General features: G+C 43.2%; 1 protein-coding gene and 1 long non-coding RNA gene across 6 annotated transcripts; one reads left to right on the forward strand and one right to left on the reverse strand.

Moving 5' to 3' along the window:
• Positions 1 to 22,031: 22,031 nt before the first annotated feature.
• LOC127323491 (uncharacterized) lies at positions 22,032 to 34,208 on the reverse strand. 5 transcript variants are annotated; one of them, XR_011750620.1, is made up of 7 exons: positions 33,607 to 34,208; positions 33,460 to 33,518; positions 32,548 to 32,622; positions 32,268 to 32,381; positions 24,401 to 24,514; positions 22,540 to 22,704; positions 22,032 to 22,416 (listed from the first exon to the last, which is right to left on the reverse strand). It is a non-coding gene; the product is annotated as an uncharacterized lncRNA (long non-coding RNA). The 5 variants fall into 5 exon arrangements; XR_011750616.1 differs by having other exon boundaries at positions 22,032 to 22,704; positions 33,607 to 34,206; XR_011750618.1 differs by lacking the exon at positions 32,548 to 32,622 and having other exon boundaries at positions 22,032 to 22,704; positions 33,607 to 34,204.
• Positions 34,209 to 43,234: 9,026 nt separating this feature from the next.
• Positions 43,235 to 46,800, forward strand: LOC139834936 (uncharacterized). The gene is made up of 3 exons (XM_071824860.1): positions 43,235 to 44,354; positions 44,955 to 45,823; positions 46,534 to 46,800. Exons 1-3 carry the CDS (start codon positions 43,235 to 43,237, stop codon positions 46,798 to 46,800), a joined length of 2,256 nt encoding a protein of 751 aa, XP_071680961.1.
• Positions 46,801 to 72,089: the final 25,289 nt, after the last annotated feature.

The following is a 72,089-nucleotide window of genomic DNA, read 5'->3' on the forward strand; positions in this document are numbered from 1 at the left end:
GCAAGAAGTCTCTTGTGTCCCCAACACACCTAATAGGTGCACTAGTTCGGCGAAGAGATAGTGAAATACATGTGGTATGAATATATATGAGCAGTGGCAACGGCACTAGAAAAGTGCTTTGCCCAGGACAGTAAACAAGCAGTAGTAACGCAGCAGTAGTAACGCAGTAAAACAGTAAACAAGCAGCGATAGCAGTATTTAGGAACAAGGCCTAGGGATTAGACTTTCACTAGTGGACACTCTCAACTTTGATCACATAACAGAATAGATAAATGCATACTCTACACTCTTGTTGGATGATGAACACATTGCGTAGGATTACACGAATCCTCAATGCCGGAGTTAACAAGCTCCACAATTCAATGTTCATATTTAAATAACCTTAGAGTGCATGAAAGATCAATTCGACTAAACCAAGTACTAACATAGTATGCACAATGTCACCTTCACACTATGTAGGAGGAATAGATCACATTAATACCATCATAGCAATAGTTAACTTCATAATCTACAAGAGATCATAATCATAGCATACGCCAAGTACTAACACGGATGCACACACTGTCACCATTACACCGTGTAGGAGGAATAAAACTACTTTAATAACATCACTAGAGTAGCACATAGATAAATTGTGATACAAAATACATTGCAATCATAAAGAGATATAAATAAGGACTTCACTATGCCATTCATAACAGTGAATAAGTACTCTGTGAAATATAGCCTAAGAGACCCACACGGTGCACACACTGTCACCTTTACACACATGGGACAAGGAGTCTCCGGAGATCACATAAGTAAAATTCACTTGACTAGCATAACGACATCTAGATTACAAGCATCATCATATGAATCTCAATCATGTAAGGCAGCTCATGAGATTATTGTATTGAAGTACATAGGAGAGAGATGAACCACATAGCTACCGGTACAGCCCCGAGCCTCGATGGAGAACTACTCCCTCCTCATGGGAGCAGCAGCGGTGATGAAGATGGCGGTGGAGATGGCAGCGGTGTCGATGGAGGAGCCTTCCGGGGGCACTTCCACGTTCCGGCGGCGTGCCGGAACAGAGACTCCTGTCCCCCAGATCTTGGCTTCGCGGTGGCGGCGGCTCTGGAAGGTTTCTGTGGGTTTCATCGAACGTAATAGGGTTTTCGCGATGGAGGCTTTAAATAGGCGGAAGGGCAGCCTCGGAGGGGGCCTGGGGCCACCACACCATAGGGCGGCGCGGCCCCCCCTCTGGCCGCGCCAGGGTGTAGTGTGGGGCCCCCAGGGCTTCCCTCTGGCGGCTCTCGGGTGTTCTGGATGCTTCCGGGAAAATAGGAACCTGGGCATTGATTTCGTCCGATTCCGAGAATATTTCGTTACTAGGATTTCTGAAACCAAAAACAGCAGAAAACAGCAACTGGCACTTCGGCATCTTGTTAATAGGTTAGTTCCAGAAAATGCACGAATATGACATAAAGTGTGCATAAAACATGTAGATATCATCAATAATGTGGCATGGAACACAAGAAATTATCGATACGTCGGAGACATATCAGCATCCCCAAGCTTAGTTCTGCTCGTCCCGAGCAGGTAAAACGATAACAAAGATAATTTCTGGAGTGACATGCCATCATAACCTTGATCATACTATTTGTAAACATATGTAATGAATGCAGCAATCCAAGACAATGGTAATGACATGAGTAAACAAGTGAATCATAAAGCAAAGACTTTTCATGAATAGCACTTCAAGACAAGCATCAATAAGTCTTGCATAAGAGTTAACTCATAAAGCAATAATTCAAAGTAAAGGCATTGAAGCAACACAAAGGAAGATTAAGTTTCAGCGGTTGCTTTCAACTTATAACATGTATATCTCATGGATAATTGTCAACATAGAGTAATATAACAAGTGCAATATGCAAGTATGTAGGAATCAATGCACAGTTCACACAAGTGTTTGCTTCTTGGGATGGAGAGAGATAGGTGAACTGACTCAACAATGAAAGTAAAAGAATGGTCCTCCATAGAGGAAAAGCATCGATTGCTATATTTGTGCTAGAGCTTTTATTTTGAAAACATGAAACAATTTTGTCAACGGTAGTAATAAAGCATATGTATCATGTAAATTATATCTTACAAGTTGCAAGCCTCATGCATATATACTAATAGTGCCCGTACCTTGTCCTAATTAGCTTGGACTACCGGATCATCGCAATGCACATGTTTTAACCAAGTGTCACAAAGGGGTACCTCTATGCCGCCTGTACAAAGGTCTAAGGAGAAAGCTCTCATCGGATTTCTCGCTATTGATTATTCTCAACTTAGACATCCATACCGGGACAACATAGACAACAGATAATGGACTCCTCTTTTATGCATAAGCATGTAACAACAATTAATTTTCTCATATGAGATTGAGGATATTTGTCCAAAACTGAAACTTCCACCATGAATCATGGCTTTAGTTAGCGGCCCAATGTTCTTCTCTAACAATATGCATGCTTAACCATAGGGTGGTAGATCTCTCTTACTTCAGACAAGACGAACATGCATAGCAACTCACATGAAATTCAACAAAGAATAGTTGATGGCGTCTCCAGAAACATGGTTATCGCACAACAAGCAACTTAATAAGAGATAAAGTGCATAAGTACATATTCAATACCACAATAGTTTTTAAGCTATTTGTCCCATGAGCTATATATTGCAAAAGGTGAATGATGGAATTTTAAAGGTAGCACTCAAGCAATTTACTTTGGAATGGCGGAGAAATACCATGTAGTAGGTAGGTATGGTGGACACAAATGGCATAGTGGTTGGCTCAAGTATTTTGGATGCATGAGAGGCATTCCCTCTCGATACAAGGTTTAGGCTAGCAAGGTTATTTGAAACAAACACAAGGATGAACTAGTACAACAAAACTCACATAAAAGACATATTGAAAACATTATAAGACTCTACACCGTCTTCCTTGTTGTTCAAACTCAATACTAGAAATTATCTAGACTTTAGAGAGACCAAATATGCAAACCAAATTTTAGCATGCTCTATGTATTTCTTCATTAATGGGTGCAAAGTATATGATGCAAGAGCTTAAACATGAGCACAACAATTTCCAAGTATCACATTATCCAAGACATTATAGCCAATTACTACATGTATCATTTTCCAATTCCAACCATATAACAATTTAACGAAGAAGAAACTTTGCCATGAATACTATGAGTAGAGCCTAAGGACATACTTGTCCATATGCTACAACGGAGCGTGTCTCTCTCCCACAAAGTGAATGCTAGGATCCATTTTATTCAAACAAAACAAAAACAAAAACAAACCGACGCTCCAAGCAAAGCACATAAGATGTGATGGAATAAAAATATAGTTTCAGGGGAGGAACCTGATAATGTTGTCGATGAAGAACGGGATGCCTTGGGCATCCCCAAGCGTAGACGCTTGAGTCTTCTTGATATATGCAGGGGTGAACCACCGGGGCATCCCCAAGCTTAGACTTTTCACTCTTCTTGATCATAGTATATCATCCTCCTCTCTTGACCCTTGAAAACTTCCTTCACACCAAACTTCTCATAAACTTCATTAGAGGGGTTAGTACATAATCAAAAACTCACATGTTCAGAGGTGACACAATCATTTCTTAACACTTCTGCACATTGCTCAAAGCTACTGGAAGGTAATGGAACAAAGAAATCCACCCAACACAGCGAAAGAAGCAATGCGAAATAAAAGGCAGAATCTGTCAAAACAGAACAGTCTGTAAAGACGAATTTTTAATAAATACTTCCGTTGCTCAGATCAGAAAACTCAAAACTAATGAAAGTTGCGTACATATCTGAGGAACACGCACGTAAATTGGCATATTTTTATGATTTTTCTACAGAGAAAACAGCCCAGATTCGTGACAGATAGAAATCTGTTTCTGCGCAGAAATCCAAATCTAGTATCAACGTTCGATTAGAGGCTTTACTTGGCACAACAAAACACAAAACTAAGATAAGGAGAGGTTGCTACAGTAGTAGACAACTTCCAAGACACAAAATAAAAACAAAGTACTGTAGCAAAATAACACATGGGTTATCTCCCAAGAAGTTCTTTCTTTATAGCCATTAAGATGGGCTCAGCAGTTTTAATGACGCACTCGCAAGAAATAGTATTTGAAGCAAAAGAGAGCATCAAGAGGCAAATACAAAACACATTTAAGTCTAACATGCTTCCTATGCATAGGAATCTTGTAAATAAACAAGTTCAAGAAGCATAATGCAACAAGCATAGAAAGATAAAACAAGTATAGCTTCAAAAATTTCAGCACATAGAGAGGTGTTTTAGTAACATGAAAATTTCTACAACCATATTTTCCTCTCTCATAATAATGTCCAGTAGCATCATGAGCAAACTCAACAATATAACTATCAAATGAAACATTCTTATCATGAGTCTCATGCATAAAATTATTACTCTCCACATAAGCATAATCAATTTTATTAGTTGTAGTGGGTGCAAATTCAACAAAGTAGCTATCATTATTATTCTCATCATCAAATATAGGAGGCATATTGTATTCATAATCAAATTCATCCTCCATAACAGGTGGTAACAAAAGACTACTATCATTATAATCATCATAAATAGGAGGCAAAGTATCATCAAAGAAAATTTTCTCCTCAATGCTTGGGGGACTAAAAAGATCATGAAAACCAGCTTCCCCAAGCTTAGAACTTTCTATATTATTATCAACAATGGTGTTCAAAGCGTTCATACTAATATTACTACCAGCATGCAAATAAGATTCCATAGGTTTTTTAATTTTCGCATCAAACAATCCATGTTTTAAATCAGGAAATAGAATAAGAAGATCATTCTTGTCCATTATGCCAAACTAGTGTAAACAAGAAACAAAAAGATGCAATTGCAGGATCTAAAGGAAATAGCTTCGAGTACTTACAACGGCGAAAATAGCTTAGTAGCCGAGATCCGGAGTGTGAGTACCTTTTACCTTTCCTCCCCGGCAACGGCGCCAGAAAATAGCTTGATGTCTACGCCCCCTCCTTTTCCTGTAGATAGTGTTGGGCCTCCAAGAGCAGAGGTTTGTAGAACAGCAGCAAGTTTTCCCTTAAGTGGATCACCCAAGGTTTATTGAACTCAGGGAGGAAGAGGTCAAAGATATCCCTCTCATGCAACCCTGCAACCACAAAGCAAGAAGTCTCTTGTGTCCCCAACACACCTAATAGGTGCACTAGTTCGGCGAAGAGATAGTGAAATACAGGTGGTATGAATATATATGAGCAGTGGCAACGGCACCAGAAAAGTGCTTTGCCCAGGACAGTAAACAAGCAGTAGTAACGCAGCAGTAGTAACGCAGTAAAACAGTAAACAAGCAGCGATAGCAGTATTTAGGAACAAGGCCTAGGGATTAGACTTTCACTAGTGGACACTCTCAACTTTGATCACATAACAGAATAGATAAATGCATACTCTACACTCTTGTTGGATGATGAACACATTGCGTAGGATTACACGAATCCTCCATGCCGGAGTTAACAAGCTCCACAATTCGATGTTCATATTTAAATAACCTTAGAGTGCATGAAAGATCAATTCGACTAAACCAAGTACTAACATAGTATGCACACTGTCACCTTCACACTATGTAGGAGGAATAGATCACACTAATACCATCATAGCAATAGTTAACTTCATAATCTACAAGAGATCATAATCATAGCATACGCCAAGTACTAACACGGATGCACACACTGTCACCATTACACCGTGTAGGAGGAATAAAACTACTTTAATAACATCACTAGAGTAGCACATAGATAAATTGTGATACAAAACACATTGCAATCATAAAGAGATATAAATAAGCACTTCACTATGCCATTCATAACAGTGAATAAGTATTATGTGAAATATAGCCTAAGAGACCCACACGGTGCACACACTGTCACCTTTACACACGTGGGACAAGGAGTCTCCGGAGATCACATAAGTAAAATTCACTTGACTAGCATAACGACATCTAGATTACAAGCATCATCATATGAATCTCAATCATGTAAGGCAGCTCATGAGATTATTGTATTGAAGTACATAGGAGAGAGATGAACCACATAGCTACCGGTACAGCCCCGAGCCACGATGGAGAACTACTCCCTCCTCATGGGAGCAGCAGCGGTGATGAAGATGGCGGTGGAGATAGCAGCGGTGTCGATGGAGGAGCCTTCCGGGGGCACTTCCCCGTTCCGGCGGCGTGCCGGAACAGAGACTCCTGTTCCCCAGATCTTGGCTTCGCGATGGCGGCGGCTCTGGAAGGTTTCTGTGGGTTTCGTCGAACGTAATAGGGTTTTCGCGACGGAGGCTTTAAATAGGAGGAAGGGCAGCCTCGGAGGGGGCCTGGGGCCACCACACCATAGGGCGGCGCGGCCCCCCCTCTGGCCGCGCCAGGGTGTAGTGTGGGGCCCCAGTGGCTTCCCTCTGGCGGCTCTCGGGTGTTACGGATGCTTCCGGGCAAAATAGGAACACAGGCGTTGATTTCGTCCGATTCCGAGAATATTTCGTTACTAGGATTTCTGAAACCAAAAACAGCAGTAAAACAAAGAATCGGCACTTCGGCATCTTGTTGATAGGTTAGTTCCAGAAAATGCACGAATATGACATAAAGTGTGCATAAAACATGTAGATATCATCAATAATGTGGCATGGAACACAAGAAATTATCGATACGTCGGAGACGTATCATACACCAACTACCTCGCCAACCGGACTTCCAAGAGCGGCTCCCATGAATTATTTTTATGTTTATGTGGCACTCCTTCCAACCTTTCTTTCACAAACCATGGCTAACCGAATCCTCGGGTGCCTGCCAACAATCTCATACCATGAAAGAGTGCCTTTTTATTTTAGTTTTATTATGATGACACTCCCCCAACCTTTGCTTACACAAGCCATGGCTAACCGAATCCTTCGGGTGCCGTCCATCAATCACATACCATGGAGGAGTGTTTATTTAGGTTAATTAATTTGGGACTGGGAATCTGATGACCCACAAGTATAGGGGATCGCAGCAGTATTCGCGGGAAGTAAATCCCAATTTATTGATTCGACACAAGGGGAGACAAAGAATACTTGAAAGCCTTAACAGCGGAGTTGTCAATTCAGCTGCACCTGGAAACAGACTTGCTCGCCAGAGTTTATCAGTAGTAACAGTTTTATAGAAGTAGCAGTAGTGAAATAACAGCAGCAGAGTAACACGGACAGCAGTAGTAATTATAGTAAACAGCAGGATTAAAATACTGTAGGCACGGGGACGAATAACGGGCGTTGCATGGATGACGGAAACTCATGTAACAATCATAGCAGGGCATTTGCAGATAATAATAAAACGGTGTCCAAGTACAAAGCAATCAATAGGCATGTGTTCCATATATAGTCGTACGTGCTCGCAATGAGAAACTTGCACAACATCTTTTGTCCTACCAGCCGGTGGCAGCCGGGCCTCGAGGGAATCTACTGGATATTAAGGTACTCCTTTTAATAGAGTACCGGAGCAAAGCATTAACACTCCGTGAACACATGTGATCCTCACATCACTACCATCCCCTCCGGTTGTCCCGATTCTTGTCACTTCGGGGCCATTGGTTCCGGACAGCGACATGTGTATACAACTTGCAGGTAAGATCATAAAACAATGAATATCATGATGAAACAATAACATGTTCAGATCTGAGATCATGGCACTCGGGCCCTAGTGACAAGCATTAAGCATAACAAGTTGCAACAATATCATCAAAGTACCAATTACAGACACTAGGCACTATGCCCTAACAATCTTATGCTATTACATGACCAATCTCATCCAATCCCTACCATCCCCTTCGGCCTACAGCGGGGGAATTACTCACACATGGATGGGGGAAACATGGCTGGTTGATGAAGAGGCGTCGGTGGTGATGATGGCGATGATCTCCTCCAATTCCCCATCCCGGCGGAGTGCCAGAACGGAGACTTCTGGCTCCAGAGACGGAGTTTCGCGATGTGGCGGCGTTCTGGAGAGTTTCTGGCGACTTCGACTTCTCTCTGTGCATTTTTAGGTCGAAGGCAATAAGTAGTCCGAAGGAGGGCGTCGGGGGCCGACCGAGGCCGCCACACACTAGGGCCACGCGGGCCCCTCCTGGGCCGCGCCGGCCTAGTGTGTGGGGCCCTCGGGCCCCCACCTGGCTTGCCCTTTTGGCTCCGCCAATATTCTGGGAAAATAGGACCTTCTGCATAAATTCCGAGGATTTTCCTGAAAGTTGGATTTCTGCACAAAAACGAGACACCAGAACAATTCTGCTGAAAACAGCGTTAGTCCGTGTTATTTGCATCCAAAATACACAAATTAGAGGCAAAACAATAGCAAAAGTGTTCGGGAAAGTAGATACGTTTTGGACGTATCAACTCCCCCAAGCTTAGCTTATTGCTTGTCCTCAAGCAATTCAGTTAACAACTGAGCGATAAAAGAACTTTCACGAACACATTTGTTCATATGATGTATATATTCTCATAATATGGCTAACACTTAGGCAGTTCATAATGAGATACATGCAAATAAGATCATCTAACAGCTATGTCAATCATGGAGAGGTACCAACAATTAATAATAAGCATCATGAATCATGTATATAAGCAGGATTGCAATGTTCATAAGAGAGTATGATAAAGTGGTATCTCGCTTGCCCATATTTGATCAGCAAAACATAAATGCTCAGGCACCTCTGAAGTTCATAGAAAGACTAGAAGTAGTGATTGTCAAAGATAAAAGCATCAAAGTTATACCACAATCAATCATATTTTGAGGCAAGCATATTATACTAAGAATGACAGTTGTGCTCTCAAGATAGTGCTCAAAGAAAGAATGGAGACACAACATAAAAGTAAAAGATTGACCCTTCGCAGAGGGAAGCAGGGATTAACATGCGCTAGAGCTTTTCATTTCTAAAATAGGAGTAAAATTATTTTGAGAGGTGTTTATTGTTGTCAACGAATGGTAATGGGTACACCAACTACCTCGCCAACCGGACTTCCAAGAGCGGCTCCCATGAATTATTTTTATGTTTATGTGGCACTCCTTCCAACCTTTCTTTCACAAACCATGGCTAACCGAATCCTCGGGTCCATAATGAAAGTCCGTCAAGAGTAAATGACAAGGTTGAAAGTTAAACACCACATACTTCCTCATGAGCTATGAAACATTAACACAAATTGCGAAGCATTTTGAAGGTTTTAAAGGTAGCGCATGAGAATTTACTTGGAATGGTTTGAAATGCCATGCATAGGTATTTATGGTGGACACTTTGGAACAACTTGGTTTTCAGGTGTTTGGAAGCACGAGCAGCGTTCCCGCTCAGTACAAGTGAAGGCTAGCAATAGACTGGGGAGTGACAAATCAAGAGAGCAGTCACTGTCATAATCATGCTTGCGGCAAAATAAATTAACAGAGGCATAAAAGTGATACAAGAATTCTGAAGCAATGTAAATCATCGAGGCTTAATTGACTTTTGTTCAGTCATATGCATGCGTGAGCATGTGCCAAGTCGATATAAATGAATTATTCAGAGGAGGATACCACAATACCGTACCTACTTATGAATAAAACAATGAAAGAAAACATCCATGACATGCTACTCATATTAATAAATTGGAGCTAAACATGAGAGATCATGAACTACTAGACTTTCTCAAATGACATATACCTCACATGAACCAACTAAGCATGCTCACATGGATGAGTATATGTACAAAAATGAAAACAAATAGAGTTCATACCAGCCTCTCACCCCAATCCAATTGTCGTAGATCGTCATTATTGCCTTTCACTTGTGTAGCTTGGATAATATGAAATGAAAACCACGCTCCAGCCACCGAAGACCATTGAACTCAAGATGAACTTTACAAACCAAAGAAGAACAGCAAATATTTTTGGTATTTTCGAATTTGAGAACAAGAACAAAAGGAAACAAGCAAACAAAGCAAAATCTTTTTGGATTTTCTTATAGCAAGCCAATGATAGCAAATAAAGCAAGATAAATGCAAGAAACCAAAACAAACAAATGATGAAGAGAAACAACAGAAATATTTTTGGTCTTTTTGTGTTTTAGGAAAGAAACAAAGCGAAACAAGAAAAATGGAAACTAGAAAACTCACATAAACACAAATCATCAGAAATTCATCAAACTTGACAGCAGTAAAGTACTCGATTTTTAAAAAATTCTTCCACTGCTCAAATCGAAAAGTGTTCAACTAATGAAAGTTAGATAACAAACTGGGAACATGCACAAAAATTGGCTTCGCAAAATACTGTTCTGGCTATTTTTGAGAATTTTTTCGGTAACAGTGCAGAATCTGTTTTCAGGCAGCACTTCCCCAAATATCATCTCCCTCTCATTAGAAAACCACTCAAGCAAACTAAACAAGTATATACAAGTATCCAGCAACCATAATATGCAAAGAATGAGTGATGCCAGTATACCTCCCCCCAAGCTTAGGCTTTTGGCCTAAGTGGAGTTCAATCCCATCGTGGCCATGAAGTTGCATCTCCGTAGTACGACGAAGATGGATCATATTCCGGGTATGTGCTAGAAGAAGCACCCGGATACGTGATGATGTAGTCGTAGGAGGGCTCGGCGTCCTCGGAGTCATGCTGCTGGTGGAAGTCTTGTATCTTCATCTTTTCCTCCACCTCCTCCTTAGTGCGCGACCATGGTTCCCTGTCAATACTGAACAAATCTGGCTGGGGCAAAGGAATTTCCTTCTCATCCCCGTCAGCAAACAACATTCTATAGACCAAATTATTTGGAGTGGAATCAGCGGTAACAAAATGATGGTTCTTCATAGCAGCAATATCAAGCCTCCTAGGAGTTAATGGCACATCATTAGAATCAAGAGGAAGTCTTAAATGAGCTAAAATGCGCGATGCAATGGTTCCTCCAAAAATAGGCCCCCTGTTAGACAGGCGGCGGCAATAAGAGAACCAAGATGATAAGGTGTCTGTCCAGTAAGTGCAGCAATCAAGAAAGCAAGATGGTAGCTAGAAATATTGCTAGTGTTCTCCCTACCAAGAATGCTAGTAGCAATGTAATAGGCGAAATACTTAATGGCGGGGAGTTGGATGTTTCTTATCTTGCCACGCTGAATGGTGCGACAATCATCATTAGCGATCCCTCGATAAAGCTCCAGCAAGACCCTGGGGTTGTCCTCAATCCTCCTTGATGTACCTACAGGGGCAATATCCAATGCAACACAAAATTCTTCCAATTCCATAGTAATAGGATCATCATAAATCTTGAATGCAACTGTCGGCCCATATTGCTTGTTGTGGAACTTGAAGCTCTCAACAAAGATTTTGGTGAGCATGTAGTATTGCTCCCTTTAATCTCCCACGTAGGCGGCTAAGCCCGCCCTGTTGACGAGGGTGAAGAAATCATCCAACAACCCTGCATTACTCAGAAAATCATAACATGGGAAAGATGAAGCATTAGGAGCCCCATTGTCTTCTTCAGGCGCGAAGCTTGGTGCGATGACATCCTCATTGTAGGATCGCCTGAATCGGGTGGCGGTCCTAGAGGGCCTTCCGGTGCTGGTTATCTCTCTCTTAAACACTTCTCCAAAGTTGAAATTATCCATCTTCCTTTTCTGAAATTTTTCAACAAACAATATAAAATTTGATTTGGTGACATATAATCAAGGGGAACTACTATAGGAACTTGCTAGAGTACTGATCATGCATCAAAACTAGTTTATACAACTTAGAATAAGCATGCAAGCTCACTAAACATGTTACCTACAACAGCAAAATGTTCAAGATATACTCAACCAAACAAAATTCTACTTGGATAATCGGAGGAGTCACATAGCGGAGAGGAAATGTGCCAAATTTCAGATAGAAATCTGGGCTGAGCAAAGAGATCGAAAAATCCTGAGCTCTTGAGCAAAAACGGGAGTGAGAGAAAGCTGGTGTTGATTTTTTCGGGAGAGAGAAGAGTCTGGGAGGAAGAGATGCTAAAGTGGGGCAATGGGGGACCCACACACCAGGGTGGCGCGCCCCCCTTGCTGGCCGCGCCGGCCTGTGGGGTGCCACCCTGGGGTGCACCACTGGTCATCCCCAGGTGCTCCGAGGTGCATTTTCGAAAAATAGGACCAACGGTATAATTTTTGTGAATTTTTGAAAACTTTGAAAAATGCACATTTCTGGGTATTAAGTTTATTATTACTGGACAGGAAAATTTTTGAAATCTCTAATTCACCAAGGAACTTTGCAAAACAAAAGTGCTACAGCAAGTAAAACAAGTAGAGGAAGAAAGAGATGTTGTTTACCTCCTCTATGCATATAAAAAGTATTTGTTAACAAGGTTGATCAAGTCTTGCCACCAAATAAATTTTACATAGCATAAGAAGAAATAAACCTCAAATCAATCATGTTACCTTGAATTGTATTGATATGGATCCAATCATAAGACTTTGATATCCTTCTTTAGGCTCATATATAGGACAATCAATAGTTCCAATTTTGATAGTTCTCACATTAGAAATAGTATTGACTCCACATACTTTATCAATCCTCTTGGGGAAATAGATGGTATGCTCCTTATCATCAACATTGAAAGTAACCTTTCCTTTATTGCAATCAATAACAGCCCCTGCGGTGTTAAGAAAAGGTCTCCCAAGAATAATAGACATATTATCATCTTCAGGCATTTCCAACACAACAAAATCAGTTAATATCAAGCAGTTATTAGTAACTTGAACAGGAACATCCTCACAAATACTAACAGGAATAGCAGTAGATTTATCAGCCATTTGCAAAGATATATCAGTAGGTATCAACTTATCTAAATAAAGTCTCTTATAAAGAGAAAAAGGCATAACACTAACACCGGCTCCCAAGTCACATAGAGCAGTTTTAACATAATTATTCTTAATAGAACAAGGAATAGTAGGTATACCTGGGTCGCCCAACCTCTTTGGAACTTTGCCATTGAAAGAGTAATTAGCAAGCATAGTGGAAATCTCCTCATTGGGGATTTTCCTTTTGTTAGTAACAATATCTTTCATATACTTTGAATAAGGAGGCAATTTAATAGCATCAGTCAAAGGGATTTGCAAGAATAAAGGTTTCATCCAATCACAAAATTTATTATAGTGTTCTTATTCCTTTGATTTTAGTTTCTTAGCAGGAAAAGGCATTTGCTTTTGCACCCAAGGTTCTCTTTCATTACCATGTTTCTTAGCAATAAAATCTTCTTTAGTATATCTTTTATTTTTATCATGCTTGTCAGGTTCATCTTCAACCTCTTCTTTATCAGAAGCATCATTCTTATCATTATCATTACCATTATCATGTTCATTACCACTTTCAGTTTCAGCATCGGAAATAGAAATACTATTAGGATCATTAACAGGTTCAGAGGATTCTACAACATTTTTATATTTCTTCTTCTTTTTCTTCTTAGAAGGAGCACTAGGTTCAATTCGTTGAGAATCTTGTTCAATTCTTTTGGGATGCCCTTCAGGATATAGAGGATCCTGGGTAGAGACACCGCCTCTAGTTGTTACTTCATAAGCATGTTTCTCTTTAGAATTATTTTTTAACAAGTCATTTTGAACTTTAGTGAGTCGATCAATTTGAGTTTGAACCATTTGAAAATGTTTAACAAGCATCTTAACATCATTGGAGGTTCTCTCCACAATATCATGTAAATTGCTAATAGCTTGAGAATTTTCCATTAGATGATTCTCTACTCTCATATTAAAATTTTCTTTCTTAACAATATAATTATCAAACTCATCTAAGCATTGAGCAGGAGGTTTTGAATACGGAATATCTTCCCTAGTAAAGCGTTGAAGGGATTTTACCTCAATCATGGATGAAGGGGGAATTATCTCACATATATCTTCTATGGGAGGTAGATTCTTCACATCTTCGGATTTAATACCTTTCTCCTTGAGAGACTTCTTAGCTTCCCTCATATCTTCATCATTCAATTCAATTAAACCCCTCTTCTTCAATATTGGCGTTGGAGTTGGTTCAGGTGTATTCCAATCATCATGATTCCGGCTTATTTTAGCCAATAATTCTTCAGCTTCATCTGGAGTTCTTTTCCTGAAAACACAACCAGCACAACTATCCAAATATGCTCTAGACTCAATGGTTAGTCCACTATAAAATATATCAAGTAGATCATTCTTTTCTAAATCATGTCCAGGTCGAGCTCTGATAAGAGAACAAAATCTTGCCCATGCCTCAGGCAATTTCTCTTCATCTCCCTGGTCAAACCTATAAATTTTCTGTAAAGCAATATGTTGAGCACTAGCGGGAAAGTACTTTCGAAAGAAAAAAACACGCAGTTCAGTTGGACTTTTAATAGAACCAGGAGGCAAATTATTATACCAAGTTTTAGCATCATCCTTTAATGAGAAAGGAAAAATTTTAGCGACAAAGTAAGTACGCATCTTGACATCATCAGAAAACAAGCTACTCGTAGAAGAAAGTTCAATCATGTGTTCTACAGCACTTTCTTTTTCAGTACCACAAAAGGGTGTTTTCTCTACAATAGCTATATGAGATAGATCAAGAGAAAAATCATAATCTTTATCCTTAATGCATATAGGAGATGTGGCAAATTTAAGATCAGGAGATAACTTATGTCTAACAGTATATTGTGTGAGAAACCTTTTAATTTTTCTTGCATCAGCAGTAGCATTGCATCTATTAATAAAATCATCATTAAGCTCCACATAATCCTCATCAGGATCATCACTAGAATAATCAAGTTCAGGTGAATTAACAGGTGTAGTAGCATTTTCATTAGGAGTTTCAGCATTTTCAATTGGTCTAGACCTAGCAATTGTAGCATCTAGAAAGGATCCCAATGAACCACTATCATCAAGCACAGCAGAAACATTATCAATATTATGAGATTTTTCAGATTCAGCAGACGTACCAGCAAGTGAAGCTTGCGGCGGTGAAACGAGTTGAATTATCACAGATGGTGAATCAAGAGCAGCAGAGGTACTCAGAGTTGTACCTTTTCTTGTAGTGGATGGTAATATGGCGACTTTAGGATCGCGAGTTTTACCCATGATGGAGAATTTGCAGCGAACAATATCAATCCAAGTGAACTTCCAAATAAAGCTATGCTCCCCGGCAACGGCGCCAGAAAACAGTCTTGATGACCCACAAGTATAGGGGATCGCAGCAGTCTTCGCGGGAAGTAAATCCCAATTTATTGATTCGACACAAGGGGAGACAAAGAATACTTGAAAGCCTTAACAGCGGAGTTGTCAATTCAGCTGCACCTGGAAACAGACTTGCTCGCAAGAGTTTATCAGTAGTAACAGTTTTATAGCAGTAGCAGTAGTGAAATAACAGCAGCAGAGCAACACGGACAGTAGTAGTAATTATAGTAAACAGCAGGATTAAAATACTGTAGGCACGGGGACGGATAACGGTGTTGCATGGATGAGGGAAACTCATGTAACAATCATAGCAGGGCATTTGCAGATAATAATAAAACGGTGTCCAAGTACAAAGCAATCAATAGGCATGTGTTCCATATATAGTCGTACGTGCTCGCAATGAGAAACTTGCACAACACCTTTTGTCCTACCAGCCGGTGGCAGCCGGGCCTCGAGGGAATCTACTGGATATTAAGGTACTCCTTTTAATAGAGTACCGGAGCAAAGCATTAACACTCCGTGAACACATGTGATCCTCACATCACTACCATCCCCTCCGGTTGTCCTGATTTTTGTCACTTCGGGGCCATTGGTTCCGGACAGCGACATGTGTATACAACTTGCAGGTAAGATCATAAAACAATGAATATCATGATGAAACAATAACATGTTCAGATCTGAGATCATGGCACTCGGGCCCTAATGACAAGCATTAAGCATAACAAGTTGCAACAATATCATCAAAGTACCAATTACGGACACTAGGCACTATGCCCTAACAATCTTATGCTATTACATGACCAATCTCATCCAATCCCTACCATACCCTTCGGCCTACAGTGGGGGAATTACTCACACATGGATGGGGGAAACATGGCTGGTTGATGAAGAGACGTCGGTGGTGATGATGGCGATGATCTCCTCCAATTCCCCGTCCCGGCGGAGTGCCAGAACGGAGACTTCTGGCTCCCGAGACGGAGTTTCGCGATGTGGCGGCGTTCTGGAGAGTTTCTGGCGACTTCGACTTCTCTCCGTGCGTTTTTAGGTCGAAGGCAATAAGTAGTCCGAAGGAGGGCGTCGGGGGGCGACCGAGGCCACCACACACTAGGGCCACGCGGGCCCCTCCTGGGCCGCGCCGGCCTAGTGTGTGGGGCCCTCGGGCCCCCACCTGTCTTGCCCTTCTTGCTCCGCCAATATTCTGGGAAAATAGGACCTTCTGCATAAATTCCGAGGATTTTCCTGAAAGTTGGATTTCTGCACAAAAACGAGACACTAGAACAGTTCTGCTGAAAAGAGCGTTAGTCCGTGTTAGTTGCATCCAAAATACACAAATTAGAGGCAAAACAATAGCAAAAGTGTTCGGGAAAGTAGATACATTTTGGACGTATCAGAATCCCATTGCCAGCTCATTTTGCAAAATTATCGGATAAGCGGATGTGCCACTAGTCCATAATGAAAGTCCGTCAAAAGTAAATGACAAGGTTGAAAGTTAAACACCACATACTTCCTCATGAGCTATGAAACATTAACACAAATTGAGAAGCATTTTGAAGGTTTTAAAGGTAGCGCATGAGAATTTACTTGGAATGGTTGAAATGCCATGCATAGGTATTTATGGTGGACACTTTGGAACAACTTGGTTTTCAGGTGTTCCCGCTCAGTACAAGTGAAGGCTAGCAATAGACTGGGGAGCGACAAATCAAGAGAGCAGTAACTGTCATAATCATGCTTGTGGCAAAATAAATTAATGGAGGCATAAAAGTGATACAAGAACTCTGAAGCAATGTAAATCATAGAGGCTTAATTGACTTTTGTTCAGTCATATGAATGCATGAGCATGTGCCAAGTCGATATAAATGAATTATTCAGAAGAGGATACCACAATGCCATACCTACTTATGAATAAAACAATGCAAGCAAACATCCATGACATGCTACTCATATTAATAAATTGGAGCTAAACATGAGAGATCATGAACTACTAGACTTTCTCAAATGACATATACCTCACATGAACCAACTAAGCATGCTCACATGGATGAGTATATGTACAAAAATGAAAACAAATAGAGTTCATACCAGCCTCTCACCACAATCCAATTGTCGTAGATCGTCATTATTGCCTTTCACTTGTGTAGCTTGGATAATATGAAATGAAAACCACGCTCCAGCCACCGAAGACCATTGAACTCAAGATGAACTTTACAAACCAAAGAAGAACAGCAAATATTTTTGGTGTTTTCGAATTGGAAACAAGAACAAAAGGAAACAAGCAAACAAAGCAAAATCTTTTTGGATTTTCTTATAGCAAACCAACGATAGCAAATAAAGCAAAATAAATGCTAGAAACCAAAACAAACAAATGGTGAAGAGAAACAACAGAAATATTTTTGGTCTTTTTGGGTTTTAGGAAAGAAACAAAGCAAAAACAAGAAATGGCAAACTAGAATAGTCACATAAACACAAAGCAGCAGAAATTCGTCAAACTTGACAGCAGTACAGTACTCGATTTTTAATAAATTCTTCCACTGCTCAAATCGAAAAGCTTTCAACTAATGAAAGTTAGATAACAATCTGGGGAACATGCACAAAAATTGGCTTCGCAAAATATTTTTCTGGCTATTTTTGAGAATTTTTTCGATAACAGTCCAGAATCTGTTTTCAGGCAGCACTTCCCCAAATATCATCTCCCTCTCATTAGAAAACCACTCAAACAAACTTAACAAGTATATACAAGTATCCAGCAACCATAATATGCAAAGAATGAGTGATGCCGGTATACCTCACCCCAAGCTTAGGCTTTTGGCCTAAGTGGAGTTCAACCCCAGCGAGGGTCGCTGTTCCTTGCCGGTGGATAATGCATGGCGTAGTCATAGTAAGGTCCCTGTGCAGAAGAAAAGCGTGGAGGCCCCACATGCCCAAAATGTTGATGCAAGGAACTTGCTGCATCGGATGATGAGTCGACACTAGTAGGAAAACCCTTATAGGCGGAGCTTAGTTCTGTGGCGCACCACTAAAAATGCGCCACAGAATATTATTTTGTGGCGCACCATTCTGGGGGCGCCACAGAAATAGCTTAATTTTGTGGCGCACGCTTCAGCAGTGCGCCACAGAAACTATGTGGGGCCCACATCCTGCCACCACCAATTATTACTGAAGGTATTTCTGTGGCGCACATGGCTTGCTGCACCACAGAAATAACTCTTTCTGTGGCGCACGTGCTTCGGTGCGCCACAGAAGTAGTTGATTCTGTGGCGCACCTGCTCGGGTGCGCCACAGAATTAAGGTAACTTATATCATCTCGATCGCCCATGCCCTCCCCCGCCTGTTCACCTCTCCCCTCTCCCGAGCCCCTCCCCTCTCCCCTCTCCCCTCTCCTCCGTCGCCTGGATCCGCCGCGCGCTGCCATGGTCGTCGCCATCGCCGTCGCCGCCGCCTTCCTCCGCGAGGGGCGCATGCCGCCACGGTCCTCCCATCCCCGCCACCTGCAGCACAAGCTGCCCCTACGGCGAGGAGGGGCCGCCGCGAGGAGGGGCCGCCGTCGCGGCAAGGTGGAGGAGCCGTCGCCTCCTCCTCCTCCTCCACCCCTGCCGTCATCTTCAACCTCGTCCTCCACCTCTGTCATCGGTGATCTCTCTCCCCTCCCCTCCTCTCCCTCTTAATTCCTCTCCCGCGCGCACAAGGTGCTCGACGAAATCTTTCTTTGCCGTGCTTGCTTCTTTATTCTTTGTCTGTGCTTGCTGCTTTGCAATGTGTTGTCTTGCTTCTTTATTGCTTTGTCTTTGCTTCTTCTTTGTTGGCTCATTGTCATTCTTTGTGCCGGTTTCTTTGTGCTGTGCTGAAGTTGCTGTGCCGAAGTTGCTGTTGGCTCATTGCTGTTGCTGTGCCGAAGTTGCTGTGCTGCTGCTGTTGCTGTGCAGTTGCTGCTGTTGGCTGTGCTCATTGCTGTTGGCTATGCTCATTGCTGTTGGCTCATTGCTGTTGGCTGTGCTCATTGCTGTTGCTGTGCCGAAGTTGCGGTGCTACTGCAGTTGCTGTGCAGTTGCTGCTGTTGGCTGTGCTCATTGCTGTTGGCTATGCTCATTGCTGTTGGCTCATTGCTGTTGGCTATGCTCATTGCTGTTGGCTATGCTCATTGCTGTTGGCTCATTGCTGTTGCTATGTCTCTGTACATATTTACTTGATGGATTCTTGTGAGCTTATGGTATGCTACTATGCTACTGGTGGGCTTGTATACATACATATTTGTAGTTGGTCTTGGTTGGCCTAAGAATGCTCCCTGGCCAGATGCTTGATGTCTTGGCTCAGCCAATGATGCAAAGGCTGAGGCAAAAACTTGGATAAGAACAGATACTAAAATGTGTGATTTAAATGGAATGCTTATGATGGTATACTAAAATAGAGATATCCACAGTAGGGGATCATGTAAATGAATGCCACTGTGGTATCCTTTGAAGAAAATGGGAAGTTTCTGATGGTTTAAAAGACTAGGTGATGCTAGGTTATTAAGTTGGCTGTCAAGGTTGGTTTTATCTGGTTAACTTGGATAGGCTATGTGTTCTTGCTTACTTATGCATATCCATCTCTACTGGATTGACTAGCTCAGGCTTGGCCTCTCTCTTGCCAGCATCACTTGGTTACTACCAAGTGATGAATAATCCCTTATGGTACCCCAGCTTTGTTTTGAACTCAACGGAGTAATGATAAATTTCTATTTCTTGTTGGCTTTGATGAAAATAGAGATATCCACAGTAGGGGATCATGTAAATGAATGCCACTGTGGTATCCTTTGAAGAAAAAGGACTGTTTCTCATGGTTTTAAAAGGCTAGGTGGTGCTAGGTGATTCAGTTGGCTACCAAGACTTGTCTCATCAGGTTAGCTGGGATATGCTATGTGTTGTTGCTTGTTTAGGCATATCTATCACTTACTGGATTTACTGGTTCTTGATTGGCCTCTCTTTTGCCAGCATCACTTGGTCTATATACCAAGTGATGAATAATCCCTTTGGAGCATCTGCTCCATGCATGCTATGTGTGTTTAAGCATCTTGACTTATGTCACCATGGTTGCTGGTTTGTTGGTGTTTTTGTACTTGCCGATGATTAGATGGTTTGTCGATCACTCGTACACTCGGGGGTGGAGCAAGTGAGGCTTGGTGTGATGGCACAAATATCAACTTGTGCATCCTACCTGGCCTCACTTACTCCATCCCTGGATGTTAATATTTGTTTCGACCAACAAAGTATGAGACATATGATATCTAGTTGAGATACCACTTGGCTCTTTCTTCCATTTTAGTGCCGATGATTAGAATGTTTGGTCACCTATACGCCGCAATATACTTTGTAGACGAGCCCCCCTTTCCCTGGCCGCCGTTCCGTGAACGAGTCCTTGACGAGACAACAACGCCGACATGCCTGTCCGGCGCAACACCACTTTCTTCTCTCGCCGTCCAGTACGTGAACGGTCTTTGCATCAAGGACTCGTTCACTGGACAGCGAGGGACTGCCATGGTTCTGCGCCGAAGATGCAGATCGGCGTTGTTGTGTCGTCAAGCACCCGTTGACGGAACGCCGACCGGGGAAAGGGGGCCCTTCTGCAAAGTATACGGCGGTGTATACTGCAACTATGGTTTCTGACCATAGTATTTGTGTTGACCAACAATGTATGAGGCACTTATTCCATTTTGTCATTCCATTTGCTTTGAGATTTTCAAAATGCCGATGATTAAAATGTTTGGTCACCGTACACTCGGGGGTGGCGTAAGTGAGCCTGGTAAGATAGCACAAATATCAATCTCTTGTGCATCCTACCTGGCCTCACTTACACCATCCTTGAATGTTAATATTTGTGTTGACCAACAATGTATGAGGCACTTATTCCATTTTGTCATTCCATTTGCTTTGAGATTTTCAAAATGCCGATGATTGAAATGTTTGGTCACCGTACACTTGGGGGTGGCGTAAGTGAGCCTGGTAAGATAGCACAAATATCAATCTCTTGTGCATCGGACTTGGTCTCACTTACGCCATCCCTGAATGTTAATATTTGTGTTGACCAACAATGTATGAGGCACTTATTCCATTTTGTCATTCCATTTGCTTTGAGATTTTCAAAATGCCGATGATTAAAATGTTTGGTCACCGTACACTCGGGGGGCGGCGTAAGTGAGCCTGGTAAGATAGCGCAAATATCAATCTCTTGTGCATCGGACTTGGTCTCACTTACGCCATCCCTGAATGTTAATATTTTTGTTGACCAACAATGTATGAGGTACTTATTCCATTTTGTCATTCCATTTGCTTTGAGATTTTCAAAATGCCGATGATTAAAATGTTTGGTCACCGTACACTCGGGGGCGGCATAAGTGAGCCTGGTAAGATAGCACAAATATCAATCTCTTGTGCATCGGACTTTGTCTCACTTACACCGTCCCCGAATGTTAATATTTGTGTTGACCAACAATGTATGAGGCATTTATTCCATTTCTCTTGTGCATCGGACTTGTTGGTCTCACTTTCTTCCATTTTCATCATAGTAGGAACTGGATGAAGGACCCCGATGCAAGTGAGCCTGGTGGGTAGAGATGAGGGAGCAAAGGAGGAACCGGATGAAGACTACTTTGTAGGATGAAGACTACTTTGTATCTCGAAATTGTGAATTTTGTATGAATTAAGAGTTGTATGCAAAACATTTGACACTTGCCACTATATATGTATCTCGATCGGGATCTAAGTAATGTGATGATGATGTCTATGTTATATCTGTGCAATGTACATGATATTTATATTATATCTGAATGTTGCTGTATATAACCTGTATATCTGTATATTGCTGTCTATAAACTGCATGTGTACAGCAGGCAGCACAAAATCGTGTATAATACAAGCAAATTCTGTGGCGCACTGCAAACCAATTCTGTGGCGCACTCTTTTCTGTGGCGCACCTAAGAGCACGTGCGCCACACAAACGTTAACTCTGTGGCGCATGGGCTGGTGCGCCACAGAAAGCTTATTTTTGTGGCGAAGTTTCTGTGGCGCACCTCCCATGCGCCATAGAATCCATTTTTGGTGCGCCACTGATGAGGCTTTCCCTACTAGTGCGAGGTGTTCCTCGGCCTCCGTGTTGTCTCTTGCATGATGGCCTCCTCCCTCTATGTGTGGGGACCCCGGACTAACTGTCCGAAATACCCTGTTATGTATACAGTTCACGATCCCATGATCAGTGCGTCGTGAACACATAACCGAACTGATATCAAATTACATCATCCTTTACAAAACGGAATAAGAAAATTACAATATGACCATTACTTACATAATCGCCTCGAAGGGCCTAACTAAACATCAGAGTAGCATCATCACTTCAACAGCGCGGAGCCCAAGTCATCTGCCGTAACCCTACAGGCAACTGACTGGGGAGACGTTCCTAGCCCGCATAGACGTCGTCAACTCCTTCTTCATCTGTCGAACTCCTTCACGTCTGGCCAAGTAAATAGCCAGGGACAAAGCCGTGAGTACATTGGAATTGTACTCGCAAACCATCAAGAAGGTGATAACAATTCTATCTAGAGAAGACAAGAGAGGAAGAATAGTTTCTCTTGTGAAAATAGCATGTAGAAGAGAAGAGATGTTTTTGGTGGAGATAGCATCCAACTTCTCGATTGAAGGGGGACACTTCCAGAATTTTATCTAAGACATCTCTATATCTCTATTGAAGAAGATACTTCAAAAGAGTTCTACAACATAAAACACTAGGGAGGGGGGTAACCCAATTTTGTTCCCTTTCCGACCATCCCCATATGGTCAACCAAACCATTCCCGTACCCTTCCGGTACTCCGAAAACAAGTTCCTTTCTTTCATTTTCCAAACAATTTTTGTAAACCCAAAACTCATCAGGCTAAGCAACAGCCATTCCAACCGTCCATGACCGCGGACACGGCTATTCGAATAGATTTGACTCTGCAGAGTTTGCGCACTTTACCCACAAGATCTGATAAATCCGCCGGGATCATCCCCGGGCCATCATACGAAAGTATGTGGGTATCGGATAACCAGTCGAAGCCTTTCGCCCATTCTAATTAGCAAGAGGTCCTACCCTATGGAGTATGTACCTCCCCGGCACCGTGGCAGCTCACCTCCATTTGAGCGTGGCTCCACCGCCAAGCCAGGAGACCCATAGTGTCTTCCGGACGGGTCAGCCCCGAAGGCCTCCCGTTATACTATTGTCCCAACCTCGACAATCCGGACTCGGGGGTAACCGTACCCTTGTATAGTTATGCGGTGCCTCGTGCTAAAGAGAACGAACGTCGAGCTAAGCCCCGTGCCCATGTTGGAGTAATGTGGTTGCGCTAGTTAATTGTCATGGGTGAGTACTTAGGCGCCAAAGTTTTCATAATATCCCAACCACTTTCTCATCCCCATCATTTTACCAAATCCTTTCCTTTCATAAATTCTCACTTGGGCATAACATTATACCCAAGGTTTTAACAAAACTTTTACAACAAGGTAAAACCTTGAGGGTTTTCCCAACCTAAAGTTTATGTGTGAACTAAGAGACAACAATGGCGTGATGCTAGCCATCATACCACTAAGGAGATGATAATTGAGGTGTCAAGGGGATCATACATACTTAGGATAAGCATGCATAGGGACATCATAAATAGCATGATTCAACAAGGGTCATGATGTTAATCATCATACCACTAAGAAGATGATAATATAGGTGGTCAAGGGGGCATACATGCTTAGAGTAAGCATGTATAAGATCAACAAGGGGTTCAACACACTCGAGAGTAAGTATTTATAACAGCAACAAGGGGTTCACAAACTTGGGAGTAAGTATGCATGGAATCAACAAGGGGTTTAAGATACGACAAGGGCATGATGCTAACCACCATACCACTATGGGGTGCAAAAAGGGTGTCAAGAGGTCGACACACACAAGACAAGTGGGCATACCCATCACATTTAGAGGGTACACCAAGATCATGGTGTTGACAACCACCATTTCCAAAAAGGGGTTTGTCGGCGAGGTGCCAAAGAGAGTAAACATGCTCACGGTAAGCATGCTCCGACAACCAAAGTAGAAAACACACAAGATAGATCGAGAGATATTAATAATAACAAAGTAACCACCATATGTGATTCAATATTCAGAGATCAAGAGATGGCTTGCCTTGGCTTATTTGTCCCTGTACTTCTTCGACTCCATCAATATAAGAATTCCAACAACATATATAAATAAAATCCTCGTCCGATTCCACTTCTTCTTCTCCAGAATTGTTCGCATCTATCGCCGGAAAATATAAAAGGAACACAATCAATCACATTGCAACAACAAGACAACATTCAACAATCAACAACTAGTCATGCAGCCAAGGTATAACATACTAAGGACCTATAGATACCACAAAACAACTTTAAGAGTTTTAATTTAGAAAACCCCAATTATTTACCTAGTAAAGGTATGAGTGCATCACAACTTAGCAATTGCCTCTCTCGTTTATCACCAGGGTATAACCAAATATCCCCTGGTAGATAACATCATAAAGATGACAAGTGCATTAGTTTGGCATCAAAAACATTCACATCATACTTTCAACATTTTTGGAAAAGTAGAAAACAGTTTTCCTAATTTAATTTGCTCACTTAACACTATACACAAATAGGAAGCAAACCATATACCACATCATTTGAAAACTTAAGCAAAACAAAAGAGCTAAAGTTAGGTTGCAGAGGTTTTGTTTTGCAAGCATAAAACAAAGGTTGCCCACCTCTACTAAAAAGAGTTGGTCAAGGGTTTTTAAATAAACCGAAAAGTTTTGCTTCAACAAGGCATGCTACACATAAACATCACTAGCAGCAACAAATATTTATGAACAGAGACTAATAAATTTTTTCCTAGATAGCCAGTACTAATACAAGACTAACCCAATTGGAATCACCCAAAAATATTAAACCTACAATTTTAGGAATTTCTTTGAATCTGACTGTACAGAAAACAAGATCTGTAAGCCATAAATCGTAGAAAAATCCTAAAAATATGAGGTCAGTTGCATCTGAAAGGTATTGACAATACGGTTCTAATGCAATTGGTTTCACTCGCAAATTCATCTCCAAGCTCATGGTATAAACAGACAAAGTCAGATCTGACCAGAAATTGATCTGTGAACCATTTCAATTTCATTAGGTCATTTGAAGTGAACCCAACGCCAAAATGAAGGTACTGGAGAGGGCTTTCACCCAAAGTTGAGTTTGCTCAAAAAGGTTTTGTAAAACGGGAGAAATCTAACAAACAATGATTCTGCATGTTTGCAGAACTTTATTTATCATGCAAAAACCGTAACGAATTTGAGGATGAGACCAACGCCAAGTTGTAGATATTTTCAGTAACTATCTGCAGAACTTTGAACCACTCGATTTGGATCTGCACACGAGATTTGGCGGATTTTACAAGATTGTACCAGAATCTGAAACAGCAAGAAACAGAAATTACTGCAAGGTTTTGGACGAACTTTGCTCAAGAACTTCAGATCTGAGGATAGCTCAACCTTCTCCATGCTTGGACCAACATGCACCTGCATCAAGATCCAATCTTATCAATGGAGGGAGAAGAAGAGGAGATTAAACCATCTAAGGTTAGGGAGAAGAAGGAGAGGGAGGCTCTCATGGTGAGGATGAGCTTGAGGGAGGGGGAGAGCTTCATCTTGGTGGCTTGCCATGGCTATGGCCGGCCATGGGAGCAAGGGGAGCACCATTTTCGTGGGGAAGTGGAGGAGGAGAGTGTGAGGGAGTGGAGGAAATAGTAGGGAGTGAAAAGAAATGAGGCAAATGAGAGGAGTGGAGAGGAGTGGAGAGGAGTGGAGAGTGGGAAATGAGAGCAAGTGTGGAGGGAGTGGGCTGCCAAGCCCCTTTATATAGAGGGAGAGGGCGTGGGTTGGCTGCCTCCTCATTGATTGAGTTGGTTGGGAGGTAGCCTCCTCATTGATTGAGTTGGTTGGGAGGCTGCCCATTTATGGATTGGGGTAGGTGGGAGGCATGGCTTGTATAAGAAGGAAAAGGGGAGATAGTGCTGGCCGAATTTTGAATGCAAACACAAATTGGCCGGCTCCATCTTTGCCAAACAAAAATGAACAAAGAGAGAGAGATGCACATCATCCATGTGCATGATGTTGAGGAGGTAATGTTGATGGAGGTTGAGACATAGAGATAGAAATGGAGAGTGAGAGTGATATGCATTAAAAGGAAAATTTGTTATCACTTTGTTTGTGGCAAACAAATGATGGAAAGAGATAGATCCAAGGTTTAGAGGGGTAGTGATGGAAGTACAGATACAATACCAATGGTGAATATGGTGGCATAAAATCAATTCAAGAGGTCAAGGTGTTGATGGAAAAGAATGGGGGAGTGAGATAGGTATGAGGAAAAATAAGTTGTTCTAAAAAAAGAGGTCAATTGGGAGTGGTTTGAAATACTCCCTGAGCCTAGGGTTCAGTTGAAGGGAGTCCATTTGAAAGTATCAAATGATCATCCATTTGATCAAGAATTGGAGGATGAGGGGACACAATGTGGTAAATCAGTGATGTGCACAAGATGTGCAAGAGTTGTCATTTGAAATAGAACTTATTTGAAAAAGTATTTGAAACAACTCAATTGTCTAGGGACAATTGGGAATGAACTCAAGTGGAATGAAATTGAAAGTGTTGAGATAAAACTAGTTGAAACATAGGGGTTCAAAATATTCTACTTACTTTCTCAAGTAAAGTAGAGTTTTCTCAAATGTAAAATAAGCAAGAGGAAACAAGAAATGGTGTAGGTACCATAAACAAGCTTTTTGTTAAAAAGAAAGCCAAATTGAGAGTAATGTTTTTATAAATCAGTACTTGGTAGAAATGGGATGAGAAAACAAAACCCATTTCAGTTCCTTGTTTTCCTTGAAGAAATATCTTGAAAAGCTTTAGTAAAACTAGAAGTAGTTTTGTGATCAAAACTAGAGAAGGAAAATCAATAGGATTTTTGAGAGAGAAAACTAATTTAGGGAGAAGTGTTCTCAAGGGTAGATGGTGGCCTCAAAATGTACCCATCATTCCCAATCTTGGTTTTGTGAAGATTAAACTTGAATAAAAACAAGAGGTAAAAGTGAAGGAAGTGATCTTGAGGTAAAACATTGGATAGGGTACAAGATCAAGTTGAATATATGAGCTGCAAGGATTGACTGAGACATGCAAGACGTGGAGGTTGAAGAGGATGTTGCATAGATGAGATCCATGCATTGAGGTCAACAATAACAGTGGTGGTTGCTTAGATATCAACTGCCAAAGTCTGGAACTTATAAGCTTGCCAAAACAGATTGTTGACTTGGCTACAGAATCAACCTATGATGAGTGGGTATAAGAGAAGGATGTGATGAGGGTAGATGATCCCAAATTTTTGGATTAAGGATGATTGAGCTATCTTGTACCACCAAGAGAAAAATCAAGATGGCACACTCATGTTGCCATGAGGAGAAGAGTTTGATGTAGTAAAAAGGAACACAATTTTTCCTAAGTCTCAAATGTGTTTTAATAGGTGAGTTGTTTGTCTAACCACTAGAGGTGTTGTTCTTTGAGGTAACTCAAAGCAAAACCCAACAAGAAAAACAAGACAATACATCTACCAACAGATCAAAGCAATTCATCACAACAAACAGATCAAGGCAATTCATCTAATAAGTCTTTTAGAAAAAGTTTTTGTTCCCCCTAATTTTTGCAATAAGGACAACTAATCAAGGTTGCAAAAGTTGGGGTGTTACAGATCTTCCACCCTTAAAATAATCTCGTCCCGAGATTACTGAGCGCAGAACTAGAGGGGTTGTAAAACTTAACGAAAGTTAGACTCCATTCTTCTGTAGACGTGCCATTGTAGAGAAGGTCGTTGCTTCATCTTCTGGGAGGCATGATGGATTTCTGCCGGTGGCGAGCTTCATGAAGAGGTTGACTACTCCATGCAGATGTTAGACATGTAGCTTCTTAACGACCCTAGTGGAGCTCACGACTCAGAAAATTTAGTGCACTCCAATGGTGCCTTAGCGGGGTTGAAAATGTTTTAGAGTTAGCTTAAATTTAGTGGAAGAAGAAGTCTTCCACCCTTAAAATTGTTCACCGGGGAGGGGGCATTAAAAACTGTAAGCTTCGGCCACGGGTCTTGTCGGGCGCTTCTTGGAGAAGTCATTGATCTCCTGTCTTGAGTTGAAAACATCTTCAGAGGGCGTTGTGTAGTCCACGGCTTCAAGAGGGGTTAGTGCATCCCAAATTCCCAACGGTGTTTTAGAAAGGTTTAAATTTTTAGGGTCAGCTCCAATTTTTTTTAGTGGAAGATGAAATCTTCCACCCTTAGGATTTTTCATCGGGTTTCGGAAAAACTCAGAGCTTCCGCCTTGTAGTCCTGTCTGGGCTTCTGAAGAAGTCGTCGATCTTCCGTATTCAGTTGAAGAATCTTCAGGAGACGATGTGTAGTCCACGACTTCAAGAGGCACTCACGGTGTTTATTAGACCATATAACGCGCGGTAAGTTAGTAAGTCGATGAAGCGCCTGGTTGTGTCCATATGAAGTAGCAACGAAGGTCGTCGGAGACAATCTTCAGCTTGAGGGTCGGTGCTGACTTCAGTAGCAACTAAGAAGTTAGCGGGTAAACTACGCCTAAAGTCTTGAGTCTTGAGGTATCTTCAGGAGCCTTCACTTGATGAGGACCAGATGAACCATGTGATGTAGCTTGGCTTTGACGCTATTGTTCACTCAACTTGTTAGACGGTGTGTTAGAGGGTAGTTTTCAAGAAAATATCCTCGAGGTTAGCGCGATTATGCTCCAAGGTTAGTCCAAATTAGTATGTCTTCTCGCAGAGGTGCAGTCATTCTTGAAGGTAGGGCTTCTTCTTTCTTGGCGTAGTCGAGATGCTCCAGCTGATATTGAAGGAAGTTAGCGTAGATGGGGGTTTGGGTTAGTTTTCCTGATGTTTGAAAAACAACTGCTAACGGGGGTAGAGTTAGAGCTTTTCGTTAACTTATCCAACTAACTAGCAGTTAGCAAAACATCGGCGAGGTAGGTGAGGGTGAAAACATCTTTGGGAGGCTTTCTAATCTAGTTTATCACACTAAGGGTGTTTTTCAGACCGAAAAGCCAAGACAATTATACACACAACAAACAAACAAAAGACACTCAAGGCAGCACACAAGGGAACTACAAGCAATCATCAAACCAGGCATGGTAACCTAAGTACCTATGGAATGCCTAATGCGTGGGGGTAGCTCAATCAAAGCGATTGAGTTTGTCCTATCCATCCTATTGGTTTGGGGGCTGGTCACATATGTTGCCGTCTTCATTTTGCTCTTATGGACTCCAACATGGATTTTCGGGGCAGTTGGTTGCGAAGCAGGCCTGGTGTTCGGTCTTCTATGTTGAGGCGGAGGAGAAAACTGCGTAGTCTTCTTGCTCAACATCCCGGGGACGTGAGGTCTTCGAAGAGGTAGTTGTTGAGGTACTCCCGAAATCGTCAACTTCTTGTAGCTGGCCTAAAAATTACTAGTCAAGAACTGAGGACTTGATCCCAGACGACTGCAAAAAGTGCAAGTCCACGGAGGAAGAAGGTCAGCTCCTTGACAGACTTTGGTGACAACCAAAGGCATGATATTATTATCCCTTTATGTGCAGGACTAAATCGGCGTCCGATCTTCAATTGTTGTCGTTGGAGATACGGGAGTCTTCCTGAGGGATTGAGCCATCTTCGAGTTCGAGTCTTCGGTCTGAGTTGGGGACATCGTCCAACATGTAGGTTTGAAATGGATGAGACAATAGAGTAAGAACTTTCAAACGTTCATAAAGCGGAGGGGTAAGAGTTTAGAAGCTTTGAATAAATAAGAGGAGTAGAAGTGATGCTTTCGACTAAAGAAAGAATTACTTTGTAAATAGTTTTTCCCAAGTACTTGTTTCCTAACTAATGTCCATGCTAACTAAGGTCTCCTACAGTCAGGATAGCTCTGATACCAGCTCTGTGGGGACCCCGGACTAACTGTCCGAAATACCCTGTTATGTATACAGTTCACGATCCCATGATCAGTGCGTCGTGAACACATAACCGAACTGATATCAAATTACATCATCCTTTACAAAACGGAATAAGAAAATTACAATATGACCATTACTTACATAATCGCCTCGAAGGGCCTAACTAAACATCAGAGTAGCATCATCACTTCAACAGCGCGGAGCCCAAGTCATCTGCCGTAACCCTACAGGCAACTGACTGGGGAGACGTTCCTAGCCCGCATAGACGTCGTCAACTCCTTCTTCATCTGTCGAACTCCTTCACGTCTGGCCAAGTAAATAGCCAGGGACAAAGCCGTGAGTACATTGGAATTGTACTCGCAAACCATCAAGAAGGTGATAACAATTCTATCTAGAGAAGACAAGAGAGGAAGAATAGTTTCTCTTGTGAAAATAGCATGTAGAAGAGAAGAGATGTTTTTGGTGGAGATAGCATCCAACTTCTCGATTGAAGGGGGACACTTCCAGAATTTTATCTAAGACATCTCTATATCTCTATTGAAGAAGATACTTCAAAAGAGTTCTACAACATAAAACACTAGGGAGGGGGGTAACCCAATTTTGTTCCCTTTCCGACCATCCCCATATGGTCAACCAAACCATTCCCGTACCCTTCCGGTACTCCGAAAACAAGTTCCTTTCTTTCATTTTCCAAACAATTTTTGTAAACCCAAAACTCATCAGGCTAAGCAACAGCCATTCCAACCGTCCATGACCGCGGACACGGCTATTCGAATAGATTTGACTCTGCAGAGTTTGCGCACTTTACCCACAAGATCTGATAAATCCGCCGGGATCATCCCCGGGCCATCATACGAAAGTATGTGGGTATCGGATAACCAGTCGAAGCCTTTCGCCCATTCTAATTAGCAAGAGGTCCTACCCTATGGAGTATGTACCTCCCCGGCACCGTGGCAGCTCACCTCCATTTGAGCGTGGCTCCACCGCCAAGCCAGGAGACCCATAGTGTCTTCCGGACGGGTCAGCCCCGAAGGCCTCCCGTTATACTATTGTCCCAACCTCGACAATCCGGACTCGGGTGTAACCGTACCCTTGTATAGTTATGCGGTGCCTCGTGCTAAAGAGAACGAACGTCGAGCTAAGCCCCGTGCCCATGTTGGAGTAATGTGGTTGCGCTAGTTAATTGTCATGGGTGAGTACTTAGGCGCCAAAGTTTTCATAATATCCCAACCACTTTCTCATCCCCATCATTTTACCAAATCCTTTCCTTTCATAAATTCTCACTTGGGCATAACATTATACCCAAGGTTTTAACAAAACTTTTACAACAAGGTAAAACCTTGAGGGTTTTCCCAACCTAAAGTTTATGTGTGAACTAAGAGACAACAATGGCGTGATGCTAGCCATCATACCACTAAGGAGATGATAATTGAGGTGTCAAGGGGATCATACATACTTAGGATAAGCATGCATAGGGACATCATAAATAGCATGATTCAACAAGGGTCATGATGTTAATCATCATACCACTAAGAAGATGATAATATAGGTGGTCAAGGGGGCATACATGCTTAGAGTAAGCATGTATAAGATCAACAAGGGGTTCAACACACTCGAGAGTAAGTATTTATAACAGCAACAAGGGGTTCACAAACTTGGGAGTAAGTATGCATGGAATCAACAAGGGGTTTAAGATACGACAAGGGCATGATGCTAACCACCATACCACTATGGGGTGCAAAAAGGGTGTCAAGAGGTCGACACACACAAGACAAGTGGGCATACCCATCACATTTAGAGGGTACACCAAGATCATGGTGTTGACAACCACCATTTCCAAAAAGGGGTTTGTCGGCGAGGTGCCAAAGAGAGTAAACATGCTCACGGTAAGCATGCTCCGACAACCAAAGTAGAAAACACACAAGATAGATCGAGAGATATTAATAATAACAAAGTAACCACCATATGTGATTCAATATTCAGAGATCAAGAGATGGCTTGCCTTGGCTTATTTGTCCCTGTACTTCTTCGACTCCATCAATATAAGAATTCCAACAACATATATAAATAAAATCCTCGTCCGATTCCACTTCTTCTTCTCCAGAATTGTTCGCATCTATCGCCGGAAAATATAAAAGGAACACAATCAATCACATTGCAACAACAAGACAACATTCAACAATCAACAACTAGTCATGCAGCCAAGGTATAACATACTAAGGACCTATAGATACCACAAAACAACTTTAAGAGTTTTAATTTAGAAAACCCCAATTATTTACCTAGTAAAGGTATGAGTGCATCACAACTTAGCAATTGCCTCTCTCGTTTATCACCAGGGTATAACCAAATATCCCCTGGTAGATAACATCATAAAGATGACAAGTGCATTAGTTTGGCATCAAAAACATTCACATCATACTTTCAACATTTTTGGAAAAGTAGAAAACAGTTTTCCTAATTTAATTTGCTCACTTAACACTATACACAAATAGGAAGCAAACCATATACCACATCATTTGAAAACTTAAGCAAAACAAAAGAGCTAAAGTTAGGTTGCAGAGGTTTTGTTTTGCAAGCATAAAACAAAGGTTGCCCACCTCTACTAAAAAGAGTTGGTCAAGGGTTTTTAAATAAACCGAAAAGTTTTGCTTCAACAAGGCATGCTACACATAAACATCACTAGCAGCAACAAATATTTATGAACAGAGACTAATAAATTTTTTCCTAGATAGCCAGTACTAATACAAGACTAACCCAATTGGAATCACCCAAAAATATTAAACCTACAATTTTAGGAATTTCTTTGAATCTGACTGTACAGAAAACAAGATCTGTAAGCCATAAATCGTAGAAAAATCCTAAAAATATGAGGTCAGTTGCATCTGAAAGGTATTGACAATACGGTTCTAATGCAATTGGTTTCACTCGCAAATTCATCTCCAAGCTCATGGTATAAACAGACAAAGTCAGATCTGACCAGAAATTGATCTGTGAACCATTTCAATTTCATTAGGTCATTTGAAGTGAACCCAACGCCAAAATGAAGGTACTGGAGAGGGCTTTCACCCAAAGTTGAGTTTGCTCAAAAAGGTTTTGTAAAACGGGAGAAATCTAACAAACAATGATTCTGCATGTTTGCAGAACTTTATTTATCATGCAAAAACCGTAACGAATTTGAGGATGAGACCAACGCCAAGTTGTAGATATTTTCAGTAACTATCTGCAGAACTTTGAACCACTCGATTTGGATCTGCACACGAGATTTGGCGGATTTTACAAGATTGTACCAGAATCTGAAACAGCAAGAAACAGAAATTACTGCAAGGTTTTGGACGAACTTTGCTCAAGAACTTCAGATCTGAGGATAGCTCAACCTTCTCCATGCTTGGACCAACATGCACCTGCATCAAGATCCAATCTTATCAATGGAGGGAGAAGAAGAGGAGATTAAACCATCTAAGGTTAGGGAGAAGAAGGAGAGGGAGGCTCTCATGGTGAGGATGAGCTTGAGGGAGGGGGAGAGCTTCATCTTGGTGGCTTGCCATGGCTATGGCCGGCCATGGGAGCAAGGGGAGCACCATTTTCGTGGGGAAGTGGAGGAGGAGAGTGTGAGGGAGTGGAGGAAATAGTAGGGAGTGAAAAGAAATGAGGCAAATGAGAGGAGTGGAGAGGAGTGGAGAGGAGTGGAGAGTGGGAAATGAGAGCAAGTGTGGAGGGAGTGGGCTGCCAAGCCCCTTTATATAGAGGGAGAGGGGGTGGGTTGGCTGCCTCCTCATTGATTGAGTTGGTTGGGAGGTAGCCTCCTCATTGATTGAGTTGGTTGGGAGGCTGCCCATTTATGGATTGGGGTAGGTGGGAGGCATGGCTTGTATAAGAAGGAAAAGGGGAGATAGTGCTGGCCGAATTTTGAATGCAAACACAAATTGGCCGGCTCCATCTTTGCCAAACAAAAATGAACAAAGAGAGAGAGATGCACATCATCCATGTGCATGATGTTGAGGAGGTAATGTTGATGGAGGTTGAGACATAGAGATAGAAATGGAGAGTGAGAGTGATATGCATTAAAAGGAAAATTTGTTATCACTTTGTTTGTGGCAAACAAATGATGGAAAGAGATAGATCCAAGGTTTAGAGGGGTAGTGATGGAAGTACAGATACAATACCAATGGTGAATATGGTGGCATAAAATCAATTCAAGAGGTCAAGGTGTTGATGGAAAAGAATGGGGGAGTGAGATAGGTATGAGGAAAAATAAGTTGTTCTAAAAAAAAGAGGTCAATTGGGAGTGGTTTGAAATACTCCCTGAGCCTAGGGTTCAGTTGAAGGGAGTCCATTTGAAAGTATCAAATGATCATCCATTTGATCAAGAATTGGAGGATGAGGGGACACAATGTGGTAAATCAGTGATGTGCACAAGATGTGCAAGAGTTGTCATTTGAAATAGAACTTATTTGAAAAAGTATTTGAAACAACTCAATTGTCTAGGGACAATTGGGAATGAACTCAAGTGGAATGAAATTGAAAGTGTTGAGATAAAACTAGTTGAAACATAGGGGTTCAAAATATTCTACTTACTTTCTCAAGTAAAGTAGAGTTTTCTCAAATGTAAAATAAGCAAGAGGAAACAAGAAATGGTGTAGGTACCATAAACAAGCTTTTTGTTAAAAAGAAAGCCAAATTGAGAGTAATGTTTTTATAAATCAGTACTTGGTAGAAATGGGATGAGAAAACAAAACCCATTTCAGTTCCTTGTTTTCCTTGAAGAAATATCTTGAAAAGCTTTAGTAAAACTAGAAGTAGTTTTGTGATCAAAACTAGAGAAGGAAAATCAATAGGATTTTTGAGAGAGAAAACTAATTTAGGGAGAAGTGTTCTCAAGGGTAGATGGTGGCCTCAAAATGTACCCATCATTCCCAATCTTGGTTTTGTGAAGATTAAACTTGAATAAAAACAAGAGGTAAAAGTGAAGGAAGTGATCTTGAGGTAAAACATTGGATAGGGTACAAGATCAAGTTGAATATATGAGCTGCAAGGATTGACTGAGACATGCAAGACGTGGAGGTTGAAGAGGATGTTGCATAGATGAGATCCATGCATTGAGGTCAACAATAACAGTGGTGGTTGCTTAGATATCAACTGCCAAAGTCTGGAACTTATAAGCTTGCCAAAACAGATTGTTGACTTGGCTACAGAATCAACCTATGATGAGTGGGTATAAGAGAAGGATGTGATGAGGGTAGATGATCCCAAATTTTTGGATTAAGGATGATTGAGCTATCTTGTACCACCAAGAGAAAAATCAAGATGGCACACTCATGTTGCCATGAGGAGAAGAGTTTGATGTAGTAAAAAGGAACACAATTTTTCCTAAGTCTCAAATGTGTTTTAATAGGTGAGTTGTTTGTCTAACCACTAGAGGTGTTGTTCTTTGAGGTAACTCAAAGCAAAACCCAACAAGAAAAACAAGACAATACATCTACCAACAGATCAAAGCAATTCATCACAACAAACAGATCAAGGCAATTCATCTAATAAGTCTTTTAGAAAAAGTTTTTGTTCCCCCTAATTTTTGCAATAAGGACAACTAATCAAGGTTGCAAAAGTTGGGGTGTTACACTATGTGTGCATTCAGTGCACTTTCTGTGACTGACCAATCCTCCCTGGAATCAAGGTTAAATAGAACAGGCGCAGGCAATCTTACTAGTTTTTCAGTTTTCTTAGTTGTTCTCCAAGACTTCTTGTAAAATGTTATCTTGTAAGATAGGTTACTCCAGTTAGATGAATCAGAAACAAATTCATGTTTAATCATGGAGACTATGTCAAGTCTTTCTACGGAAAGTCGAATATCAAGATGGTGAGGTTCTACACCATGCAAAGCTTGTAAACGAGAGGCGATGAGACCTCCACAAATTCCACCTTTCTCACGGTTAGTAGCAAGTCTATAAGCTATCAATGCCCCCAAATTATAAGTCTTACTACCTTGCAGTGCAGCAGCTAGAAAAGCTAAATCCTGGATAGATAGTTACTACCATTCTTTCTAGCAAGAATGCATTTAGTAATGAAATAAGCAAAGTAGCGGATAGCTGGGAGTTGAATGCTAGTGATTTTACCACCATCCTCTGAGAAACTCCTTCCATGACAAATCATCTCGTAGAGGCTTAAGAGCTCTCGCGGCGATCCCCTTATCTTCTCGCATGATCCCCATTGCGGTACTCTAATTGCTGTACAAAAATCATTGAATGGCAAGTTGACAGTTTTATTATAAATCTTATACTGAACCATGGGGTTAGATTGCGACCAATTGAACTTAAAATCCTGCACAACAGACATAGTCAATTTTGCATATTGGCATGGTTCTCCATCAATAAAATCATTCAACCCTGCACGAGAAATTAGATTCTGAACATCTTCCAATATTCCTGCACTTCTCATGAAATCTGTGCACGGGTAGTAAGAGGGGTATACTCCCTCTTCGCGGTTCACTCTCATGACTTGTTGCACCTCCAATTCTTGTTGGTTTAGTTGATATCTATTCCACTCCATTTTCTGAAATTTTTCAACAAACAATATAAAATTTGATTTGGTGACATATAATCAAGGGGAACTACTATAGGAACTTGCTAGAGTACTAATCATGCATCAAAACTAGTTTATACAACTTAGAACAAGCATGCAAGCTCACTAAACATGTTACCTACAACAACAAAATATTCAAGATATACTCAACCAAACAAAATTCTACTTGGATAATCGGAGGAGTTACATACCGGAGAGCAAATGTGCCAAATCTCAGACAGAAATCTGGGCTGAGCAAAGAGACCGAAAAATCCTGAGCTCTTGAGCAAAAATTCGAGTGAGAGAAAGCTGGTGTCGATTTTTTCGGGAGAGAGAAGAGTCTAGGAGGAAGAGATTCTAAAGTGGGGCAAAGGGGGACCCACACGCCAGGGTGGCGCACCCCCCTTGCTGGCCGCGCCGGCCTGTGGGGTGCCACCCTGGGGTGCCCCACTGATCATCCCCAGGTGCTCCCAGGTGCATTTTCTAAAAATAGGACCAACGGTATAATTTTTGTGAATTTTTGAAAACTTTGAAAAATGCACATTTCTGGGTATTAAGTTTATTATTACTGGCCAGGATTTTTTTTGAAATCTCTAACTAACTAAGGAACTTTGCAAATCAAAAGTGCTACAGCAAGTAAGACAAGTGGAGGGAGAAAGAGATGTTGTTTACCTCCTCTATGCATATAAAAAGTATTTGTTAACAAGGTTGATCCAGTCTTGCCACCAAATAAATTTTACATAGCATATGAAGAAATAAACCTCAAATCAATCATGTTACCTTGAATTGTATTGATATGGACCCAATCATAAGACTTTGATAACCTTCTTTAGTGTAACACCCCATCTTTCAAAAACCTGCATATTTCTCCAAGTTAAAATTTTGAGCCAACAAAATTTTTTATTTAACACTTATGATTGAGTGTAGGTTAGAATTCTTGCTTGGGTTAACTCAAATACTTTTCTTGGTATGTTGTGTGTGACACCTCACCTTAGGTTAATTTTTACACCTTCTTTAAAATTTTAGGGTTTGCTCTTCTTAATTGGTTGGCACCACCTCTTATGCACTATGCCCCTCAGAAACCCTAACCCTGGGGTGGAGGGCATTACCCTTGGAAGGGAGGAACACTCTACCCTTTTCTCTACACCACCACCAAATTCACCTAGGGTTGCACCACCCACACCATCATCACCTTTTTATTGTCAATATGTATTTTCACATTTGTGCACTTGATTCCTTGTCACCCTGGGGCACATGCACTTGGCATGGCTTCTCTCCTTTTCACCCCTGCCCCTTTTTCTTCTCTCTCTTTTTTCCCTTAGGTTTTGGCCGAGAGATAAGAGGGGAAACCTCCCCCTCTCTTTTCTTTCTCTCTTCCCTCTCTTTTTTCTTCTCTGCCTTGGACCGTGGCCGACGCCACTTCCCTCTCCCTTGCCTTGGCCCAACCCTAACCGCACCACCCTCCCTCCTTGGCCCAAAACGCCACCAGAACCTCTCTCTCTCGCGTCCAAAAACCCTAGCCACTAAACGCACGCGCGCGCCACGCTGGTCACGCCATGATGGCTCGACGCCTCGCGTCGCCCGCCATCAGCCTCGCCTGCCGCGCACCCCCTCGTTTCCCTCCCCTCGCTGACGCCACCAGGGTGACGTCACGGTGGGGCCGACGCGTGACGCCAGCCCTTGGCCACCGGTTGGCCATCGCCACCGCCCACGCCACTGCCTCGCCTCCCTCCGCCTATAAAAACCCACCGAGAGGCACACCTCCCCCTTCAGCTCCCACACCCTCTACGCCGCAAGGCTGCTCCACCCCCTCTCTAGCTGCTCGAGCGGCAGCCGAGCCGTTGCCGTCGCCACGCCGAGACGCTCACCGCGGTCACCGCGTGGGTGACGCGCAGGAGGTCGCCACCACGGCGCAAACGCCACTCCCCTCCCCTGAACTCCTTCACCCACGTCGCCTCCTGCATCTCCTGACCCTGTCCCTCTCTTCTTCCTCCCAGGAACACCGCAGGACGCCGCCGCTCTCGACGCTCCGACGCCGTTCGTGACGCAGACGACGCCGAGCGAGGAGGAGCAGCAGCCCCTGGACGTCGCCAGCACACGCACCCGACGCACGCCTACACCACCACACCACCTGCACCGATGCACGCCACCTCTAGCCGCCGGTAAGCCCCTGGCCGCCCCCTTTCTTCCTCCGCGCCGGCGAGCGCCTCCGACGTCGCGCACGCGCCAGATCTGGGCCGTCGGATCCAGATCGGGCGGGCGCATGGCGCATGCACGGCCACTGGCAGTTTACTGTTTTGCTAATTAAATTAGTTTGGTAACTCTGATTAACATGATTCCAACTGCATTAGAACCAGTATGAAATTACCTTTCAGATGCCACTGGCCTTGTATTTTTAGGATTTTTGTGCGATTTTTAAAGTATTAAACATGATCACTGTATTCTGGTTAGTATTCCTAATTCCTAAAATTGAAAAATTAATATTTTTAACTGTTTCCAACTGGGTTAATCTTATATTGTTACTGTGCATCTAGGAAAAATACCAGAACCCTCTGTTAGTAATGTTTAGTCTCTGGTTATGATTGTTTATGTGCCACATGCAATGATAGGTTTAGAATTTGATGTTTTTAATTAAATCTTGATGCATTGTTTATCAAAATGGCCAAATCATGTTCTGTTCCTGCCAAACCACTCCCCTGCATACTTTTTTTATTTTTATTTGTTACTCTTGGTTCTTGAGTTTATGTTGATTGTATGTATCGTTTACTTTGGCGACGCTAGATACGAATGAAGGAGAAGTTGAAGGGGAGGACTTTGGTGAAGAACTTGAGGAAGACCAGGGACAAGTCAACCAAGGCAAGCCATCTTTGAACTCTGAATGATGTGGTGTTGGATGTCATTTGTTGATGTCCCTAAGCATCTTATCTCTTTATGTGATGATCTCTCTATGTTGGTCTATGTATGGTTGTAATAGGAGTAGTTCCTTGTGGTGGTTATTCATCTTGGTTCACACGTTGGAGGGATGCATGGTGTCACGGCCGTGCTACTCCCTTGGGTCTTCTTGAGTGCTCAACATGAGCATGTACCCTTCCTAATTAGAGTTTTACACCACACTCCCACTTTGTTGAGACTAGAGGTATCAAAGTCATGAAGCTTGGTGTAATTCTCAAATTGAGAGAATTATGCCGTGTACCCCCCTTGTTGGTTAAAAGGGTAATACACCTACCCCACCCAAGTTGTGTAATAACACCGCCAAATCTGAAAGTTGATCCACCCTATATTATCATCTTACATGCTTATCTTAAGCAAGTGAGATCATTTTCTTTGCCACCCACTTATGCTCTCATGGCATGATGATCTTCATCTCGGCCATGGTGCCATAGTAGTTCCTTCTCAAGAAACTTTAGGTTGGGAACCCCTCAAGGTTTACCTTGTTGTAAATGTTTATGAAAACCTTGGGTGAGTTAACCCAAGTGTATGGTTTATAAAAACAAAGGATCTTGATAAAGATGTTTGGGAAAGATGTGTATGTGGGTTGGTTGAACAACCGTGGTGTTGTGGGGAAAAGGAAATGGTTTCTAAAAAGGAGCACTGCGTATAAGTGTTCGCCGTCCCAACTTTTATTCGCGCAACCACATTATCCAAAGTGGGCACGGGCTTAGTCCGTAGTTTGTTGAAGTTGGCATGAGCACCCTTCACAACTTTTTAGAGAGGGTCACGATGACCTCCGACGCCAGGTTGCGCTCTGAAGGAGGCAATACACTGTAGTTGTCTATAGCCGGACGATTACTGACGGTCTTCTGTCGTGCCGCCGGAGATACGCTGAAAAGGAGGTATGCTGCCGGGGTGCCAGGAAGGGGTAAGCCCGCAGGGAAGGACTTGTGCCAATGGAGACGGGCGAAAGACTATGACTGGTTATCCGAGTCTCGCATACTTTTGTATGACGATCCGGGGATGATCCCGGCGGATTTATCAGTTCTTGTGGGGAAAAGTGCGCAAACTCTGCAGAGTCAAATCTATTCGAATAGCCGCGTCCGCGGTCATGGACAAGTTGAAATGGCCATACTTAACCGGGGCTTGCGTTTTGTTTTTGAACAAATGGTTTGCAAAGGAAGTGTTGTGTTATGTGTACCGGAAGGGTACAAGAGAGAGTGTTGACCATATGGAGATGGTCGTGGGAAAATAAAGACTAAAGGGGGAACTCTTTCCTAAATGTTTCCGTAGATGGAAGTCTTCTTTAACAAAGATATAGAGATGTCATAGGATTTTCCCCGCATCTTCATCACTTGAGATGAAGAAATGCAACTCTTCTTTAACAAAGATATAGAGATGTCATAGGATTTTCCTCGCATCTTCATCACTTGAGATGAAGAAATGCAACTCTTCTTTAACAAAGATATAGAGATGTCATAGGACAATCATAGTATTCCCTTCACTTGAGAAGTCGGAATGCTAGGTAAACAATAAAGGTAGGAACATGCTACATCCACAAGAGAAACCTGTCATACTCTCTTGTCTCCTTTAGTTAGATTGTGTTGCACCCCTCTTATGATGGTTTGCAAGTACAATTCCAAATGTACTTACGGCTTTGTCCCTGGCTATTAACTTGGCCAGACTATGAGGAGGACTATGAAGACGATGGAGGATATCACGACGACTATGCAACCTAGGACGCTCTCCAAGTCAGTCGCCTGTAGGTCTAAGGAATGACTTGGGCCCGACGACGTTGATGTGTATCCGCTGCTGTGTTTGGTGATCTTGCCCATCGAGGCATTTATGTAAGCTCGGTCATGTGACCCACTTTGTAAGACTTATTTATTCGGTACTGTAATGGATGATGTAATTCTGGATATTTAGTTCAGTTATGTGCTCACGGTGCAATGATCATGGGATCGTGAGTTGAATGCATAACAGGGTATTTCGGACAGCTAGTCCGGGGTCCCCACATAGCTGGTATCAGAGCCATCCTGACCATAGGAGGCCCTAGTTAGCATGGACGCTAAGATAGTGCAAAAACTATTTTCTATAATAAAAACGAGATGACTATATGCTGAAATAATGCCTAGTCTCTCCCCTACTTTCTCTTAGATATTAACTTTACTTGCATTAATTATTAATGTTTTTACTTTATGCACTTAAAATTTGGCACACTTTGATCATCATACTAATTAAGAACTTAAAATCTTTGTGTAGATGGATCCACCGATGTTCACTAAGAGCATCCAGCTTGGCTTCAATAAGCCTCCCTACCTGTTTGAGACCGCCCTCGTCGAGGTGTCACGGGCCGTTGGACGCCTGGTACCCGAAGTGAAGGGAGGACAGATGGAGAGCACCAAGGACGGCGAGATGTCCTGGATGGTGGTTTGCACACTTCGTGGCTCTCATGTGAAGCAGCTTGAGGAGATTGAGATCCAGGTCTTCGACCGCACATGGGAGGATGGACTTGTGAGGGTGCTCCAAGCGGCCCTCTCTCGTCTTGTCTTCCACCACCGTGTCGAGTTGGAGGCCATGGGACTTCCTCACGCCTTCTTGGGACGCCGCAATGAGGAAGGGGTTCCTACTATGATCCCCTACTTTTGCCCCCTTGGACGCCAAGTGAGCCAGATGGAGAACTTGTTGTTCAAGACTCAGCTCAGCCTTGACTCCAACAGGATGGAGAATGAGGTGTTGAAGCATGAGATGGAAGGGCTCAAGATGGACTTGAAGTTGGCTAAGCTCAAGCATCGCCGCCAACAGAAGAAGACCCTCCGTGTCCGCGAGTCCAACTACATGCTCAAAGTCAAGGTTATGCACCTCAAGGCCGCCCTCCGCGAAGCTGAGGAGAAGCTCGAGGAAACTCAGGACGACGGCGAAGATATCCGCAAGGAGAACACCGCTCTTGTCAGTGACGATGAGGACTACATGGAGGAGGAAGGACTTGATGGGCTTGATAATGAAGATGACGAGGACCGCGCCTTCATCAACGACGCGATCGAAGAACCCGCACCACTTCACACCGTGGAGGCTACTCCGGATGATGAGGAGGATCCCGAGGAGCCTCCGTTTGATGGCCCTTCTGCACCTCTTGATGACTTCTAGGCGTGCACTCGCGATATGTTCTATGCTAGGATGTCCCTTACCTTGAATTGGTCCATGTGTGACCTTTATGGATGTGAACTTGATGCTTTTGAGTAGAACCAACAATGGTGTTTGAAGTTGCTATCCGTGTTGTTATGTTTTGCTACTCTTTTTCCAAATTTCCTTTCTTATGCATGCATGATCCTTCCCCTTGGCAAAGTACTTGAACTTCGTACATCCCTCTTTCTCATCATCTCATGACCATGGTTATCCTTTGCACCTCCTCAGATGGTTGAAACTCGCCATGGAGGTTCTACCTCCGAAAACCCACCACCACCACCTCCGGACCCCAGCATGGCTCAGATCCTACGCCTCTTGATGGAGGATCGCCAGCGTGCCCGTCAGGAGAGTGAAGCTAACATTGTCGCGCTTCGACAAATCGCTCAAGCCGCCGCGGGAAACCGCAACAATGAAGAAGGAGAAGGACACGGCGAGGAAGCACCAAGGTCACGCCTTAGGGACTTTCAGAATACCAACCCGCCCGTGTTTTCCAAATGTGCCGCTCCCCTCGATGCGGATGATTGGCTCCGCACCATTGAAAACAACCTTGAAGTCGCCGCGGTAGGAGATCACGAGAAAGTTCTTCTCGCCACTCACTTTCTATTGGGACCCGCCCGAGCATGGTGGGAGAATGTCAAGGCCATGCAAGCTCCTGACCATGTCATCAACTGGGCTGAATTCACCGCCAAGTTCCGTAAGGCTCACATTCCCACTGGTTTGATCAAGATGAAGCGTGATGAATTCTTCAACCTGAAGCAGAACAACTCCAACGTGGTGGATTATCTTGAGAAGTTCAACACCCTGGCCAGGTACGCCCCGCAAGATGTTGACACTGACGAGAAGAAGCGCGACCGTTTCATGAATGGTCTGCATGAAGAAATCCAGAGTATCCTAGTGGCTGTACCCTACCCCGACTTGGAAGCGCTTGTGGATGCCGCTATTTTGGTGGAGTCTAAGCGCAAGGCTGCCTATGAAACCAGGAAGCGCAAGATGCAACAGCAGCAGGGTGGGCCCAGCAACCCCAAGTACCGCAGTCCGCCCCCATCGAGACCCGTCAACCCACCCCAGAGGAACCCTTCGCCAGCACCAGCTTACCGCTCCAATAACTATGCCCCCAATCGTTCAGCTCAGCAGCCCCGTTCTGGAGGATTCAACACCAACCCCCGCCCCAATCCGCCAGCTCGCCCTCAAGGCGATGGATGCTTCACTTGTGGGAAGCCTGGACACTTCTCCCGTGAGTGTCCCACCAAGATGAGGACACCTCAACGCGCCAACGCCCCAAGGCCCCCTCAAGCTCAAGCTAGGACTGCGTCAGGAAAGAAGCCCATGGTCAAGAAGCAGGCCAATGCCGCCCATGGACATCTGAACCATGCCAGCGCTGAAGAGGCCGAGGAAGCTCCGGATATCGTGATGGGTACGTTTCTAGTCAACTCCACTCCTGCCCGAGTCCTTTTTGATTCCGGCGCATCTCATTCCTTCGTTACTGAACCGTTCGTTAAGAAAAGTGGGATGAAACCAACCGCCATGAGACGCCTCATGTTAGTTCAAATTCCGGGATCCACCGCTAAGGCCCGGATGTCTTGTCTAAACGTTCCCATAGTCATACAAGGAGTATCTTTCCAATCTGATCTAATTGTCTTAGGAGCACAAGGTTTAGAGGTAATCCTTGGAATGAACTGGATGACCAAGTATAAGGGACACATAGACTGCATCCAGAAATCCATTACCCTCACCAATGATCAAGGCCTACCCGTAAAATACACCGCCACTATACACTCCTCCAAAGCCTTCTACAAGAAAAGTATCTCTGGACCCAACCTCGAACAAGTTCTGTTGTCTGCGAATACCCCGATGTTTTCCCCTGAAGAATTGCCCAAGTATGCCCCCCGACCGAGACATTGAGTTCATCATAGAACTACTCCCAGGAACTGCCCCCATAGCCAGAGACCTTATCGTATGAACCCCCAAGAATTGATTGAGTTAAAGCGACAGTTGGATGATTTGTTGGCCAAAGGTCTGATCAGGCCAAGTGCATCACCATGGGGATCGCCCGTGATCTTCGTGGACAAGAGAGATGGAACCATTCGCTTGTGTGTGGACTATCGGAGACTTAATGAAGTAACCATTAAAAATAAGTATCCTCTGCCTAAGATCGATGATTTATTCGATCAAATGAACGGAGCAAAGGTTTTCTCCAAAATTGACCTTCGCACCGGGTATCACGAACTTAAAGTACGAGAATCCGACATTCCCAAAACTGCTTTCACCACCCGATACAGACTGTATGAGTACACCGTAATGTCATTTGGACTCACCAATTCCCCTACCTACTTCATGAACCTCATGAACAAGGTCTTCATGGAATACCTAGACAAATTTGTGGTAGTGTTCATCGATGACATCTTGATCTACTCAAAAACTGAGGAAGAACATGAGGAGCACCTGCGACTAGTCTTAGGTACCCTTCGGCAACATCAACTTTATGCAAAGTTTAGTAAATGTCAGTTTTGGCTCAAGGAAGTTGGATTTCTCGGCCACGTCTTGTCTGCTGGAGGACTCTCTGTTGATCCCTCTCTGATCAAGTCTATTGTGGACCGACAACCCCCTAAAAATGTTACGGAAGTGAGGTCCTTCCTCGAATTGGCGAGATACTACCGTAAGTTCGTTGAAGGATTCTCAAGCATTGCCAAACCTATGACTCTTCTGCTTAAAAAGGGTAAGAAGTTTGAATGGACGGAAAAGTGTGAAGAGAGTTTTCAAGAATTAAAAAGGCGACTTGTATCCGCCCCCATCTTGACCATGCCCGACGTCACCAAGGATTTTGTGATCTATTGTGATGCTTCCAAAATTGGTCTCGGAAGTGTCTTAATGCAAGAAGGAAAGGTAATCTCTTATCTCTCTCGACAGCTGAAACCTCACGAAGCCAATTACCCCACCCATGACCTGGAATTAGCAGCCGTGGTTCATGCTCTCAAGACTTGGCGCCACTATCTCATAGGAAATAGGTGTGATATTTACACCGATCACAAAAGCCTTCAGTATATCTTCACCCAGAGAGAATTGAATATGCGACAGAGGAGATGGATAGAGCTCATCAAGGATTATGACCTTAGTATCCATTACCACCCCGGAAAAGCTAATGTTGTTGCCGATGCCCTCAGCCGAGAACCTTGTTCCCTTAACTCTCGTTTAAAAGTCGAGCAACCCATGTTGTATCAAAAATTCGAGGAATTCGGATTAGAATTGGTTAGCCATGGATTCCTTGCTGCCATGGAAGCCAAACCCACCCTTCAAGATCAGATCAAGGAAGCCCAAGTTGGGCATAAGAGTATCGAAGGGATCAAGCATCGCATGAGCAGGAAAAATCTAGAAGGATTTTCGATAGATCCCAACGGTGTACTATGGTACAATGGGCGCCTCTGCGTACCCAATATTCCCGATTTGAAGAATCTTATATGGAGGAGGCCCATAATACTCCCTACTCTATTCACCCTGGAGGATCCAAGATGTACCAAGATCTAAAAGACACTTTTTGGTGGCATGGGATGAAGCGGGATATTGCTTTCTTTATTGCTCGATGTGACGTCTGCCAGAAAGTTAAAGCTGAGCACCAACACCCGGCTGGATTGTTGCAACCCTTGAAGATACCCGTGTGGAAATGGGAAGAAGTGGGTATGGACTTTATCACCGGACTTCCCAGATCTAACCGAGGGCATGATTCGATCTGGGTGATAGTGGATCGTCTCACTAAAGTCGCTCACTTCCTGCCGGTCAAGACCACCGATCACGAGAAAGCGTTAGCCGATCTCTACATCTCCCGTATAGTTAGCCTTCATGGCGTCCCCAAGGTTATCGTGTGATGGCGTGTATTTCACACGTTCGTTGGGCAACCCCAAGAGGAAGGTATGATGCGCACAGCAGCAAGTTTTCCCTCAGAAAGAAACCAAGGTTTATCGAACCAGGAGGAGCCAAGAAGCACGTTGAAGGTTGATGGCGGCGAGATGTAGTGCGGCGCAACACCAGGGATTCCGGCGCCAACGTGGAACCTGCACAACACAACCAAAGTACTTTGCCCCAACGAAACAGTGAGGTTGTCAATCTCACCGGCTTGCTGTAACAAAGGATTAACCGTATTGTGTGGAAGATGATTGTTTGCAGAAAACAGTAGAACAAGTATTGCAGTAGATTGTATTTCAGTAAAGAGAATTGGACCGGGGTCCACAGTTCACTAGAGGTGTCTCTCCCATAAGACGAGCAGCATGTTGGGTGAACAAATTACAGTTGGGCAATTGACAAATAAAGAGAGCATGACAATGCACATACATATCATGATGAGTATAGTGAGATTTAATTGGGCATTACGACAAAGTACATAGACCGCCATCCAACTGCATCTATGCCTAAAAAGTCCACCTTCAGGTTATCATCCGAACCCCCTCCAGTATTAAGTTGCAAGCAACAGACAATTGCATTAAGTATGGTGCGTAATGTAATCAACAACTACATCCTTAGACATAGCATCAATGTTTTATCCCTAGTGGCAACAGCACAACACAACCTTAGAACTTTCATCCTTTGTCCCGGTGTGTTAATGCAGGCATGAACCCACTATCGAGCATAAGTACTCCCTCTTGGAGTTACAAGCATCTACTTGGCCAGAGCATCTACTAGTAACGGAGAGCATGCAAGATCATAAACAACACATAAGCATAACTTTGATAATCAACATAACAAGTATTCTCTATTCATCGGATCCCAACAAACGCAACATATAGAATTACAGATAGATGATCTTGATCATGTTAGGCAGCTCACAAGATCCGACAATGATAGCACAATGGGGAGAAGACAACCATCTAGCTACTGCTATGGACCCATAGTCCAGGGGTAGACTACTCACACATCACACCGGAGGCGACCATGGCGGCGTAGAGTCCTCCGGGAGATGATTCCCCTCTCCGGCAGGGTGCCGGAGGCGATCTCCTGGATCCCCCGAGATGGGATCGGCGGCGGCGGCGTCTCTGGAAGGTTTTCCGTATCGTGGTTCTCGGTACTGGGGTTTTCGTCACGGAGGCTATTTGTAGGCGGAAGGGCAGAGTCGGGGGCCAGACGAGGGGGCCACACCATAGGGCGGCGCGGGCCCCCCCTGGGCCGCGCCGCCTTGTGGTGTCGCCACCTCGTGGCCCCACTTCGTGTGTTCTTCGGTCTTCTGGAAGCTCCGTGGAAAAATAGGCCCCTGGGCTTTGATTTCGTCCAATTCCGAGAATATTTCCTTACTAGGATTTCTGAAACCAAAAACAGCAGAAAACAAGAATCGGCACTTCGGCATCTTGTTAATAGGTTAGTTCCAGAAAATGCACGAATATGACATAAAGTGTGCATAAAACATGTAGATAACATCAATAATGTGGCATGGAACATAAGAAATTATCGATACGTCGGAGACGTATCAGCATCCCCAAGCTTAGTTCTGCTCGTCCCGAGCAGGTAAAACGATAACACAGATAATTTCTGGAGTGACATGCCATCATAATCTTGATCATACTATTTGTAAAGCATATGTAGTGAATGCAGCGATCAAAACAATGTGTATGACATGAGTAAACAAGTGAATCATATAGCAAAGACTTTTCATGAATAGCACTTCAAGACAAGCATCAATAAGTCTTGCATAAGAGTTAACTCATAAAGCAATAATTCAAAGTAGAGATATTGAAGCAACACAAAAGAAGATTAAGTTTCAGCGGTTGCTTTCAACTTGTAACATGTATATCTCATGGATATTGTCAACATAGAGTAATATAATAAGTGCAATAAGCAAGTATGTAGGAATCAATGCACAGTTCACACAAGTGTTTGCTTCTTGAGGTGGAGAGAAATAGGTGAACTGACTCAACATTGAAAGTAAAAGAATGGTCCTCATAGAGGAAAAGCATCGATTGCTATATTTGTGCTAGAGCTTTGATTTTGAAAACATGAAACAATTTTGTCAACGGTAGTAATAAAGCATATGCATCATGTAAATTATATCTTATAAGTTGCAAGCCTCATGCATAGTGTACTAATAGTGCCCGCACCTTGTCCTAATTAGCTTGGACTACCTGGATTATCACTGCAATACATATGCTTTAACCAAGTATCACAAAGGGGTACCTCTATGCCGCCTGTACAAAGGTCTAAGGAGAAAGCTCGCATTTGGATTTCTCGCTTTTGATTATTCTCAACTTAGACATCCATACCGGGACAACATAGACAACAGATAATGGACTCCTCTTTTAATGCTTTAAGCATTCAACAACAATTAATTCTTTTCTCATTAGAGATTTGAGGATGTTTGTCCAAAACTGAAACTTCCACCATGGAGCATGGCTTTAGTTAGCGGCCCAATGTTCTTCTCTCACAATATGCATGCTCAAACCATTCAACTCAGTGTAGATCGCCCTTACTTCAGACAACACGAACATGCATAGCAACTCACATGAAATTCAACAATGAGTTGATGGCGTTCCCCAGTAAACATGGTTATCGCACAACAAGCAACTTAATAAGAGATAAAGTGCATAATGACATATTCAATACCACAATAGTTTTTAAGCTATTTGTACCATGAGCTATATATTGCATAGGTGAATGATGAAATTTTAAAGGTAGCACTCAAGCAATTTACTTTGGAATGGCGGAAAATACCATGTAGTATAGGTAGGTATGGTGGACACAAATGGCATAGTGGTTGGCTCAAGTATTTTGGATGCATGAGAAGTATTCCCTCTCGATACAAGGTTTAGGCTAGCAAGACTTATTTGAAACAAACACAAGGATGAACCGGTGCAGCAAAACTCACATAAAAGACATATTGAAAACATTATAAGACTCTACACCGTCTTCCTTGTTGTTCAAACTCAATACTAGAAATTATCTAGACCTTAGAGAAACCAAATATGCAAACCAAATTTTAGCATGCTCTATGTATTTCTTCATTAATGGGTGCAAAGTATATGATGCAAGAGCTTAATCATGAGCACAACAATTGCCAAGTATCACATTACCCAAAACATTTATAGCAATTACTACATGTATCATTTTCCAATTCTAACCATATAACAATTTAACGAAGGAGAAACTTCGCCATGAATACTATGAGTAGAAACCAAGGACATACTTGTCCATATGCTACAGCGGAGCGTGTCTCTCTCCCATAAAGTGAATGCTAGGATCCATTTTATTCAAACAAAACAAAAAAACAAAAACAAACCGACGCTCCAAGAAAAAGCACATAAGATGTGATGGAATAAAAATATAGTTTCAGGGGAGGAACCTGATAATGTTGTCGATGAAGAAGGGGATGCCCAAGGCATCCCCAAGCTTAGACGCTTGAGTCTTCTTGATATATGCAGGGGTGAACCACCGGGTGCATCCCCAAGCTTAGAGCTTTAACTCTCCTTGATCATGTTGCATCATACTCCTCTCTTGATCCTTGAAAACTTCCTCCACACCAAACTCGAAACAACTCATTAGAGGGTTAGTGCACAATATAAATTGACATATTCAGAGGTGACACAATCATTCTTAACACTTCTGGACATTGCATAATGCTACTGGACATTAGTGGATCAAAGAAATTCATCCAACATAGCGAAAGAGGCAATGCGAAATAAAAGGCAGAATCTGTCAAAACAGAACAGTTCGTATTGACGAATTTTAAAATGGCACCAGACTTGCTCAGATGAAAATGCTCAAATTGAATGAAAGTTGCATACATATCTGAGGATCATGCACGTAAATTGGCTTGATTTTCTGAGTTACCTACAGGGAGGTGGACCCAGATTCGTGACAGCAAAGAAATCTGGAACTGTGCAGTAATCCAAATCTAGTACTTACTTTTCTATCAACGGCTTAACTTGGCACAACAAAACACAAAACTAAGATAAGGAGAGGTTGCTACAGTAGTAAACAACTTCCAAGACACAAAATAAAAACAAAGTACTGTAGGTAAAAACATGGGTTGTCTCCCATAAGCGCTTTTCTTTAACGCCTTTCAGCTAGGCGCAGAAAGTGTGTATCAAGTATTATCAAAGGGTGGTGCATTCTCAGCGGGGTGCGGAGTTTTCTCAACTATGCATATTATCTTTTCTATGTGAGTTTCAGAGGTTCCCTTTTCATTAGTCTTGGGCTTGCTACTCTCATCAAACAAATCTTCAGGAACAATCCAATCAAAATTCTTTTCTAGTGCCTCACACATTCCCAAGAGCTTGCAAGGTATTGATGTTTTAATGTCCCCCTCATAATTAACTTTATTAGTATACTTTTGTCTATCCTTTTCCATCTTCTCAAGGGTACTGGCAAAATTGGTATAAGAACCTAGCATATTATATTTAGTGAAAACTTTTCTAGCTTCTCTCGCTATTCCCCCAAATTCTTTAAGAAGGGTTTCTAATACAAAATCTTTCTTTTCCCCTTCTTCCATATCATCAAGTGTGAAGAACATGTGTTGGATTATAGGATTAAGATTAACAAATTTAGTTTCCAACAAGCGAACTAAATGCGCGGCAGCAATTTCATAAGTAGGCGCAAGGTCTACCAAGTGTCTATCTTCAAAATTTTCAATTGTGCTAACATGATTGAAAAATTCTTCTATATTATTTCTCCCAACTATAGACCCATGTCCTACCGGTATGCTTTTTGTGGTAAAATTAAAAGGAAACATGATGAATAAAGTAAATGCAAGTAAACTAATTTTTTTTTGTGTTTTTGATATAGCAAACAAGATAGCAAGTAAAGTAAAACTAGCAACTAATTTTTTTGTATTTTGATTTAGTGCAGCAAACAAAGTAGTAAATAAAACTAAGCAAGACAAAAACAAAGTAAAGAGATTGAGAAGTGGAGACTCCCCTTGCAGCGTGTCTTGATCTCCCCGGCAACGGCGCCAGAAAAAGAGCTTGATGGCGTGTATTTCACACGTTCGTTGGGCAACCCCAAGAGGAAGGTATGATGCGCACAGCAGCAAGTTTTCCCTCAGAAAGAAACCAAGGTTTATCGAACCAGGAGGAGCCAAGAAGCACGTTGAAGGTTGATGGCGGCGAGATGTAGTGCGGCGCAACACCAGGGATTCCGGCGCCAACGTGGAACCTGCACAACACAACCAAAGTACTTTGCCCCAACGAAACAGTGAGGTTGTCAATCTCACCGGCTTGCTGTAACAAAGGATTAACCGTATTGTGTGGAAGATGATTGTTTGCAGAAAACAGTAGAACAAGTATTGCAGTAGATTGTATTTCAGTAAAGAGAATTGGACCGGGGTCCACAGTTCACTAGAGGTGTCTCTCCCATAAGACGAGCAGCATGTTGGGTGAACAAATTACAGTTGGGCAATTGACAAATAAAGAGAGCATGACAATGCACATACATATCATGATGAGTATAGTGAGATTTAATTGGGCATTACGACAAAGTACATAGACCGCCATCCAACTGCATCTATGCCTAAAAAGTCCACCTTCAGGTTATCATCCGAACCCCCTCCAGTATTAAGTTGCAAGCAACAGACAATTGCATTAAGTATGGTGCGTAATGTAATCAACAACTACATCCTTAGACATAGCATCAATGTTTTATCCCTAGTGGCAACAGCACAACACAACCTTAGAACTTTACATCCTTTGTCCCAGGTGTTAATGCAGGCATGAACCCACTATCGAGCATAAGTACTCCCTCTTGGAGTTACAAGCATCTACTTGGCCAGAGCATCTACTAGTAACGGAGAGCATGGAAGATCATAAACAACACATAAGCATAACTTTGATAATCAACATAACAAGTATTCTCTATTCATCGGATCCCAACAAACGCAACATATAGAATTACAGATAGATGATCTTGATCATGTTAGACAGCTCACAAGATCCGACAATGGTAGCACAATGGGGAGAAGACAACCATCTAGCTACTGCTATGGACCCATAGTCCAGGGGTAGACTACTCACACATCACACCGGAGGCGACCATGGCGGCGTAGAGTCCTCCGGGAGATGATTCCCCTCTCCGGCAGGGTGCCGGAGGCGATCTCCTGGATCCCCCGAGATGGGATCGGCGGCGGCGGCGTCTCTGGAAGGTTTTCCGTATCGTGGTTCTCGGTACTGGGGTTTTCGTCACGGAGGCTATTTGTAGGCGGAAGGGCAGAGTCGGGGGCCAGACGAGGGGGCCACACCATAGGGCGGCGCGGGCCCCCCCTGGGCCGCGCCGCCTTGTGGTGTCGCCACCTCGTGGCCCCACTTCGTGTGTTCTTCGGTCTTCTGGAAGCTCCGTGGAAAAATAGGCCCCTGGGCTTTGATTTCGTCCAATTCCGAGAATATTTCCTTACTAGGATTTCTGAAACCAAAAACAGCAGAAAACAGCAACTGGCACTTCGGCATCTTGTTAATAGGTTAGTTCCAGAAAATGCACGAATATGACATAAAGTGTGCATAAAACATGTAGATAACATCAATAATGTGGCATGGAACATAAGAAATTATCGATACGTTGGAGACGTATCATCGTGTCAGATCGAGGCACCCAATTCACATCTCATTTCTGGCAAAAACTTCACGAAGCCTTGGGCACCAAATTATCGTTCAGTACCGCCTATCATCCCCAAACCGGAGGACAGACCGAAAGGGTAAATCAAATCCTCGAGGACATGCTCCGAGCCTGCGTTCTCGCTTACGGAACTAAGTGGGAAGATTGCCTGCCATTCGCCGAGTTCTCTTATAACAACAGTTTTCAGGCCAGTCTTCGGATGGCCCCTTTCGAAGCCCTCTATGGGAGAAGATGCAGAACCCCTCTCAATTGGACCGAGACCGGAGAAAGTCAAGTATTCGGACCTGACATACTTCGGGAAGCAGAGGAGAAAGTTCAGTTCATTCGTGACCGGCTGAAAGCTGCACAATCCCGCCAGAAGAGCTACGCTGACTCCAAGCGTCGAGAATTAACTTTCTGCGCCGGAGATTTTGCTTATCTCCGGGTAACTCCTCTCAAGGGAATGAAGCGTTTCCATGTTAAAGGCAAGCTTGCGCCAAGATACATTGGTCCTTTCAAGGTGCTAGGACGAAGAGGAGAAGTATCTTACCAGCTGGAGTTACCTCCCGAGTTGTCTGAGTTCCATGACGTTTTTCATGTCTCCCAACTTCGAAGATGCCTCCAAGCACCAAGCAAGCCTGAAGTTTTTAAGGATATTGATTACCGTGTCATCGACCTCAATCACGACTTAACCTACCGAGAGAACCCTATCCGTATTCTGGATGAAACCGTTAGGGTCACCCGCCGAAGGAAGATTAAATTTTTCAAGGTCCAGTGGAGCAACCACTCCGAAGATGAAGCCACATGGGAGCGAGAGGATTATCTGAGACAAGAATTCCCACACCTGTTCAAGCTCTTAGCCGTGGAATCTCGGGACGAGATTCTTTTAAGGGGGGAAGGTCTTTAACACCCCATCTTTCAAAAACCTGCATATTTCTCCAAGTTAAAATTTTGAGCCAACAAAAAATTTTATTTAACACTTATGATTGAGTGTAGGTTAGAATTCTTGCTTGGGTTAACTCAAATACTTTTCTTGGTATGTTGTGTGTGACACCTCACCTTAGGTTAATTTTTACACCTTCTTTAAAATTTTAGGGTTTGCTCTTCTTAATTGGTTGGCACCACCTCTTATGTACTATGCCCCTCAGAAACCCTAACCCTGGGGTGGAGGGCATTACCCTTGGAAGGGAGGAACACTCTACCCTTTTCTCTACACCACCACCAAATTCACCTAGGGTTGCACCACCCACACCATCATCACCTTTTTATTGTCAATATGTATTTTCACATTTGTGCACTTGATTCCTTGTCACCCTGGGGCACATGCACTTGGCATGGCTTCTCTCCTTTTCACCCCTGCCCCTTTTTCTTCTCTCTCTTTTCTCCCTTAGGTTTTGGCCAAGAGATAAGAGGGGAAACCTCCCCCTCTCTTTTCTTTCTCTCTTCCCTCTCTTTTTTCTTCTCTGCCTTGGACCGTGGCCGACGCCACTTCCCTCTCCCTTGCCTTGGCCCAACCCTAACCGCACCACCCTCCCTCCTTGGCCCAAAACGCCACCAGAACCTCTCTCTCTCACGCCCAAAAACCCTAGCCACTAAATGCACGTGCGCGCCACGCTGGTCACGCCATGATGGCCCGACGCCTCACGTCGCCCGCCATCAGCCTCGCCTGCCGCGCACCCCCTCATTTCCCTCCCCTCGCTGACGCCACCAGGGCGACGTCACGGTGGGGCCGACGCGTGACGCCAACCCTTGGCCACCGGTTGGCCATCGCCACCGCCCACGCCACTGCCTCGCCTCCCTCCGCCTATAAAAACCCACCGAGAGGCACACCTCCCCCTTCAGCTCCCACACCCTCTACGCCGCAAGGCTGCTCCACCCCCTCTCTGGCTGCTTGAGCGGCAGCCGAGCCGTTGCCGTCGCCACGCCGAGACACTCACCGCGGTCACCGCGTGGGTGACGCGCAGGAGGTCGCCACCACGGCGCAAACGCCACTCCCCTCCCCTGAACTCCTTCACCCACGTCGCCTCCTGCATCTCCTGACCCTGTCCCTCTCTTCTTCCTCCCAGGAACACCGCAGGACGCCGCCGCTCTCGATGCTCCGACGCCGTCCGTGACGCAGACGACGCCGAGCGAGGAGGAGCAGCAGCCCCTGGACGCCACCAGCACACGCACCCGACGCACGCCTACACCACCACACCACCTGCACCGATCCACGCCACCGCCAGCCGCCGGTAAGCCCCTGGCCGCCCCCTTTCTTCCTCCGCGCCAGCGAGCGCCTCCGATGTCGCGCACGCGCTAGATCTGGGCCGTCGGATCCAGATCGGGCGGGTGCATGGCGCATGCACGGCCATGTCGGCGTGCATGGCCACGTCGGCCTGCCTGGCCCGCCACGGGCCCCGGCCGTTTTTCCTTTTTCTTTTTTTCACCGGCCACCGGAGAGCCCCACTGGGCCGGCCCATCTGCGCAGCACCGCACGGCCCAGGGCGTTCCCGCCCTTTTCTTTTATTTGAAAATTTGATAAACAGAAATTAAAAATGACAAACTGCCAGTTTACTGTTTTGCTAATTAAATTAGTTTGGTAACTCTGATTAACATGATTCCAATTGCATTAGAACCAGTATGAAATTACCTTTCAGATGCCACTGGCCTTGTATTTTTAGGATTTTTGTGCGATTTTTAAAGTATTAAACATGATCACTGTATTCTGGTTAGTATTCCTAATTCCTAAAATTGAAAAATTAATATTTTTAACTGTTTCCAACTGGGTTAATCTTATATTGTTACTGTGCATCTAGGAAAAATACCAGAAGCCTCTGTTAGTAATGTTTAGTCTCTGGTTATGATTGTTTATGTGCCACATGCAATGATAGGTTTAGAATTTGATGTTTTTAATTAAATCTTGATGCATTGTTTATCAAAATGGCCAAATCATGTTCTGTTCCTGCCAAACCACTCCCCTGCATACTTTATTTTTTTTTATTTGTTACTCTTGGTTCTTAAGTTTATGTTGATTGTATGTATCGTTTACTTTGGCGACGCTAGATACGAATGAAGGAGAAGTTGAAGGGGAGGACTTTGGTGAAGAACTTGAGGAAGACCAGGGACAAGCCAACCAAGGCAAGCCATCTTTGAACTCTGAATGATGTGGTGTTGGATGTCATTTGTTGATGTCCCTAAGCATGTTATCTCTTTATGTGATGATCTCTCTATGTTGGTCTATGTATGGTTGTAATAGGAGTAGTTCCTTGTGGTGGTTATTCATCTTGGTTCACACGTTGGAGGGATGCATGGTGTCACGGCCGTGCTACTCCCTTGGGTCTTCTTGAGTGCTCAACATGAGCATGTACCCTTCCTAATTAGAGTTTTACACCGCACTCCCACTTTGTTGAGACTAGAGGTATCAAAGTCATGAAGCTTGGTGTAATTCTCAAATTGAGAGAATTATGCCGTGTACCCCCCTTGTTGGTTAAAAGGGTAATACACCTACCCCACCCAAGTTGTGTAATAACACCGCCAAATCTGAAAGTTGATCCACCCTATATTATCATCTTACATGCTTATCTTAAGCAAGTGAGATCATTTTCTTTGCCACCCACTTATGCTCTCATGGCATGATGATCTTCATCTCGGCCATGGTGCCATAGTAGTTCCTTCTCAAGAAACTTTAGGTTGGGAACCCCTCAAGGTTTACCTTGTTGTAAATGTTTATGAAAACCTTGGGTGAGTTAACCCAAGTGTATGGTCTATAAAAACAAAGGATCTTGATAAAGATGTTTGGGAAAGATGTGTATGTGGGTTGGTTGAACAACCGTGGTATTGTGGGGAAAAGGAAATGGTTTCTAAAAAGGAGCACTGCGTATAAGTGTTCGCCGTCCCAACTTTTATTCGCGCAACCACATTATCCAATGTGGGCACGAGCTTAGTCCGTAGTTTATTGAAGTTGGCATGAGCACCCTTCACAACTTTCTAGAGAGGGTCACGATGACCTCCGACGCCGGGTTGCGCTCTGAAGGAGGCAATACACTGTAATTGTCTATAGCCGGACGATTACTGAGGGTCTTCTGTCGTGGCGCCGGAGATACGCTCAAAAGGAGGTACAAGAGAGAGTGTTGACCATATGGAGATGGTCGTGGGAAAATAAAGACTAAAGGGGGAACTCTTTCCTAAATGTTTCCGTAGATGGAAGTCTTCTTTAACAAAGATATAGAGATGTCATAGGATTTTCCCCGCATCTTCATCACTTGAGATGAAGAAATGCAACTCTTCTTTAACAAAGATATAGAGATGTCATAGGATTTTCCTCGCATCTTCATCACTTGAGATGAAGAAATGCAACTCTTCTTTAACAAAGATATAGAGATGTCATAGGACAATCATAGTATTCCCTTCACTTGAGAAGTCGGAATGCTAGGTAAACAATAAAGGTAGGAACAAGCTACATCCACAAGAGAAACCTGTCATACTCTCTTGTCTCCTTTAGTTAGATTGTGTTGCACCCCTCTTATGATGGTTTGCAAGTACAATTCCAAATGTACTTACGGCTTTGTCCCTGGCTATTAACTTGGCCAGACTATGAGGAGGACTATGAAGACGATGGAGGATATCACGACGACTATGCAACCTAGGACGCTCTCCAAGTCAGTCGCCTGTAGGTATAAGGCATGACTTGGGCCCGACAACGTTGATGTGTATCCGCTGCTGTGTTTGGTGATCTTGCCCATCGAGGCATTTATGTAAGCTCGGTCATGTGACCCGCTTTGTAAGACTTTTTTATTCGGTACTGTAATGGATGATGTAATTCTGGATATTCAGTTCGGTTATGTGCCCACGGTGCAATGATCATGGGATCGTGAGTTGAATGCATAACAGGGTATTTCGGACAGCTAGTCCGGGGTCCCCACATTTAGGCTCATATATAGGACAATCCATAGTTCCAATTTTGATAGTTCTCACATTAGAAATAGTATTGACTCCACATACTTTATCAATCCTCTTGGGGAAATAGACGGTATGCTCCTTATCATCAACATTGAAAGTAACCTTTCCTTTATTGCAATCAATAACAGCCCCTACGGTGTTAAGAAAAGGTCTCCCAAAAATAATAGACATATTATCATCTTCAGGCATTTCCAACACAACAAAATCAGTTAATATCAAGCAGTTATTAGTAACTTGAACAGGAACATCCTCACATATACCAACAAGAATAGCAGTAGATTTATCAGCCATTTGCAAAGATATATTAGTAGGTATCAACTTATCTAAATAAAGTCTCTTATAAATAGAAAAAGGCATAACACTAACACCGGCTCCCAAGTCACATAGAGCAGTTTTAACATAATTATTCTTAATAGAACAAGGAATAGTAGGTATACCTGGGTCGCCCAACTTCTTTGGCACTTTGCCATTGAAAGAGTAATTAGCAAGCATAGTGGAAATCTCCTCATTGGGGATTTTCCTTTTGTTAGTAACAATATCTTTCATATACTTTGAATAAGGAGGCAATTTAATAGCATCAGTCAAAGGGATTTGCAAGAATAAAGGTTTCATCCAATCACAAAATTTATTATAGTGTTCTTCTTCCTTTGATTTTAGTTTCTTAGCAGGAAAAGGCATTTGCTTTTGTACCCAAGGTTCCCTTTCATTACCATGTTTCTTAGTAATAAAATCTTCTTTAGTATAATTTTTATTTTTATCATGCTTTTCAGGTTCATCTTCAACTTCTTCTTTATCAGAAGCGTCATTCTTATCATTATCATTACCATTATCATGTTCATTACCACTTTCAGTTTCAGCATCAGAAATAGAAATACTATTAGGATCATTAACAGGTTCAGAGGATTCTACAACCTTTTTATGTTTCTTCTTCTTTTTCTTAGAAGGAGCACTAGGTTCAATTCGTTGAGAATCTTGTTCAATTCTTTTGGGATGCCCTTCAGGATATAGAGGATCCTGGGTAGAGACACCACCTCTAGTTGTTACTTCATAAGCATGTTTCTCTTTAGAATTATTTTTTAACAAGTCATTTTGCACTTTAGTGAGTTGATCAATTTGAGTTTGAACCATTTGAAAATGTTTAACAAGCATCTTAACATCATTGGAGGTTCTCTCCACAATATCATGCAAATTGCTAATAGCTTGAGAATTTTCCATTAGATGATTCTCTACTCTCATATTAAAATTTTCTTGCTTAACAATATAATTATCAAACTCATCTAAGCATTGAGCAGGAGGTTTTGAATACGGAATATCTTCCCTAGTAAAGCGTTGAAGGGAGTTTACCTCGATCATGGATGAAGGGGGAATTATCTCACATATATCTTCTATGGGAGGTAGATTCTTCACATCTTCGGATTTAATACCTTTCTCCTTGAGAGACTTCTTAGCTTCCCTCATATCTTCATCATTCAGTTCAATTAAACCCCTCTTCTTCAATATTGGCGTTGGAATTGGTTCAGGTGTATTCCAATCATCATGATTCCGGCTTATTTTAGCCAATAATTCTTCAGCTTCGTCTGGAGTTCTTTTCCTTAAAACACAATCAGCACAACTATCCAAATATGCTCTAGACTCAATGGTTAGTCCACTATAAAATATATCAAGTAGATCATTCTTTTCTAAAACATGTCCAGGTCGAGCTCTAATAAGAGAACAAAATCTTGCCCACGCCTCAGGCAATTTCTCTTCATCTCCCTGGTCAAATCTATAAATTTTCTGTAAAGCAATATGTTGAGCACTAGCAGGAAAGTACTTTCGAAAGAAAACATCACGCAGCTCAGTTGGACTTTTAATAGAACCAGGAGGCAAATTATTATACCAAGTTTTAGCATCATCCTTTAATGAGAAAGGAAAAAATTTAGCGACAAAGTAAGTACGCATCTTGACATCATCAGAAAACAAGGTACTCATAGAAGAAAGTTCAATCATGTGTTCTACAGCACTTTCTTTTTCAGTACCACAAAAGGGTGTTTTCTCTACAATAGCTATATGAGATAGATCAAGAGAAAAATCATAATCTTTATCCTTAATGCATATAGGAGATGTGGCAAATTTAGGATCTGGAGATAACTTATGTCTAACAGTATATTGTGTGAGAAACTTTTTAATTTTTCTTGCATCAGCAGTAGCATTACATCTATTAATAAAATCATCATTAAGCTCCACATAATCCTCATCAGGATCATCACTAGAATAATCAAGTTCAGGTGAATTAACAGGTGTAGCAGCATTAGGAGTTTCAGTATTTTAAATTTGTCTAGACCTAGCAATTGTAGCATCTAGAAAGGATCCCAATGAACCACTATCATCAAGCACAGGAAAAACATTATCAATATTATGAGAATTTTCAGATTCAGCAGAAGTACCAGCAAGTGAAGCTTGCGGCGGTGAAACAAGTTGACTTATCACAGATGGTGAATCAAGTGTAGCAGAGGTACTCAGAGTTGTACCTTTTCTTGTAGTGGTTGGTAATATGGCGACTTTAGGATCGCGAGTTTTACCCATGATGGAGAATTTGCAGCGAACAATATCAATCCAAGTGAACTTCCAAATAAAGCTATGCTCCCCGGCAACGGCGCCGTAAAACTTGATCTTGATGACCCACAAGTATAGGGGATCGCAGCAGTCTTCGCGGGTAGTAAAACCCAATTTATTGATTCGACACAAGGGGAGACAAAGAATACTTGAAAGCCTTAACAGCGGAGTTGTCAATTCAGCTGCACCTGGAAACAGACTTGCTCGCAAGAGTTTATCAGTAGTAACAATTTTATAGCAGTAGCAGTAGTGAAATAACAGCAGCAGAGTAACAGAGATAGTAGTAGTGATTATAGTAAACATCAGGATTAAAATACTGTAGGCACGGGGACGGATAACGGGCGTTGCATGGATGAGAGAAAATCATGTAACAATCATAGCAGGGCATTTGCAGATAATAATAAAACGGTGTCTAAGTACAAAGCAATCAATAGGCATGTGTTCCATATATAGTAAATGCGTGCTCGCAATGAGAAACTTGCACAACATCTTTTGTCCTACCAGCCGGTGATAGCCGGGCCTCAAGGGAATCTACTGGATATTAAGGTACTCCTTTTAATAGAGTACCGGAGCAAAGCATTAACAATCCGTGAACACATGTGATCCTCACATCACTACCATCCCCTCCGGTTGTCCCGATTTTTGTCACTTCGGGGCCATTGGTTCCGGACAGCGACATGTGTATACAACTTGCAGGTAAGATCATAAAACAATGAATATCATGATGAAACAATAACATGTTCAGATCTAAGATCATGGCACTCGGGCCCTAGTGACAAGCATTAAGCATAACAAGCTGCAACAATATCATCAAAGTACCAATTACGGACACTAGGCACTATGGCCTAACAATCTTATGCTATTACATGACCAATCTCATCCAATCCCTACCATCCCCTTCGGCCTACAGCGGGGGAATTACTCACTCATGGATGGGGGAAACATGGCTGGTTGATGAAGAGGCGTCGGTGGTGATGATGGCGATGATCTCCTCCAATTCCCCGTCCCGGCGGAGTGCCAGAATGGAGACTTCTGGCTCCCGAGTCGGAGTTTCGCGATGTGGCGGCGTTCTGGAGGGTTTCTGGCGACTTCGACTTCTCCCCGTGCGTTTTTAGGTCGAAGGCAATAAGTAGTCCGAAGGAGGGCGTCGGGGGCCGACCGAGGCCGCCACACACTAGGGCCGCGCGGGCCCCTCCTGGGCCGCGCCGGCCTAGTGTGTGGGGCCCTCGGGCCCCCACCTGGCTTTCCCTTCTGGCTCCGCCAATATTCTGGGAAAATAGGACCTTCTGCATAAATTCCGAGGATTTTCCTGAAAGTTGGATTTCTGCACAAAAACGAGACACCATAATAGTTCTGCTGAAAACAGCGTTAGTCCATGTTAGTTGCATCCAAAATACACAAATTAGAGGCAAAACAATAGCAAAAGTGTTCGGGAAACTAGATACGCTTTGGATGTATCACCCGGCAAGGCCAATGTGGTAGCTGATGCCCTGAGTAGACTGCCGTGTCAGTTGAATTCCATGATCGCAGAAGAACAACCTAGCCTGTTTCAAGAGTTTGAGCAGTTTAGACTTGAACTAGTTAGTGAAGGATTCCTAGCCAGCATATAACTTCAACCCACCTTGATTAGCCAGATCAAAGAAGCCCAAAAGGGAAATGCTAGTATTAACGGAATCAAGAGCCAAATAGCTGCAGGGAAAGCCCCTGGATTCACCGAAGATGAAGGGGAGTTCTTTGGTACAACAGACGCCTTTGTGTACCATCAGACTCAGAGTTGAAGCAAGTCATCCTGAAAGAAGCCCATGACACCCTTTACTCCATTCATCCCAGAGGGACCAAGATGTATCAAGATTTGAAGGAACAATTTTGGTGGCATGGAATGAAGAGAGAAATTGGAAACTACATCGCCAAATGTGATATCTATCAGAGAGTCAAGGCGGAACATCAGCGACCCGCAGGATTGCTGCAACCACTGCAGATTCCAGAATGGAAGTGGGACTTAGTAGGAATGAACTTTATCACTAGTTTGCCCAAATCTAGCAAAGGAAATGATTCAATCTGGGTAGTGGTTGATAGATTAACAAGGGTAGCCCATTTCATCCCCGTCAAGACCACATACCAAGGCCCAAAGCTAGCTGAGTTATACATATCCAGAATAGTCGCCCTGTACGGAACCCCGAAGTCTATTGTGTCAGACAGAGGATTCCAATTCACCTCAAGATTATGGCAGAAAGTGCATGAAGGACAAGGAACCCGGCTGAATTTCAGCACCACATATCACCCGCAGACCGATGGACAGACAGAAAGAGTCAACCAAATACTTGAAGACATGTTGAGAGCCGGTGTACTGGAATATGGATCTAAGTGGGAAGACTGCCTGCCTTATACAAAATTCTCGTACAACAACAGTTACCAAGCCAGTTTACAAATGGCCCCCTTTGAAGCCCTGTACGGAAGGAAGTGCCGTACCCCTCTGAATTGGTCGGAAGTAGGAGAGAGCCAAGTTTTTGGACCAGATGTTCTTCGAGAAGCCGAAGAGAAGGTGCACAAGATCCACGAATACCTCAAGACGGCGCAATCAAGACAGAAGAGTTACGCCGACAAGAGACGCCGAGAGATGACCTTCGAGATCGGAGATTTTGTCTATCTCAAAGTATCCCCCCCTTAAAGGAATGCAGAGATTCCAACTGAGAGGAAAGCCTGCACCCCGATATGTTGGACCCTTCAAAGTTCTGAGCCACCTAGGAGAAGTATCTTATCAACTGGAACTGCCGGAAGAAATGTCGTTTGTGCACAATGTGTTTCACATCTCACTACTCCGGATGTGTCTAGAAGTGCCCGAGAAGACCGAGGTTTTCAAGAACATCGATCACAGATCAGTGGATATCAACAAGGACTTGACGTATCACGAAGTGCCTATTCGCATCCTAGAAGAAGCTTTCAGAACCACTCGCACCAGGAGTATCAAGTTCCTGAAGATCCAATGGAGCAACCACACCGAAGAAGAAGCCACTTGGGAACGAGAAGACTATATGAAGAAGGAGTACCCAGATCTCTTTAGTACCTAGTTTTCTTTAAGATCTCGGGACGAGATCTTTTTTAAGGGGGAAGGGTTTGTAACAACCCAATTTTTAAATCGATAAAGAAGAAGAAGTTCAAATACTCAAAATTTAGAACCAACAAAAACTTTTAATTGCATATAGTGCCATGCATAAGATTTGTGCATTATTGTATGAGATTGCCATGATGATTGCTTGTGTGCTTGTGTACTACAATCTAAAACCCTAACTTGATCCTTGATGATCACAAAGAAAGTCAAAAAGGAAGAAAACAAATAAAATGGAAAACTCACAAAACCCTCACATATGGTTTATGTCATTTTTGCAAATCTTTAAACTAGACCATTTTGGCATGCACCATTGGTTGTATAATGTTACTAAACACTTAGAAACAACTATGGAATCAAAGAAACTCAAATCAAATCAAATTTGAAATCAAATTGTGCTCACATGCACTAATTGTCAAATCTGCCATTTTTAACCTGATCCCTACTTTGAGCCTCTGTATTAAGAGATTTTCAAACCAAACAATTCCAACTCTTTGCACCTCACCCAAGACCACATCAAGTTAAAAAACTTTGGTAAAGACCACCCCTGCAAATTCATCCTAGATTCAAAACTATGCTCAAGCAAAGCTGGAACTTTTTAACAAATTCTAGTTCATACTCAATTTGAAATTTTGCAATTCTTTTTAATTTTGAAAACCACCACCACCATTTTGTGTCTATGATCACATGAAACAAATCTACCAAAGTTCATTTCAAAAAAATTCAAATTTAGTTCATGCGGCCATTACATAAAACACTATGTGAGCAAATCCAACCCAAATCAAATTTCACTATTCTCAATAGTGTTTGGCCAAACTTGGTTTACCACTTGCCTCCACTATGTTTCCTGGTCCCCTCTCAACCCATCCCAAGCATTGAAACCCTAGAGGAGGGCTAGACATGGCCATGCCCATGGCATGCCGGCCACCTCCCATGTCATCATGCCAATCCTCACCTCTCTCACTTCTAGCCCTAGCCAGCATGTCCCTCTGATCCTCCTTGATCTCCTGAACAAGCTGGTGCACGCCGTTGGTCGAATGGTGGACGACAGGGCCCAGACCAGCGTGCGCCCGCGACGCCCTGGCACGACAGGAACGGCATGGCCACGTCGAAGCGTGTCTGCCAGAGCGCTCCATGGGCATGCGTCGTCTCGATGCACCGCGGCACCCCCGGACCCCCTCTCTCGCCCAGCACCTTGCTGCAGCACCCTGAACACCGCGGGCATCCCCTTGTCGCCGACCCGCGCCCGCCGTCGCTGGAGACAAGGACCAAACCCCGCCACTGCCGCGCAGTACCTCGCGACCGCCCGACCGATTTAGGCACTGCCCAACCTCACCGTTGCCACCGGGAGAACCGCCAGGAACTGCAGCACAGTACGCCCCCTCGCCTACCCCTCTAGCTCGCCGCAGCGCCCGCGCCACGGTCGACATTGCCACAGCACCCTGTCCACCTTCCGCCATTATAAAAGGAGACCTCCCCTCATTCATTTCTTCACACCACCTCGCTCACCTCACCTCAGTCGACCTCCTCGACCACCTTCCCTTCTTGATTCACCACCGTAGCCACCCAAATTGCACCACCACTGCCCATGAGCCGCCGCGGAAGCTCGCCGTCGATTGGAGCCGCCCCAGGACACGCTGCCGGTACCAGGAGCATCGCCGTCGTCTACCACTTCATCGCACACACTGCCCACCCTTGCTGGAGCAACGGTGAGCTCGCCAACCCCCCACCTGCACAGCGCCAGTGAGCTTCTCTCGCCGGCGATGACGATGAATGAGATCCATCGGATCTCGTTCTAATCGTGCGTCCCAGTGCTGCCCGTACCATTTCGCGTTTTAAGTGAGGCTGACGTGTGGAGCCAACCTGTCAGGCAGCCCACGCGTGCTGGACACGTGGTGGGCTGGATTCCGCGCATTTAAATCAATTCGGCCTGTTAGCATTCCCGCGCAAGCCCACGAATTTAAATTCGAATTTCAGTTTATTTTGCCAAATTGCTTACTGGTTCATTTTCAAATTTGAATAGAATCAAAACCACTGGGCCAAATTTGATGAATTTAGTATTTTTGGAAGCTAGAGAAAAGATCAATCCAACCCCACTGGTCTCATCATGAGATTATTTGTAGAATTAATTTGACAAAAATAACAAGGAAGGTACTTTTGCAACTTCAAACAATTATTAAAAATCAACAAAAATGCTTTTTAGTTGTTTCCAACTCTCATAAATCAAATTTCACATACTATACATGTTTATGCAAAAATATGGCATGGTTACTTTGTGTGATCATGGACGACAGGGCCCAGACCAGCGTGCGCCCTGGCACGACAGGAACGGCATGGCCACATCGAAGCGTGTCTGTCGGAGCACGCCACGGGCACGCGGCGTCTCGACGCACCACGGCACCCCCGGACCCCCTCTCTCGCCCAGCACCTCTCCGCAGAACCCTTAACACCGCGGGCATCCCCTTGTCGCTGACCCGCACTCGCCGTCGCCGGAGACGAGGACCAAACCCCGCCACTACCGCGTAGTACCTCGCGACCGCCCGACCGATTTAGGCACCGCCCAACCTCTCCGTTGCCACCGGGAGAACCGCCAGGAACTGCAGCAGATCGCCGCCCTCGCCTACCCCTTTAGCTCGCCACAGCGCCTGCGCCACGGTCGACATTGCCGTAGCACCCTGTCCCCCTTCCGCCATTATAAAAGGAGACCTCCCCTCGTTCATTTCTTCACACCACCTCGCTCACCTCACCTCACTCGACCTCCTCGACCACCTTCCCTTCTCGATTCGCCGCCGTAGCCACCCGATTGCACCACCACTACCCGTGAGCCGCCGCGGAAGCTCGCCGTCGATTGGAGCTGCCCCAGGACACGCCGCCGGTACCAGGAGCATCGCCGTCGTCTACCACTTCACCGCGCACGCTGCGCACCCTTGCTGGAGCAACGGTGAGCTCGCCAACCCCCCACCTGCGCCGCGCAAGTGAGCTTCTCTCATCGGCAACGACGATGAATGAAATGCATCGGATCTCGTTCTAATCGTGCATTCCAGAGCCGCCCGTACTCTTTCGCGTTTTAAGTGAGGCTTACGAGTGGAGCCCACCTGTCAGGCAACCCACGCGTGCTGGACGCGTGGTGGGCTGGATTCCGCGCGTTTCAATAAATTCGGCCCGTTAGCATTCCCGCGCAAGCCCACGAATTTAAATTCGAATTCCTGTTTATTTTGCCAAATTGCTTACTGGTTCATATTCAAATTTGAATAGAATCAAAACCACTGGGCCAAATTTGATGAACTTAGTATTGTTGGAAAGCTAGAGAAAAGATCAATCCAACCCCACAGGTCTCATCATGAGATTCTTTGCAGAATTAATGTGACAAAAATAACAAGGCAGGGACTTTTGCAACTTCGAAAAATTATTAAAAATCAACCAAAAATGCTTTTGAGTTGTTTCCAACTCTCATAAATCACATTTCACATACTCTACATGTTTACGCAAAAATATGGCATGGTTAATTTGTGTGATCATGGCCTAGTTTAAATAAAGGGCTCTATGGCTATTTCTAGTCAATTGATATTATCCAAAACTATTTAATAAATCATATGAGATGTTTTCCCTCATTTAAATCTTGTCTCAAGTAATTAAATATGAGGTAGTAACCATGGTCTACATAATCTCATATTGACTTAGTTGATGATATTAACTTATGATTAAGGTAGTGTTAAATTGCATGAGGTACCCTACCTCATTTAAATCATTTTCCCAAATGATGATTATGAATGGTTGACCTTGGTAAACCTAGTTTTACACATTATTTATTTTAGGAGATTAACTCTTAACAAGATTCAGTGAGAGGAAATTATTTCTCCAAGAACTAAAAGGAAACCCTAATTCAATATTTGTAATTAGAGGAAATTATTTTTCTTAAAGAAGAAGACAAAGTCAACCAAACATGATAGCAACATGGTAATGATAGATTAGTTTGTGTGAACCCATTTGGTGTGCTTAGTATAGCTCTTGAACCTTGTTTGGTGATTGTTACTTCGTATCTGTTTTTAGACGCTAGTACCGAGGAGTACCAGGAGGAGGAGGTCTACTTCCAGGAAGAGGAAGACCACTTTGATCAGTACACCAACCAAGCCAAGCTAATACTCTTGCAAGTGCAAAGATCTATTGGAGCAAGGCACCATTACTCTTACTTTATTTGCAATGATCCCATCCCATGTTTTATCTTTACAAGCTTTTACTTGGTTTATCAAAGATTTACTTTTATAGTTAACTTTGGTCTAGGTATAGAGTGTTACAAGAGTAGAAAAGTTAGCCTCAAAGATTGATAAACAAGATAGCACCCCTCATGATAGTGCTAGTGCTAACAAATAAAATTGACTACTCTAGATGGGAACTTGTGATTTGAAATGATTTTGAAAACCTTGGAATGAAGAGTCATTTTATTGAAAGATCTTTGAAGGTGAATATGACTTGAATGAGATGGTGAATTTTGATAAAAACTGATGTTGGGTTTGAATGCGATACCTTTCCAATTTTGAGTACCCCCACAATACTTGATTATGGGTAGGGCTTAACTTGAAGTTTATACATCTTAGTATGGGTTCCCTCCGAACAAGCATCATAGGGGTTATGCCGAGGCTTCCTCTTGTTGTAAGTGAAATGATGTGAAATGAGGTGAATGATGTATGGCCCAAGCCCGCAGTTCCCAGGCAGATGGTTTGTCTTCACTGGGAGGCCAAGCTCATGGGGAGAGGTGCATATACTAGGGTATGTAATTGAAAGGTTATGGTTGATGATCTGCGTACTGAGTTACGGTGATTCAGGGTTATCCCTGATGGATGTAATCAAATGTTGTGGCACAAGTGTGCAACCTCTGCAGAGTGTAAATCTATTCTAATAGCCGTGTCCACGGTTACGGACGGTTGGAAAGGCCATACTGTTTCCGGTGTCAGTTATTTCTTGAAAATGGTTGATGAATTGAATGGTGACTTGACTTGAAACACAACTGAATTGTGGGAATGACACTAATGTTCCCACTTGAGTTAGTTAGCATATGAAGAGTCTTTTATCAAATGCTTGTGAACTAAAATTGGCTTTATGCAAAATAATCTAGAGCTTAGCACCCCCTTACTAGAATTGATAGTACTTACACTAGTATTAGTTTGCGAGTACTTTAAAGTACTCACGGCTATGTCCCTGGCTATTCCAATGGCCAGACTATGAAGAGGAACAACAGTACCAAGAGGACGGCCAGCAGGACGTCTACGACAACTAGGAATCTTCTGACGTCAAGCGTTGGCCTGTGGACTAGATATTCCCCTTCTATTACGCTTCCGCTATGTATTATGTTCGTTGATCATTAGATCAACTATTTGTGTAATATTGGATCATGTGATCTGGATTTGTAAGACGCTTATGGTTTGTAATGAATGATGACTTATGATATCGACTGTTATATCTCACAACAACAATCTTCCTGGGATTGCGATGTATGGCATAATAGGCATCTGGACTTCAAAATCGGGTGTTGAAAATTAACAACAAATGTCGTTCAGTGGTTCTTGCGCCGTAATACCCGTGTTTACCATAAGATCTAGAGTGGGACGGAGTAGTCGGCTATTCTTTTCCCTCTCGCATACCAACGGGTACAACTGCAGGTGGCCAGCATGTCCATGCTTAGGCAGGGAGGAAGCCCCGGGGAAATAACCCATTGCTTCTACTGCGGTCTGTATCTATGATGGATTGTAACGGGCTGGCCAAGGGACTAGATTAGAGAATCAGTTCGAGGCCAGTGGTTTACAAAAGGGTGGGTATGCGGGGTCGCGGAAAGGCCCAGTGATTGGCTATGACTTATACCTGGCCTCACACCAAGGAAGTGTGAACGAGCTCGCGGCTCGGATGTGCAACAATGATAAGATCTCTTATGGGTAAAGTAACACACCTTTGCAGAGTGTATCAAATTGTGGCTTGTCACTCCCTGTTCCGGGTTTGGAACTGCGAACGCGGCTGGAAAGGAACTCCATAAAGTTCTAGCAACCGGTGAAGGCTGGCGGACATAGTTCTTCAGAATAAAAGCAACCTTTTGAAGAAATGTTTACAAAAACTTGCATTGCCTATGAATTTTTGGTCTATGGCTGTAGCTAGTGCATTAAACACCTCTTTCCTATAATGAACTTGTTGAGTACGCTTGTACTCATCCCACACTTAAATCCCCTGCTTAAATATGGAGGCATCGAAGGAGGATCTACAGTGCAACTCGAAGGCCGAGGAGTCAACAACTACTTCAAGGGACTGCAGACCGATGTAAGAGTCAAATACCACATCCAACAAGGAGTAAACCTAGATTAGCAATACAAGGGAACTAGCTTCATAAATCTAGCTCCTATTTACCTAGAATCTATTCATATCCTCTATAGCTAGTCAAAACCTCTACAAGGAGAGTTAGTGATAAGATTAGACTACGAGTCGTTCTTTTGGAGTTTATTTGCAGTCTTACCTCATTGTAAAGTAGGAGGCTATATTGATCTTATGTAAAGAGTATGTATGTAATTCTATAGACATGTCTTGGACCCGCATATGTTTCTGTTGTACCACTCTGAGCGATGTAATACTAGTGGAACGGCGTTTCATTGGTGTTATGTCAGACTTGCATACTACACCATGCAGTGGTATGCTGGGTCACCACAATATACATAATCTAAGACACCATCTTGGCAAAGAATCATGTGAATCCACCTTGATCAACATGCATAATGGAAGCTCCCTTTTGATTTTTTTCGAATGGGGATATACCCGGCTTCTGCATAATGACGATGCACACAACCATTTATTAGAATAAGGTTCAAAAAGTCTTGCTTACAACTCAAGCATCACCGAGGATTGATACAAGAATCAACCATCGAAAACAAACCATACTATGACTACAAATCAACATAGTCTTCTAGTATGTCGCCAACCAGCCTGGCACAAGATATCCTGAGCGACCATCAGGAGCCGTGTGCATCCAGAAGCCATGGCATCCCGCTGCCCCTCCGGGGAAAGTAGGGCCCAAAGCTGGACCCAATGGGAGACCATATAAATAACCTGGAAGAAATGAAAAGAGGGTTTTTTATTGAAAATTATATCATTTCTAGCTCTCCAAATAGACCAACATAAAGCAGAAATCCCAATCCGGATAAAAGCCTTAGATTGTCTATCTTCTCCATTTAACCAATTACCAAACATGCTAGTAATATTGGTGGGAGGTGGAAGATCATAAGTGAAATTAACCATACGCCATAAGAGCCTAGCTAAAGGACATTCAATAAAAAGGTGTTGAATGGTCTCCTGTTCCCCACAGAAAACACATTTTGTACACCCATTCCAATGAAGTTCAGCTGGATTATTGTTAGTTAACAGTACTTTATTACTCATAAACCACATGAAAATCTTAATCTTAAGTGGTACTTTAAACTTCCATATATACTTTCTCAAAAAAGGGGTATGGTCACACATAAGATATTCATACATCGACTTGACAGTAAACAACCCATTAGATGTCAACTTCCAAACAAAATGATCAACCTCATTATTCAAAGTAATCATCATTAGTTTTCTGCATAGTTGTAACCAGGAAGTCCATTTACTACCAGTCAACACCCTTCGGAATGTAATATTCAATGGTGTTTGGGCAAGAACACATGTAATTGTGACATTCTTATGATGAAAAATATTATACAAAGACAGATATTGCTGAGCCAAAGAAGTATTTCCTAACAAAGTATCTTCCCGAAGCGGATGGTATCACCATTAACCACTTTGAAACATCCCCTCGAGAAAACTCATGTTTGACCTCCATCAAACCTTTCCAAAAAGGAGAATCGAGTAGGCTTAGCTTGTGATGAGGACATCCCTACCTCACTACTACCTCCGTCATTACCAACTGAAGATGAACCTGCTATGAAGCTCAAGTCCAAT

The sequence above is a fragment of the Lolium perenne genome, unplaced genomic scaffold (assembly GCF_019359855.2).
Source record: "Lolium perenne isolate Kyuss_39 unplaced genomic scaffold, Kyuss_2.0 unplaced96, whole genome shotgun sequence".
Classification (NCBI taxonomy): domain Eukaryota; kingdom Viridiplantae; phylum Streptophyta; class Magnoliopsida; order Poales; family Poaceae; genus Lolium; species Lolium perenne.

What these genes read in the sequence shown, in the direction of transcription:
- LOC139834936 (XM_071824860.1), top strand. Translation starts at nt 43,235, where the DNA reads ATGGCTCAGATCCTACGCCTCTTGATGGAGGATCGCCAGCGTGCCCGT. An exon ending in AGCTCCGGATATCGTGATGG is followed by an intron (nt 44,355 to 44,954) that starts GTACGTTTCTAG and finishes TGTTGGCCAAAG; the next exon opens with GTCTGATCAGGCCAAGTGCA. An exon ending in TCTTAATGCAAGAAGGAAAG is followed by an intron (nt 45,824 to 46,533) that starts GTAATCTCTTAT and finishes GACGTCTGCCAG; the next exon opens with AAAGTTAAAGCTGAGCACCA.